The sequence below is a fragment of the Eumetopias jubatus genome, unplaced genomic scaffold (genome assembly GCF_037043125.1).
Source record: "Eumetopias jubatus isolate StellerSeaLion01/CBP00866 unplaced genomic scaffold, mEumJub1_p1.0 scaffold_1, whole genome shotgun sequence".
In the NCBI taxonomy this organism is placed as follows: domain Eukaryota; kingdom Metazoa; phylum Chordata; class Mammalia; order Carnivora; family Otariidae; genus Eumetopias; species Eumetopias jubatus.
Window position 1 is genome coordinate 102,559,092 of NW_028274807.1, and position 62,672 is coordinate 102,621,763.

At 43.7% G+C, this 62,672-nt stretch overlaps 1 protein-coding gene across 1 annotated transcript; it reads left to right on the top strand.

The window, feature by feature from the left end:
* Positions 1-26,040: 26,040 nt before the first annotated feature.
* Positions 26,041-60,721, top strand: LOC114209031 (uncharacterized). Its single transcript, XM_028103080.1, has 18 exons — positions 26,041-26,100; positions 28,950-29,365; positions 39,115-39,149; positions 39,270-39,356; positions 41,768-41,809; positions 42,132-42,161; positions 45,530-45,574; positions 45,924-45,971; positions 46,140-46,186; positions 46,288-46,337; positions 46,612-46,829; positions 46,943-47,193; positions 49,002-49,136; positions 51,880-52,018; positions 54,250-54,303; positions 54,772-54,852; positions 57,410-57,679; positions 59,253-60,721. The coding sequence occupies exons 1-18, from the start codon at positions 26,041-26,043 to the stop codon at positions 59,270-59,272; spliced, it is 2,028 nt and encodes a 675-aa protein (XP_027958881.1). The 3' UTR covers positions 59,273-60,721.
* The last annotated feature ends 1,951 nt before the right edge of the window (positions 60,722-62,672 follow it).

Consider the following 62,672-nt stretch of genomic DNA (forward strand, 5'->3'; position numbering starts at 1 on the left):
CAAGTAACTTCTCCTAATTTAAGAGTTGACGACATGGCCGGTTAGCTCAGTTGATTAGAGCGTGGTGCTGATAAGAGTTGAAGCTATCATAAATTTCAGGAAAACACATCAGGAAAATGACAGGCCATCAGTTTGCAACCTCTCATGTAGAAGTTGCCCAGTTGCAAACTCACCTGATCTTACTTTACTCCTTGCGACCGCCCACAAAGGAGGACACAGCAGCAATGATTCCAAGTTCTGCAGAGGGGGTGACTGATGGCTCAGGGTTCCCCAGCTGGTAAGTAGCCTCGCTCGGGTGGAAGCCAGCTCTCCATGACTGTGCCAGCTGTTGCTGGGGACCACACAGCCTCCCTTGCAGTCCGGTCCCAAGTCTCCTCTTCTATTAATAGAGAAATGGGAGGGGGGTGGATGTTGTATGAGATAGCCATCATTTTCTCTTTCAATTCTAATATTCTGGGCACCTTTTCTATTTGTAATTCCACCGAGGAATTCAGCAAGTTTGTAAGTTACATCCTAGCTTACTCATTTTAGAAAATAAATTTTTCATTATTCACTCTCAAGCTGGTCATTTGTTTTTTCAGAAGCTGCTGTCTCCCCATGTGCAGAATCCAAAATGGCAATCAGAGTCGTAAGAGAGATGAAGGTGAAGAACAGACCAGAAAAGGAATAACTATTTTATTGGTCAGCTGGCCAAGGGGCAAGACAAAAATCAGTTACAAATAACAGTGGCTTTTAACTCATTGAGTTAACTTTTCTCTTATCATCAAGATAAAACTCAGATTGAAGATGTCCAGAGATAGGATAAGTTTTAGTTTCCAGAAAGTTCCCTTCAGCATCACACGGGTAATGGTTTCCCACTAGTTATCCTATTTATCTGGCTCTTAAAAATATCAGTTGCAATTAGAGATCCTCAGAAAGCCTCAGAAAAGATGACCCTTTAAAAAGTACATTTCATCAAGTGGGAGCTTCTTATTTTTTTTTTTAAGATTTTATTTATTTATTTGACAGAAAGAGACACAGTGAGAGAGGAAACCCAAGCAGGGGGAGTGGCAGAGGGAGAAGCAGGCTTCCTGCCGAGCAGGGAGCCCGATGCGGGGCTCGATCCCAGGACCCTGGGATCATGACCTGAGCCGAAGGCAGATGCTTAACAACTGAGCCACCCAGGCGCCCCTAAGATTTTATTTTTAAGTAATCTCTACACCCAACATGGGGCTCAAACTTACCATCCTGAGAGCAAGAGTCACATGCTCCGCCGTTCAAGCCATCTGGGTGCCCTAAGTGGGAGCTTCTGGTCTTCTCTTGTACCCTTGTATTCTCTAGGTCCCTGTCAAAACTTTCAGAGCTAACTGGTGTAACAAGATAATGACACTAGCTCAAATGATTTCTGTTTCCTCTTTACCTTGCTTTGCAAGGAGAATTTTATTTTTCCGTACTGTGTGAGCAAAGTTTGAGAATCTGGGAAGATAGCCAAGAAATGTCGCCCTCTGAAAAACAAAAACTGTGGGAATAAGAATGACATAACCGACTCCTGTGGAAATAACACATTTAAATGATGATGGGTTAGTGGGATGCGTTTGACCAGAGCAATGTTTCTCAAAGTGAATTGTAAATAGAAACCTACAAGAAAGAGTTTCATGGCCAAATAATTTCTGCAAGTACTGAATTAAATAATGTTGAAACACATTCATTATTGTAGGGTTTCTCAGAACCTTTAATGTATTGATATACATTGTGGACTTCGAAGAGAAGCAATAGTATGTAGTATTTTCCAAATGTGTTTCACTATTGAATCATTTTTTTTTTTAAAGATTGTATTTATTTATTTGAGAGAGAGAGAGAGAGCATGAGCAGGGGGAGGAGCAGATTCCCCGCTGAGCAGGGAGCCTAAAGCTAGATCCCAGGACCTGAGGATCATGACCTGAGCCAAAGGAGACGTTTAACCAACTGAGCCACCCAGGTGTCCCATGGAATCATTTTGTGTAGACAAATCTACTTTGGCAAGCTCCATACTGGAGTATTTTCTTAATTTCAACAAGGGATTCTGATTTTCTGCTTGTATATATTTTTATAAATAAGTTTATTTCTACAAATATTTATACAAGTAAGTCTATACACAAAGTGATTTATACAAATGAATTATAACATGTCTCAGTGTGCGCTGTACTCACAGTTTGAGAAGGAGAGCTGAAAAAGAGAATTGGATAGGAGGGAGAATTTGTGCCAGGCCTTCTAGGTGTTTCTCTATAATGGGTTGGTACTAGTTTGTGAGGGCTGCCATCACAAAGTACCACAGACTGGGTGGCTTACATAACAGAAATTAATTTTTTCCTAGTTCTGGAAGCTAGAAGTCTAGGATCAAGGTATCAGCAGGGTTGGTTTCTTCTTCCTGGGCTTGCAGATGGCCCCCTTCTCCCTGTGTCCTCACGTGGTCTTCCCTCTGTGCTTATTTGTATACTAATCCCCTCCTTTTATAAGGACACCAGTCCTATTGGAAGGCAGCCCACCCTAATGACTTCCTTTTACATTACTTACCTCTTTACAGGCCTCACCTCCAAATATAGTCACACTCTGAGGTACTGAGGGTTAAGACTTCAACACATGAGTTTTGAGGGGACACAATTCAGCTCATAACAGTGGACTAGCAACATAAATTCCCAAGAGCTGGCTACATATTCCCTAGAGACCATAACATTCTTTGCACCCCATCCCAGTCCTTCTTGAGCAGGCTTTTGAACCCCAGATGAGCGTCAGAGGATGTTCCAACTGGGAGGAACCAGCCTCACAGCCAGGCACAGCCTCTTTGACCATTCTATTTCCTAGGAAACTTAATACATTAGCTTGCTGGTTGGTGAGCTAATCTCCTGATGTTTGGTTAAGATGACTCAGTTTCTCTGGACCTGATCACACCTAACTGGATGGATAAAATGTGTTTTTTAAACTAACAAAGCGGGGGCCAGATATTGCCCCTGCTGTGCCTCTACCAGGAGAGCCAAGAAAAAGGAATGAGCTCTGACTGAGGGTCAACTATGCAGCAGGGACTGACTATGTACAATAATAGCTCACGTGTCCTAAACTGCATTGGGCATTTTCCATCAGCATCATATCATCTTTTGCTTACGATGTTTCTTTGAGATAAAGGTACTATGATTACCTCTAGATTAAAGATGGGGAAATTGAATTCTACCTCTGAAACTAATAATACAGTAAATGTTAATTAAATTGAATTTAAATAAAATTTTTTTAAAAGATGAGGAAATTGAATTCTAAAGAAGGTACTTATCAGTCATACAAATAGGAAATAATATGAAGCTTCCAATGCTCTTAGCTACAATCCCACATATAGTTCATTGATCTCACTTGATTTTGGAGGAGCAAAAATGGTTCCTCTATCCTCTTATGTTCTGGAACTTGAGCCTGTGATTTAAACTGACAAAAGACAAACAAGAGAGAAGCAGACAGACTTTATTAATATGGTTATACGCATGGGGACTTCACAGGAAGGATGTGAGAACCCAAAGAAGTTGTTAGCTTTGGGGGCTTATATATTATTTTAACAAAGAATGATAAATTGTGGAGAAGTGATTAGATAAAGGAAAAGGTGTTGGGGCTCTGAAGGACGGTCAAGTGTGGGAAGTTGACTAGGAACTGTGTGGTAGACAAGTGTTGTTAAGTAAGATTTGCTATGCTGACAACTCCAGGCGCCCTCTGCAGTGATTAAGCTGTTTCTCTTCCTGCTATGGGAGAGAGGAATAGCTTTACAAATGGAAGTTTATATCACTTCTGTGAAGGGGAATTTATGCCCTGCTTTTAGGTAGAGAGGGAGGGCAGAGAGCTCTTCCTATGTCTGCTATTTCTCAGTTGCCTTTAGCTTAAAATAATAAAAATAATCCTTATGCCAAAGTGGCTTATTTCGGGATGAAGTATCTGGATCCCCTTCAGTTTCTACAATCGTTAGAGACAAGGAAGGAAAATGAAGGCAAGAGTCGTCCAGGGTGATGAGGTTAAGAAGCAGAAACTAGACTGCAAGCTGATCTTTCTGACTTCAGAAGCACCAGTATATGTACTATATAAATAGAATTTTGTAAATAAACATTTTGTTTCAGAACTGTTTCAGATTTACAAAAAAATTACAAAGAGAGTATAGAGTTTTCATATACTCTGCACCCAGGTTCCCCTGTTATGAGTGTCTCACATTAGTTAGTGCGGTACATTTGTTACAAATAACAAATCAATACTGATATATTATTATTAACAAACCAAAGTCCATTCTTCATTCAGATTTCCTTAGTGTTTATCTAATGTCTTTTTCCTGTCCCATGATCCCATCCAGGATGTCACATTGTGGTTAGTCCTGACTCCTTAGACTCCTCTTGTCTGTATCAGTGTCTCCGACTTTCCTTGTTTTCGATGGCCTTGACGGTTCCGAGGAGTACTGGTCAAGTACTTTGTAGATACTTGGGATTTATCTCATCTTTTTCTCATGATTAGACTGGGGTTACACGTTTTGGGAAAAGGCCACGGAGGCAGAGTGTCATTTTCATCACATCATATCAACAGTACGCCCTATCAACAGGACTTATCACTGTTGATGTATGTCAGGTTTCTCCACTGCAAATAAAGAGAATTTTTTTAACTGCCTTTTCCTCCTGGATATTACTTCATTCTCACATTTCTGTACAGCAGCAGCCTGCAGTCCTGTGCTTTTACAATAACTCCATTGTGTTGATGTACCCTGTAGTTACTGCTTGTTATTCTACTATTTACGTGAGGGATTCGTTCTTGCTTTTGTCCTTTGTGAGCGAGTTTTCGCGCTTGCGTGTGTGTGCGCGCCCACGTGTGCGTGTGTATGTGTGTGAATAAGAGTAAGTGGCTTGCTGGTGGTTTGTTAATTCATCTAAGGACTTTGCTGACCAAAATCTAAGAGTTGTAAGAGGGCTCCAGACCAGTGTTGGAGCAGTAGTAACAAGCAGAGGGGACTTAGGAAGTGACCACGCTGGGGCATGGAGGGGAGGTGGGAAGGTTAGAAAAATTTCCTGCGGGCTTCAGTTTTCTCAATGATGAAATAAGGTGGAAGAGATAGATTCTGTGAATTCCAAGGTCACATTTCACTCTGAAACCACGGGTCTGCGGTCGGAGGGCAGGAAAATAAGGTGGGTTCTCTCTTCCTGTATCAACTTAATTTCTTTAGTAGTTCATTACAAGCTAAAGCATTAAAAAGAATCCTGATTCCTAATCCCTGGAGGTATTTCTTTGGCTGGAGTCTCTGGTTTAATGAAGATGTAAACATTCTTGGGGGAACAGATCCCAACTCGTTGCTTCGCCCACACTTGCTTCCACGGAGAAGCTCTGTCCCGTTCATTCTCAGCCTCTGCTGTGTTTTCTACGTCTTTCTTGCTCCTTTGTGTACAGCTGCGGTGAGAGAGACTTAAAAGGTTTATTGTTCATCCTCCAGGACCATTTTTCTAAATCGAGGTGGGAACATACCCAGTACATAAACCCCTTTTTGGCCAAAGCTGTCCCCATTTCTGCATTTATTTTAAGGTAAAAGTCAAAGTCTGAAAATTTTCATTCTTGCATTGTGAACCTGAGAAAAATCACAGTTCATTTTTTTGTGTCCTTGGTCATCTGCCACAAAATAAAAGCTTGTGGAATTTATGCCTTTTGTTTTTTAACATTTCTTTAATTAAATCCTATATGCTAACTCAGTCACACTAAATATTGTATGCTGTTGCAATATTTCCTTTTTCGACAAAATACCCTAACACTCTTCTGTAGGACAATTAATTTTTGTATGTTAACAACTTATCCATTTTAACAGGCATTGAATATGCTGCATTTTGACTCCTGGTAGAAAAGGAAACATCTAGGAAAATGTCATCATACCCCAGTTTGTCTTGCACGCATTTCCTCTCCTGAGTGGAGAATTAAGGTTAAATGGAGAATTAAGGTTATTCTTCTATCTGTTTTTCCTTGTTTTTCTGTAGCCCCATTTAAGGAAAAAAACCTTTCATTTTGTGTTGTCAATTCCTCTGGGTTCACTTACATCAGCTTTGGCTGGGTTGATGTTTAAAACATTTCAGAGGGGTAAATAATTTATTTGAAAGCTAGTGGAGAAAGGCACTTAGAAAAGTTAAACCAAGTGAGTGAATTTGAAAGAAAAGATGTCACTGGGAACCAAATAGCTTAAAGGCGAGGGAGGGATCTCCATTTCAAAAGCAAAAGTAAATGTCATTTAAGTGTTACCTTCATCCATATCTTTTCATGAATCTTGTTTGAATGTATCAATAGAGATGTGAATATGTCCGAACAAGTAAATATGTCTTTAAAATGTTGGCTTAAAGAAATTCTTCTAAGCTTTGATACTGTCTTGTGACATGTTTATATCATATTACCATTGTGAATAGATTCACTAGCTCTTTAAATCATTAAATACCTTTCATGTTCAACTTGTACAAGTTCTCTGGGATTTTGCAAACCTATCCTGGACTTTTTCTAATTTATTTTTATTCTAGACTCCCTATATCTTATTCTACTATAATCCTGTCTAGAACTGATTCTGTTATATTTAACAAATTTTCAACTTTGTAGCAACTTTCATTGGGGAGGGTGGTCTGTCCTTAAAAGTTTTTCAAGAAACATTCTTGTTGATTTGCCAGAAAAAGCCCGAGGTCCTGATTGAATGATTTGTCCCAGTGCACTCAAAAGGAGGAGCTAAGTAAAAACCAGGTGGCTTTTTGGATTTTTAGTGAACAATGGACCTTCACTGGGCATCCCACCAAGCCTTCAAGTAGGCGTGGCTGGAACTGGAAGGGATCTCAAGCCTTACCTTTGCCCTTGGGAACTTATGGCTTAGTATGTTCTGCTTCTCATTTTAATGTCATGGCTTTTGCATATATTATTTACTTGAAAATAGTCCCAAAGACCAAAACAATTGAAAGGCAACTGAGTTTACTGTATTTTATAACTTGGAAGTGTGAAAAGATAAAAGATGCGGCCAAAATCTGTTCAGTGCAAGGTTTTGGCTAGAAACTGGCCAAACTGTGGGGTGGGAGAATTGGTCTGTGGATGTCCTTTTTTCTCTTCACCTCCCAAATGTAGTGCCCTCCTATAAACCCTCTCCTTTCTCTGACCAACTATGGCCCAATCTGTCCTGCATCCTCATACTCGTAAGATATCAGTGATTGATAGGGAACTGCTTAATTTGCTCCCCCCCCCCCACCCAACCCAAGGTGGCAGATTCTAAACATGATAGAACTCCCTGGGGAGCCTTTTAAAAATGCAGATTTTTGATGCCACCTTGTATGTTACGAATAAGATATCCCTGAGATGGGGCTTGGAAGTCTATAGTTTGAAAAGCTTCTCAGGCGATTCTGATGCACAGCCTTATTTGAGGACCAATTTGCAAGGGGTATTTCATTTGCATGTCAAGGGGATAGAACTAGAAGGCATCTACCACTGTTCTGGGAGAAGCAGAGAATGGAGATATTTGTGGGACCTGTAGCAAGAACAAATTTCCATGTATATTGTGATTGTGAATCATATGTATATATGATTGCAAATTAAACTGGTTTTTAAAAAGATTTTATTTATGTATTTGAGAGAGAGAGAGAGAGCACAAGCATGAGCAGGGGGAGAGGCAGAGGGAGAGAGAAAGGGTGAAGCAGACTCCCCGCTGAGCAGGGAGCCCGATGCAGGGCTCGATCTCAGTCCCCTGGGATCATGACCTGAGCCGAAGGCAGATGCTTAGCCGACTGAGCCACCCAGGCGCCCCCAAAATAAACTGTTTTTATACTATTCATTATTATAAACACATCTACATGCTAAAAAAAAAGTCAAAGCGTACATTTGGATATAAAATGAAAAGTAACTTCCCCATGATGCTTGCAGGAACTTGTCTATTCTCATTCTTAACTATAGTCTATGGAGACCTGAAAAAATGCAGATGTCTGGCCCCTTCCCCAGAGCTACTGAATCACAATGCCTAGGAATCTGAGCAGCTGTATTTTTAAAATTCTATAGCAGATCCTGATGTGCAGCTAGATTTGAAATCCAATGGTTCATCGGCTCCTTTATCACTTATTTATAAGGTTATCGGGTATTTGGTTTTGCTGGGAGTCTTTATTTTTATCCTAAGATCCCTCATCTTGGGCTCTAGGGAGAATTCACACAAATCTGGTCAAGAACCTACTTGCCCCACAACTGTGTTTGTGTAACATTGGATCTTTTTGGCTGTAGAGGAAGCATCACGCAGGAAACATTTGTGAAAATGTGATTGTGAAATCATGGTAAGAGTAGCAACATTAACATAAATCAGAAGAAAAAAAATTACCCATAAACCCTCCATCCACTGCAATATATCAAACTACTTTCATTTTTGCTCATGACTTTTTCTATCTGTGTAAGCATGGACATATAAACAATGGAAAAGTTGATGGGCTCTCCCATGTATGTTTGCATCTCTCTGAGGTCAGACCAAAGTCATGAAAGAGTTGGTATTTCCAGATGCTCAAGCAATTACCCCAAATTACTTGGCTTGGAACTTTCTAAAGAGATTTTTCACATCCTCTACCAGAAGCTAAATGGAACAGTGTTTTATTCTCAACCCAGCTACTTAATATCTTCCGAGAATGTATTTTAAAGTTCTTTCAAAGCATGTTTTCCAAAAGTTTCAAATCTATCTTTTTTCTTTCTTTTATTAGAAGCTGATAAGTATCTAAAAGGTGATAGCATATTGGGGGCTTTGTCTTATAGTGTACAGCTCTGAGTTTGGATTTTTTAGGCCTTTATTTTCAAATCTAAATATTTCTGCAACTGATCTGCCTATAGGTCTAAGAGATGAAGGTGAAAATAAATATCTTAAAATCCAGAATTTCATTTTTTCTTTATTGTTTGAAAAACTTGATTATCCCCATAGCTGGAGTTTGTGCAGTGTATTTGGGCTTTTTTATCCTTAGATACATGGCTAAGCAATTTTATCAAATCCGCAAGGCTTTTGAGTAATGTGATTCCCTCAGGCTCTTTTTGACGCCATCAATATTTCATTGTTTACCATTTGCTTCATGGTTTGGCACTCTTCCTATTCTCCTCCCAACCCAGTAAAACTGTAGTTTGAGCTGCAGCTTCAGGGAGTGAGGCCAGTGAGGCTGGCTGGGGCCTTCTGAAACAGAGGCACAGGAATAGGCGTCTAAACCTAGTTTAAAATGAGCCCTTTGGACTCTGTGGTCCATGGAAGAGCGCTTTGGGAGCTGGAGTTGAAATATGGGAGACCACGTGTTTTATGCAAAGAATCTTCTTTGATTTACTTGGAACTTTGGTGTTTCTGACATAAAACTGTGACCCTTAGAAAATCGAACTGCATGGAAATCCGTTTAAGGATTTATAAGAATGTTCTCGACACAGACTCTAAAAACAATGTGTTTTTAATTGGAAACTGGTTTTGTAAATTTACAGGGTACTGTAATTTTCTTTGACTACTAGCCCAATAAAAAGTGGGATTTTTATTCTGAAGTTGCCTTGGGCATCCAATAAAAATGTCTTTAATTATCCCTGACTTGAATGGCTTTTGTCCCTATGTGCTGCACAATAGACCTTTATAGGCTACCTTTCATGCCAGTAATAAGAAAACTCTATTGTCATCCTCTGAATATGGCTCCTCAGTAAGAGCAAATTCATTTTGTCCTTTGACGCCAAAACTGGTACCTATCTCCCCTAAGGCCCTTTTCTGTCCTGGGGGTCAATGTGGTTGAATCTACCATGCATGCTGTCGTGATTATGTACTAATGGCCTGGGTGCAGTTGGGATACATGTTTTGTCCTCAGGAATACTCCCATACTGGGGCGAGATGAGTGGTAGTCCCACATAGATGTAGTATAGTCTGAGTACGCCATCAGGCCTACCATAGCCTTCTTCATCTTGGGGTGAGGCCGTTCCCAGGGGAGCTCAGCTCTACCATGTGATGTCCACTGCTTTATTCCCCAGAAAGTTATCGTCTTTTCCTATTCTGCTTAATACCTTGCCATCCACCAAAACAAGGGTAGTATGTATTTGTTCTCAGTACTCTGTGGCATATTGGGTATACCACTGCTATTTTGATCCTTATGACTGGAGCCCTTCATAGGCATTTGATCCTCAAGGTTTACACAGTAATCAGATGGCCAGAAGCTGTATACTACAAAATTCGATGGCCCAGTAGGAAGTATTTCCTGGAAATTCCTAACTTAATGATATTGTTGGTAGTAGATGTAACCTGGAAAATAAGAGCCAAAAGATGTGGGAACATGGCTAGAGTTCTATTTGGTTCTTAATAATTGGTTCAGTTCATTATATCAGGTGACTAAAATGTCACCCAGAGCAATGCTAGTCAGATCTGCAGATTTCCACTTGTCCTTGTCAGACTCCCAAAGCAGAGATGGTCTTGGCAAGCACATGGTTTTACCCTTTCAGGCACCTGGTATAACTGTGCTAGGAGACAATGTTCTTCTGTTGCTTTGAGCCTCACTAATGGCATCAGTGCAATAATTGGATTTCTCCTGTTGCATAAACCCATTTATTCATTCCTTTACCCCCAGCTACTGTTTCTCCTCTCCATGTGTCATTTATTTTTACCCAAACTTTTCCACCATTTGAAGGGATGTGAGGTTCAGCCCCTGCTGATCCAGAGTGCTTCCCCCTCAATCCACTCCTCTTCATGCAGAGTAGGGTTACACAGGTGCAGAATGAGTAGGCATTGTAGAGCATTGAGCAACACAGCTGCACTCACGGTCAACCTGAATTTTGCCAGATGGAGTGAAGGCAAAATGCAGCCCATAGGCCCTTAGGGATTCTGACATACAGATTTAAAGGTATAGTTAGAGTTTCTTGGTCGGGATCATCTCGACTTCCTCCTGCTTTCGGTACTTACAGTTGCAGTCCTGGTCCCAGAATGATCACCGCCAGTTACGAAAAAAGAAAGTTGAGGTGATGTGGGAACAATTATATAGTCATCCTAGCACCCTCCCCACCCCCTATCCCCCAAATCCTCTGGAGAAGCAGAGAAATCTAATGAGTGGGGAGCCCTCCTTGGCTCCCCACACGTTGAATGTGAACACACACTCAGGAAGGTGTGTGCATCAGCTGTTCGTGCCGTTATCTCCCCAAATTTAGGCAGTAAATGTTCACTTGTCCCTGCCAGCTCTCTGTCAAACCACTACTCTGAGAATGGTAAGCAGCATGCTATATCCATTTGTGGGAGATCTCTTTGCCCACTCTTGGACACTATGGACCGTAAAGTGCATCCCTTGGTCTGAAGAAATGTAACTCAGGGTCCAAATTATATCTTCCGCTCTGGTCCTTTTATAGTGTTTTGAGCATTTGCATTACCACTGGGTATGCAAAGCCCAGTCCAAATTAAGTGTCTGTTCCATCAGGACCAATTTATAGGCTCCTAGCACTATTGGCCCCGACTCAATGTAGTCAGCTTGCCAGCTGTGCTCATGAGTCTTCTCCCTGAGGATCTGCCCCCCAGCTGCCTGTAGTTTCTGTCTTCCTAGCTGGCAGAAAGGACAGTGCTGGTTGGCATTTTGTGCCTCTGGGGGTGCAAGGGGAACATGCTGATGACCAGCCCATCTCTGTGTTGCTGCAGCTCCCCCCTCCTTGGACCCAGTTGAACACCTCAGGTGAATGAACCAAGATAACCACTTGCTGATTCCAATCACCTTCCAATCTAGGAAAGAAGTTCTTCTACTGGGCATTGACATGTCCTATTTAATGCACCCTTTAAATTCCCATAGGGCTATGTCCCATATGGACATCCACTTAATAATTTGATTTTTCATTGTCCATCTGCCAGACTGTATGGCCAAGCCCATGAGCCAGACACGCTCTGACTTCGGGGTTCTCGTTGTTCAATTCCTCCATCAATGCAAGGAAAATAGATGTAATCCAGCCCACTGTGCTGATTGGTTCTCACCTTCTTCAGTTATAGTTTTTCACCAGCTCGTCACAGTCCACAGCCTTCCAAATAGGACGCTGCTTGTACTGTAAACTGCCATTCATAAACCACATAGCTTTTTGTTGGTCATTCAAGAGTCATTCTTATGACATCACCAATGTGTCAATAGCATCTGGCAGCTCCCCTGATGATCCTAAAGTTGGCTCTGTAGAAATGAGGCTACCCACTCCTGAATACAATGAGAACCTCCTTTCATTCCTCCAGGAGCATGTTCCTGAGTAGACCATTTCCATTTTATTATGAAGCTCTTCATGGTACTGATTTCCTTATTGGAATGTTTCTGTGACATCACCCAAGATATTATGCATATTTCAGGTTTCAAGATTATTTTGGGTCCTTCACTCACAGACACAGTTTCAGTTAATGCCCAATAATAGCAAGCCAATATTCATCTCTCATATGACATGTACCATACTGCTGCATCTGGAAATTTTCTGTCCTCAAATCCCAGCAGTCACCCCCAGCAAGGTATTCAGGGGCTATTGCCATAAGCTCTAGTCTGTGTTAAGTGTGAGTTTGCAGATACTTCCAAGATCATATCTCAGTGTGAATCATGAGGGCCCAATATTGATCGGGCTATCACTTTTTGCTACTGTGAAGTCTCCCATGCAAACACAGCCTTCTTTCAGGTAGTTTTATGATGGGAGCGAGCAATGCTCCCAGACGTGGAATCCATGCCCTCCACATCCAAGCACCACTGCAAGCACTTAGTTCCAGGGGTAGGCAACGATGACTGTTGGTTTTTAGTTGTCTGTAGAATGTCAAAGTTGGGCTCCTGCCCACGTTTACTCCTAATAATATTACTTTTTGGTTGGGCTCTGGGATCTTTGCTTGATTTGTCAACCAGTCTCTGTTTGTCATGTGTGTCACCCTTTCATTTAAGTAGTCTTGGCTCATTCCTCAGGGTCTGATACTATCATGATATTATCAATGTAGTATATTATCAAACCAAATTATGGCAGGAAGCTAGTGAATTCGAATAACCCTGTAGCAATGCAGTGATTGTAAACTGGTATCCTTCTCATATGAAAGCAAACTGTGGTTGACTCTTTTCTGAGACTGTGATCAAGAAAAGAGCATTTGCAAGATCTAGCACCAAGTCCCAGTATCTTCGGCATATATTTTTTGCAGTGTTGAAACCATACCAGGGACTGCTAATGTTTTGGTGATATAGTACTTTATTCAAGCCTTGATAATCTGCTGTTTGTCTCTATGAGCCATTTCTCTTTCTCATGGGCCACTCAGGGCTAACCTACAGAGATGTCATTAAAGTGGAAATCTCTTGTCTACTAGGCATCCAAGAGTTGTGTCATATTAACCACCTGTGTGGGCAACAGCAAATCTATAGGTTTGCATTTAGCATGTCCAATTAATAATAGCCAAAGGTACACTTACATGCCTTTACTTTTATAATACAAGATATAGGAAGTGTTTCCCAGTCAGACATATACATCCCCATCATACATCCAGATAAAGGGGATACAACTATCCCACATACTCTGTTCAGATAATCCAATTTTCATCCAAACTTTCTACCGTTGCATCCCCCTGTGCTCCCAAGCTAACTGTGGCCCCCTTTAGGACCTCACCAATAGGTTTTGAAATTACACATTGGGATCTTGCATTAAGGAGTCCCAGAAATAGTTTTGTCCACGCCCTGGCCATTTTGGCCACACATGGGCATATGGCCTTGGGTCCCCAAGCTAGGGATCAGGCCAAGACACCCTGGTACTTTTATCAATCTTCATCCTGAGTAATTTGCCTGACCATTGCCACCAGTGATACGATGTCATGTTTTTCATTGTTATCTTTGCCTTCCAGCTTTTGAGTTTCCTCTAAACCAGGGTAAATAGAGTGGATTTGTTTAGAGCCCTTCAATGTTGGGGCACCAGCAGGAGCTGCTATCAGTCCACTCAATCTCCCATAGTGGAACATTAAGATCAGTGTTTCAACATCATCAGTGTCCTCCATATTCATTCCATTTCCTAATAACTATTTAAAGACTATCCTGCTGGGACTCGTTCCTTGACTATCCTCCTTTTCCCCCATTCTTTGGTGAATGGGCCTAATTTTCTTAGACTACAGGTAAGCTGAGAAAACAATTCTGATATGGTTTCTTGGACTGTTGCTTGCCTTTGCAATAGTATGTTTATAGGCGGTATCTATGCAAAAGGGGCTCCCTTAATCACAGCGTTTGCTATGACCTGGGTAAGGGGCATATTAAGAGGATGAACATCCTGATCATCATAAAGCCAAACCAGCATGGATTGCCAGTGCAGCCTATGAGCTGCCTCATCTGGGCAGTTCCATTCAGCATTTAAGGATTGGGACCACCAATGTGCCTTCTCAGGGTAAACAAAGTTTACAGTGGCTTTTTTCCAGTCTACCGGGCTAGCTGTCCCTTCTGGAACAGGCTGCTGTGTTTGGAGTGTGTACCGCCATGTCTGGTTGTTCAGTAGTAAGTGGTGGGTCCCGCATCAACCAAACATGCTCTTGTACTCTGCTGTATTCAAAATCAAGAAGACTGTTCCTCAGTTAATCACTCGCACAATCTATTTTAGTAAAAGTTCTTCAGGAAGCTGATGGTATCGATCTACAAAATGAGACAGCTCCTTCACACCATGTCCTCTGGTTTAGTAGTTTCTTGGTTTTGCATACCCTCCACACCCCCTTCCCTCCACCATTTGGACTGCTTTCTTGGCGTCCAGAGGTTGCAGAGGTGTTAAACCGTTGTTCGAGCATAATTTGTCCCTTTGGTCATGGCCATGAGGCTAGCAACCCTAGCTGTGACCAGCCAAATTCGAGTATGGCCCAGCACCAGGATTTGCCACAATGCTCCCCTTTACTTTCACTTTAATTATTACAGGTAAAAACAGCCAAGGGATTGTATATTAAACTTCTTTCCCATCCTTTTGCATTTTTTTGTGTGTGTGTACCTAGTGAAGCCAGCTCTTTGGGCCAAATTTGGTCTACCATTTCTTTCTTTTTTTTTTTTTTTTTTTAAAGATTTTATTTATTTATTTGACAGAGAGAGACACAGCGAGAGAGGGAACACAAGCAGGAGGAGTGGGCGAGGGAGAAGCAGGCTCACCACCAAGCAGGGAGCCTGATGCGGGGCTCGATCCTAGGACCCTGGGATCATGACCTGAGCCGAAGGCAGACGCTTAATGCCTGAGCCACCCAGGCGCCCCTGGTCTATCATTTCTAAATTCCATTGGTAACCTTTATGTCCAGTAATTGATGGCATGTAGCTGCTGTCTCCTTTCCATTCTGAGAAATGAGACAACTAAAGTGCAGAGAGGTTTGCCTAAGGTCACAAGCAAATGAATGACAGAGCCAGTATTTGAAACCAGGCTTATCTGATGTCAAGGCCTTGCCCTTAACCTTTAGCCAAACTCCCTCATATGAGCAGATTCCAAACCCTGGAAGCCAGAAGCTTCTCCTATTCCACTGGGCTTTTCTTATATTATCCCATAGGGATTCCCTCTTCCCAACCATTCCCTTCTCTTCCTCTTTTTGTGATGGGCAGTCCATTCAGTCTTTGTCTGGGCTCTCTTTGGGCCTCTTCTTTTCCCACCCCAGGGCCTCTGTCGGGCAGGAAGTGGCAGTTCAAATAGATCAGTGATTCTTAAAGTTGGCTGCAAGTTGGAATTACTTTGGGAAACTTTAAAAAATGCTAATGCCCAGGGACGCCTGGGTGGCTCAGTCGGTTGGATCATGATCCCAGGGTCCTGGGCTCAAGTGCCCTGTCGAGCTCCCTGCTCCGCCGGGAGTCTGCTTCCCCCTCTGTCCCTCCTCCCCCTCATGCTCTCAATCTCTCTTGCTCTCAATCTCTCTCTCAAAAGAAAAGAAAAGAAAAGAAAATTGCTAATGCCCAGTTCCACCCTAAAAGGTCTGATTTAATTGGTTGATTTCGGTCTTAGTTTATTCAGGCTGCTAAACAGAATGCCATAGACTGGGTGGCTTATAAAGAGCAGAAATTTATTTATCATTCCAGAGGCTGGGAAGTCCAAGATCAAGGCACCAGCAGATTCAGTGTGTGGTGAGATTTATAGACCTTCCTGATTTATAGACGGCTGTGTTTTTGCTGTGTCCTCACATGGTAGGAAAGGGTGAAGTAGCTCTCTGGGACCTCTTTTAGTGAGGGCACTAATTCCATTTAAGAGGGCTCCACCCTCATGACTTAATCACTTCCCAAAGACCCCACTTCCAAATACCATCACATTGGGGGTGAGGCTTCAGCATAGGAATTTTGGGGGCATACAAACATTCATTCTTTAGCAGCTGTTTGTGGGTTGAATGGTTGCTCCCAAAAAGGTGTGTTTACTTCCCAGAACCTGTGAATGTCAGCTCTTTTGGAAAAGGGTCTTTGCAGATGTAACTAAGCCAAGGATATCAAGAGGAAATCATCCTGGATTATCCCAGTTGGCCCTAAATCCATTGACAAGTGTCCTTAGGGAGACACCAGGGAAGAGACAGATGGAGGAGAGGAGGAGACAGCTTGAAGATGGAGTGGAGATTGCAACCAGGTGGACACAAGCCAGGGAACACCTCAAGCCACCAGAGGCTGGAAGAGACAAGAAAGAATTCTCCCCTGGAGCCTTTAGAAGAAGCGCAGCCCTGCTCATACCTTGATTTCAAACTTCCAGCCTCTAGAATGGTGAGAGAATAAATTTCAGTTGCGTAAGCCACCATGCTTGTGGTAATTTGTTTGCCAGTCAGGGGGAACTAACACAGTTGGGGTGTGCCTGGGCATCGAGTGTTTTTGAGAGTTCCCCAGGTGATTCCAATGTGCAGCCAGGGCTGGAAACCACTGGAATAGGGCATTTTGAGAGTGTCTCCCCTGGCAGTTTCCCTCAGCTCAGGGCTTCTGCCATATCATGATGTCTTCTTAATTACATTTGTGTTGTCTTTTAGTGGAGTAAATATTTGATGCCCTGTGGGAACAGCCAGGATATACAAAATCTATAGTAAGGAAATCCAAAGTTTTACGCACAGGTATTTTGGTATCCGTATCTTAAATGCACAACCTGATGCCAGAATTTTTTTCTCGAAGGCTGTTTGGGCTGTATCTGCAGTGTTGTTTGCTGCTGCTTTGTTGGGTTTCTGAGTTATCCTGCCCCCTTCTTCTGCCTTCCTGTCTTCCTCCTGCTGCTTGTCTCTGGGCAGTTTACTTTACTCTAGGGCTCCTCAGCACCTCTGGAAACCTGGCCCGAGGAAGGAGAAGGACCATGCCAGGTGCTCTGTCTGCAGGGCTGAGGAAATGTTGTGTGGAGCGAGGAGGAAATGGTCACTGTGAGCTTTCTGGGATTTTGCCCCTTCTCCACATCCCTGCACAGGGAGATATGTTTCTGATGTACAGACACCTTTCCATATAAACCTTGAGAAAGAAGATGTTGGGGAATGATAGGGATACTTGTATTCAAGTACAGAGACTTTGTTACTCTTTTAAAGGCATGGGGAATAATTGAACTGACAGTTTGAGAGCTTCCAGGGGGTTGGGATTCAACACAAGTTTAATAGTCTCTGAAGCTGTGATTTCTCCACCATATCTTGCCTCTTGAAAAAAATATATGGCTACGTAACAGTATATATACTGATACTGATGTGTGTGTGTATTAATACATTCCACAATGTGGATGACACAAACATGATGTAAACTGAAAGAAGACACAAAAAACTACATTATGTATGATTCTGTTTATATAAAATGTCCAGGGGTGCCTGGATGGCTCAGTTGGTTAGGCGTCTGCTTTCAGCTCAGGTTATGATCCCAGGGTCCTGGGATCAGGTACCATGCTGGGCTCTCTGCTCAGTGGAGAGTCTGCTGCTCCTCCCTCTCCTTCTGCTGCTTCCCTTGCTTGTGCTCTCTTGCGCTCACTGTCTCTCTCAAATAAATAAATAAAATCTAAAAAAAACTTTAAAAATGTCCAGAAAAGGCAAACCTGTAAAGATAGAAAGTAGATTAGTGGTTGCCTAGAGTTGGCCGTGGAAATGGGTATTAACTGTGATTGGGCAAGAGGGATCTTTTTGGGGTGATGGAAATGTTCTAATGGGTGAAAATGTGATGGTTGCACAACCTGGCAAGTTTACTACAAATCATGGAATTGTATACTTATAATTATTTTACAGTATGTAAATGATACCTCCATAAACTTATTTAAATATTTATATGTAATATCTAATTTAACCCTGTTACTATCAGAGGGCATGTTAAATTTTGTAATCTATAGTGCAGCACACTTGTGGCAGAGCCTCATTTTCTCTGAAGGGGCTGGGCATCATGCACCTGCCTAATCCTGTGAGGTCAAGAGTGCAACACCTGCTAGAGGAATCCCAAGCCCAGGGAGTTTTTCTCACTAGGTCTTCAGGATAGTCTAGGGCCTTTCTCCTGCCAGAGAGTTTGGAAAAGTGACAGTGGTTTTCTCTTCTTTCGATATCCTATCAGGATATGTACAACAGTTTTATTATAGTAATAATATAGAAGATTTTCCACAAGAAAATCATTAAAACCATACTACTTCTTTTTTTTTTTTTTAAAGATTTTATTTATTTGACAGAGAGAGACAGTGAGAGCAGGAACACAAGCAGGGGGAGTGGGAGAGGGAGAAGCAGGCTTCCCGCTGAGCAGGGAGCCCAATGTGGGACTCGATCCCAGGACCCCGGGATCATGACCTGAGCCGAAGGCAGACGCTTAACGACTGAGCCACCCAGGCGCCCAAAACCATACTACTTCTGTAGACCCTAAGAAGGGTCTTGGCTTTACTTTCTGTATCAGTCAGGATGGACTGGGTTATGCTGCAGTAACAAAAGTCATCCAAATTCCAGTGGCTTAAAAGAATAATAGTTTATTCCACACACTGTATGACTTTGAGGGTTGGTGGGGGGGCTTTGATCCGTGTCATTCCCTATTCAGGGACTCAGGTTGACAAAGTCTCCACCATCTAAGACATTGCCAGTGTCATGGTATGAGGAAGAAAATATGGAGAAATACACATACTGGTTCTTAAATGTTTCTACCCAGAAGTCCCAAACATTTTTTCCACTCATGTTTTATTGGGCAAAGCAAGTCTCATGACATCACCTAACTTCAAAAGAACAGAGAAGTGTACACACCTCCTTCCTGTTGGGAAATAGAGGGGAAGGGAAAGTGGGTGAGCAATAATTATGCTTGTCACACCCACTTCCACCAGAAGAGGCATCCCAGTGGTAAGGACTCACAAGCTGCCCTCTGCTGGGTGAGGGTGACCATCTGTCCCCTTTTGCCTGAGGGGTTTCCTCAGGATAGGCACTTTTAGTGCTAAAACTGGGAGAATTTCAAGCCAGTTGAGATGGATGGTCGCCCTAGTTGAGTTTTGCCTTGAGTTGCACATCATGGGTATGAAGGATGGAAAATCTCCTTGCCTATGAATACCACTTTCAAAAAATCTGAAAGTTACAGTCCAGGCCCTAGAGTAACCCAGCAAATCCTTTTGAGCCTTTTTTTTTTTTTTAAAGATTATTTATTTGAGAGAGAGACAGAGAGAGAGGGAGGGAGGGAAAGTACAGAGGGAGAGTGAGAGGGAGAAGCAGACTCCCTGCTGAGCAGAGAGCCTGATGTGGGGCTCCATCCCAGGACCCTGAGATCATGACTTAAGCCAAAAACGCAGACGCTTAAGTGACTGAACCACCCAGGTACCCCATCCTTTTGGACCTTTTAATTAAAAATTGAGGTTACTATAAAGACTGCTCTGAAAGTTCTCACTGGTCCCTAGCTCTAAGAGGGAGTCGGAGTACTTGTCTCCTTGGGCAGGGTCTGGACACTTCCCTTGCTCATTCAAAAGTCATCACCAAGTTAGTCCATCCCATCCTGAGAGGGTTACCTGCAATTGATGAAGCTTGAGCCTCAGAGCTGCTCACTTACATGGGCCCTTAATGTGTTTGCATGGTTGATGTGTGTGTGTGTTTTAAAGATTTTATTTATTTATTTGACAGAAAGAGACACAGCTAGAGAAGGAACACAAGCAGGGGGAGTGGGAGAGGGAGAAGCAGACTTCCCGCCGAGCAGGGAGCCCAATGTGGGGCTTGATCCCAGGACCCTGGGACCATGACCTGAGCTGAAGGCAGACGCTTAACGACTGAGCCACTCAGGCACCCCGGGTCAATGTGTTTATATAAAATTTCCAAAGTAAAATATGTTTGTATTCCTTTTCTGAAAGAGAACTTCCCAAATTATATGCTCTCTAAGCCCCACAAAACCTGGATTAATTCCAGATTGCATCAGAACATGTCCACTATGCTCCTCATGCCTCAGATGGAAAAAGGGCATGACTTTGCTCAGGAAAACTTTCCTTATCTTCCTGTGTAGCCTTTTCCCCTATTGTATATTTTCAGAGCATCATGTACCTCCTATTCATAATGCTGGAGTTGCAATTTTAACATTGACTTGGGCAATTATGTGATTAAAGTCCTCTCCCTTAAGAGGTTGCCCACTCCAGGAAGGCAGGGCCTATCTCTACTTTCACTTGTCACTGTATCTCCAGTACCTACCAGGATGCTTGGTACGTGGTCAGAGCTCAGTAAATGTTGCATAAAATAATGCCAGAACACAGTGTATACTGCATGCATAAAAATTTATCTTAGTTAAGTTCATTTTGAAGAATTCGTTGTATGCTTACAAATATCTGGAGACAACCTGAAGTTTTGTCAAACTGAGGCTGAGTGTCATTGTTCTAGGCTACTATCTAGATATTGTATCTAGATAATGCAGGTTAACACACATCCAACTCTACTGTGGTCACCATTTCTACCCGGGGAAATTAAACCTCAGTTGTCCAAGAATCTGAAACTATCTAATCTTAATATTCCATTTAGCTCCCAGAATTCCTTGAAATAGTGATAGGAGAAAGCTCAGCAATAATATAACACCCAGCAAAATAATCCTTGTTATATGCTCACACTCTAATTCAAGTTTTGTAGCCATCATACAATTCTCTTCATAGTAGCTCCAATCTAGTGCGTAAATCATGCAATCCTTTTCAGTATTAGCAGTAGTTAATGTTTATTGAGCACTTACTTTGTGCTGGGCACTGAACTAGTTACTTTATATGCACTAGCTAAATCCTAACAATATGCTTATGATCCTACTATTCTCATTGTACAAAGAACAAAACTGAAGCTCAGAGAAGACAAGTTACTTGTCCAAGGTCACAGTCACAGAGCAGTGAGGTTCAAGGAAGAGAAGACTCCTGGTTGTCCTAATAATCATTCTTCCTTTCTTTCTTAGTAAAATCTCTCAATTTTAGGCAAATAAATGAATGTGAATAAAATTATTTCAGTTTAGAGGGGATGGTGATAACATTTATTATCATATATTTGCACAGAGGGGCTTCATAATAATAAAAAAAGTGTAATAATCTTTCCTCCACTATGTTAGCTGAAAACTTATTTCCTTGGGCAGGTTTTGCCAAAGACATTTGACCTTGAGAACTCACCCAATTAAAAACCCTGTTGAAAAGTCTTTCACTTGATGTAACATCAATGACAAAGAAAGAACTGGAGTTAGTGGAATTCATAACAGATGATGAAGGAACCATAGGGTGTGACCTACTGTTAAAAGAGATAAAAGGTAACTATTGTGTCTTTCTAAAAAAAAAAAATAGAAAAGCCTCATTATTTAGGAACTCAAAATAAACATTGATTTTGAGAACAGAAGACCTGAATTCTGGTCTAATCATTGTCCTGGGCCTTTCTCTAGCTGCCTTTTTACCTCCTAGAATTGGACATGGGAACTCATAGAAGAATTTATAAAGTATGAGGACAAAGAACAAACAATTGAATTGGCGGCTATTTTAGTTCTTCAAAAATAGTTCAGAAGAAACGTTTAACGTCTTCTCAGTCACTTTCTGCAGATGACTGTAAACAACGAAACAATTTTAGTTTAGTCAGTTCTTCCATCTGGGTTCCTGTGGTATTTTTTATTGCTCATTAATATTCACACCAGCACTGATATTAATTATTAACTTTTCCTGGCGATAGTTTTACCATACCACAAGGAGAGAAAGGGGATTGCTGATTCTGGGGCCCACAGGATCGTGGTGGGTGATTCAGTCCACCAGGAAGCGTATTTGTGCAACAATGCCGGAGCGATAAGAAATACCTTTCACTGGAATAACACATTACACTCTCAGTTTACTTTCACATGAATTAACTCATTTAACTGTGGTTCCGGGTTACCATACCTGAAGCTCGAAGATTCCTGGTCTCAGCACTTGCAGACAGGTCACTTTGTGCCTCTCTTTTCCAACCTATACAGTGGAGATTATACTACCCTCCTTATCTATTACACAGAGTTGTTCTGTGGCTCAAAGGAAAACATGCTTTGCAAACTATAAAGCTCTGTGTAAATAGAAGCCATCATGCTAAAATAATACGAAAGGCGAGGGAACAGAGGCTGGATTTGCTAAAGGTGACTGGGGAGATAATGGCAGAGCTGGGCTCCACCATTCCTCCAAAAAGAAATACGTAGGAAGTGGAGATGTGCCATTTTTTACGGCCACCCAGCAGCTGAACCTCCTTGCCTATGTTTTGAAGACTCCCTCCCCTTCGGAGGCACACCCCTCCTGTCATTACTTAAACTGAAAATGCCAGCCCCTTTCCTGGCCTCCCCCAAGCTGGGGGCGGGGCGGGGGGGGGCAGGCTGTCACGTGGGCCCCAGCAACCTTCCACATCTCCCTTGTGCCTCGGCTTGGAAGCTAGAGAGATGAAAAAGGGACTGGACCCACACGGGCTCCAAAGGTGAATGCAGTCTGCTGCCCAGTAGCGGCTGTCCAGGCTCCTGTCCTCGCTGAGCCCCTCTGTGGAATGATTGGGGTATTGTTCCAGACAGCAATATCCCAAATCTGCTCTCTGGCCCTCTTGGAGAGTCTATGAACTACCCAATATCTTTATATCAGTGCTTCTTATAACTGCAGTGCTTACAGATCACCGGGAGGTTGTGTTAAAATGTCGATTGGGACTCAGTAGGTCTGCGTGGGCCTGGGATTCTGCATTTCTAACAAGTTTCCAGGTGATGCCGATGCTGCTGGCCCGTGGATCCCACTTTGTGTAGCAAGACCTTTACTAAATTTGTTTTCAGCTCAAACTAACATCCTGACCTGTACTTATGGATTCTGTCATCAAAAATGGGAAGACAGGGTTTATACGTAAAATGATAGTAAATCACACTAAAAGGAAAATTTCCAGTTTTTTCTGGAATTAAAATTATCCTATTTCCTCCTAAAAAAAACAACCCAGATGATTTTTAATTTTAAAAATTAAGACGAGTTAAAATTGTGTTGAGCAATATTTTATTGTTCTGTAACAGCCCTAGAGTTCATCGGAGACATGATGATGTGTCATAAAACTAGATCTGGAAATCATCTTTGAGTAGTTACATCTTCAGGTGCATGATTAGAATGGGGATCTCAGGGGTTGTAGGAGGGAAGAATGATAACTTCCTAGCTGAAGTTACTTTCCTCAAATTCCTCCTCACATACTTTCTGTCTCAAAGTAAATGAAGCAAAGAGATAAAGTCTAGACTGCCAGATAAAGGCAGAAACAGAATAGTCCTCCCCAAAATATAATAACATTTGTTGACAACAGAAGCGTAAAGACTAGTGTGTGATCAGCTTGGGCTACCATAACAAAATGTCACAGCCCGGGCGGCTTAAACAACAGACGTTTATTTCTCACAGTTCTGGAGGCTGGGCAAGTCCAAGGTGCTAGTAGATTTGGTTTTTGGTGAGAGTTCTCTTCCTGGCTTGCAGGTGGCCGCCTTTTTGCTATTTCCTCACAAGATGGAAAGGGAGCTCTGGTGTCCTGTTTTTCTCTTTTTAAGAAGACACTTATCTCATTATGGGGGGGGGGTCCTCACCATCATGACTTCATGCACGCCTAATTACCTCCTAAAGGCCTCACATTCAGTACCACCACATCAGGGGGTAGGGTTTCAACATCTAAATTATGTGGGCAGGGGACACAAACATTCAGTCCATTACAACCAGATAAAGATTCTTCTAGATAAATGATTTAACTTCAGTGCTGGAAGTCTGTTAGTTCTGGGCAAAGGGCTGTGTTGTCAGTTGTGGTGTGTTTCACTGGAAGGAAGGTGTACTGTGGTGAGCTCCGACTGACAGTGGAGCCGGGGGGCAACACTCCTTTTCCATGGAAGCTGGAGGACTGCTTGTTTTGTCATTTGGAGAAACCGGTGCATAGCAAGTCCTAGGATGCCATGAAAAGCATCTTCAACAAAAAAACTGGATGCCCTCATTCTAGAAAACAAACACTGCAAGCTCTAAGGTAGCTCAGAACCCAAGAGAATATATTAATGGCCTTTAGGAAGAAAACCCAGAGTTGTTTGAATACATAACTAAAGACTTCTACTGGATAATGTCAGTAGCAAAAGAACTTCTTAGTGTTGATATCTTGGCTGCATCTGCTTTTCTAGGCCTGGTACAGAAGACAAGAGTCTATGACACAGAGAAAACAGATGTGGAGAGAAAACTGAGTAGTCTTTGACATACTTAAATCAGGAAATGCCTGATCTTCTCCTGTTTCACAGCTTCAAGGAACGATTCTCACTCTGATCTTACAGTATCTTTTTTTTTTTTTTTTTTTTTAAGTAGGCTCCACACCCAGCATGGAGCCCAATGCAGGGCTTGAACCCACGACCCTGAAATCAAGACCTGAGCTGAGACCAAGAGTCGACTAAGCCACCCAGGTGCCCCTGATATTATAGTATTTAAGGAATTCTCCAAGATATCTTCAGGAAATCCTCTCTTCAAATCTTTCTCTACTAATACTCCATTCTCCAAAAATTAAGATAAATAAATTTACTTTTTAATCCAAAAACAAGCAGGACTCACATACAAATTTCATACTTAGTATCAAAATGAGACTAAAAATTATATAAATCAAATAGTGCTAAATATATAAATAACAAAATTTGTCCTTAAGATAGACCTTTGAGATACACTGTAGAGTAAAAACAAACTGAAAAGCAGTGCATGTGTCACACAATTTTTGAGACAAACATACATAAAAATGGCATTTTCTACAATATATGGGAAGGTTTGGGGAAAATGGTCTGGAATGAACACTCCTAACTGAGATGAGTATTTACCCCAGGGAAAAGATTAAACAACCACCACAAAACAAAAAATCCAAGCATGGACTTTACCATCAGGGGTTCCCAAGAATAAGCCTCATTTGGGCCTCAGAGAGGGAAGACACACCATCTTCATGGATTTAACCAAATGTGTTGGGAAAAATAATAAACAAATATATTTAAATAAAAGGAGAAGGAGATGGAAAAGTAATCACTTTATTGTGGTGTCCTCTCCCATTCAAATGATGCCTTGGCCTCCACTTCCTCAGGCAAAGAGAGGCCAAAACTAGAGTAAATTGAAGTAAATACAAGCAATTTAGTTCTTGGCCAGAACTTCCTGATCATTTGGACCCAAGGCTACAGTAACGATGAATGTCCCTATGTAATATGTCTAAATATTTAAAAGTTATAAATCAAGCTAGCCCACTGTTAAATGAAATACATTCCATTTTCCTGACCTGACAGATATTCCTGTAAAATGATGTGGAAGATCAGGTCAAGTTAGACTTCTCAGAGTCCATTACCAGTGTGAGGCAACATTAGGAGAGCTGGCTCAGGGTCCATAGGCCACCCTCTTGGTTTTCCACTGCTTGCCTTGTCCGCATGGTGAAGGGCTCTGTACACACATGTGGACCACTCAGCTCCCATGTGGACCACCCAAGCGCCATCCATATCCCCTTAAGCAGCTGCCCTTGGTCTCCCTTACCCTGGCCTGTACACTCTGGTGATATGCTCCATCCACAGAAAGTTGGACCTGGGAAAAAAGTCCTATGCAGGCCCTAGAAGTGGGCTCAGGACCATTTGGACAGGGAATTTGGGATCTCTTATCCCCTGAGTTTGGTCTCTAAGTTGGGTGGGGGGGAACAGTCTCCAGAAGGGCACATCCCTTGGGTCTCATTGGCTCCTCATCCTGTGGGAGGTACGAATGGAGGAGGGCCACGGGGGGCCCTCTGGAGCAAGTTTCCAGGGCTGGCCCTGGCCTAAGGTCAGTACTATTCTTTGCTTGGGGACTCCTGGGCTCAGGTCCTGATGAGTTAAGGGATTTCAGGGGTTATTTTGACTACATTATATATCGAACCCAAGTCAGTGAATTAGCCTCATTTCCCCCACTTTGTACTAAATATGGATAGTTAAAAATATGAGCTGCACAGCCAGCATCAAGACTTTCTCCTCTGTGAGAGGCGCCCAGGACTGGAACAGAGACTGATTAATGAAACCAGACCTACCTTTTTCATCTTATCCTGTCATTTCACTGGAGTAGAAGGCAGAATTGTCGACACCGTATAAGTTGTTCTCTCTCCCTCTTTTTCAAAACCCACTAAGGTTGAATTTACCTAAGTTGAAGTGCAAATGATGTGATTCTACTGCACTAACCATAACATCTTGTTTCCTGTTTGTATTAGTTGTTTACTGCTGCATAACAAATTATCCCAAAATTTAGCAGCTTAAAACAACAAACATTTATTATGTCATAGTTTTCATGGGTCAGGAATCTGGAAGTAGCTTGGCCCACCAGGGCTGCAGCCATCCTTTACCATGGGGTAAGGGATCCACTTCTAAGCTCACTCACATGGTGGTTTACAGGCTTTAGTGTCTCACAGGCTGTTGGATCAAGTGTTTTAGTTCTCTGGGCCTCAGTTGCTTATCATACCATGTTGGCCTCCTGGAAGCCAAAGAAGGAGAATTTCAGGAAGGGGAGAATGGTCAAGTGAGTCAATAGCATATGGAAAAGTATACTTCAGATTTAGCAGCTGCAAGGTAACTGCTGACCTTAGCAAGAGTGGGCAGTGGGTCAGGAACAATGTTACAATTGGTTGAGAAGTGAATGGGAAAGAGGGAAAGGGAGTATAGGGCCAGTAGATCCCAAACCACTGTGGGCCAACAGGTGCTGGGTTTGGCCACTTGGGGAGCTTATACAAAATATGCCAATTCCTTATAGTTAATTATAAGTATTATAGATTTGAAAGTTGCTAAGAGAGTATATCTTAAAGTTCTTATCATGAGAAAAAAATTTGTAACTCTGCCGTGATGGATGTTCACTAGACTTATTGTGGTGATCATTTCACAATATGTACAAATTAAGGAATCATTATGTTGTATACTTGAAATTGATACAATGTTATATGTCAATTATATCTCAATTAAAAAAATACCAGTTCTTAGACATCCCCTCTTTGGGGGGAGGGGCAAAGAAGCTGAGATTGAGAAAAGTTAAATAACTTGCTCAAATTCCCATAGCAGAACTGGGGTTAGAGCTCAGGCTCATCTGGAAGCCAAAGTTTGTGTGGGTAGGCAACAGACTAGTCTGGCTCCCCACAAGCCCATGTGAACATGAACCAGCTTTCACTGACAGCTGGTGGCCCCATGTGAGCTCCAGTTTTATGATCTATTAGAACCCCAGTTAGCTTATATGTAAAGAAGGTGTAATATTTACCTTGTGTTGTTATTGCAATGATTAAGCAAGATAATTTATTTTTAATGTCCTCTTGCCAAAGACCACTTGGAATACACCTGTAGTTATACAAGCTGGATTTATTACTCATTGGTGAGGGACGCCATGACGGTGTCTCAGTGAGAGGATGTTAGAAAATATCATTAAAGGATCTGGGCTCTTGTTAACTGACTTGGGGACAGGCTTAAGAAAGCAGGGGTAGTTCTATGAATGTGTATCTTCATAAATCTTAGCCATAGAGAGGGCAGACTCGAGTAAGGCAAAGGGCATGAGTGGCCAAGAAGCAGCAGTCCCTCTTATTAGCCAGGATAGCTGTATGTTTGGTATTTTGTGGCTTGGACCACGTTCACATTTTGTCTGTGCTCCGACAGGATTGCAGAATGATCTTGTTCTTGTCTTGATCCATCATGGTCCCAGAGAGGCCTTGTCTGGTGTTGATGTTCTGCAAAATTGTTGATGTTTGGCGGGAGAACATCAAGGCCCAGTAACAGTGCCAGGGCAGCTCTTTCTTAGAATATAAAGTGTCGACTACAGTGTTGGACTCACAGGTATTCCACTGGTAGGGGTTATGACTTTTTTTTTTTTTTTAAGATTTTATTTATTCATGAGAGACAGAGGAGGAGAGAGAGAGAAGCAGAGAGAGAAGCAGGCTCCCAAGGAGCAGGGAGCCCAATGCGGGACTTGATCCCAGGACCCCGGGATCATGACCTGAGCCGAAGGCAGACGCTTAACCATCTGAGCCACCCAGGCGCCCAGGGGTTATGACTTTTATTGTGCTCACCCACACTGCCAGTGCAGGCCCTTCCAGTCACAGGGAGGCAGGCACGGGGCTGAGCCTTTTGGAGGAATCTCAAAGACAGATGTCTCTTCAAGCTGCAATGAGCCATTTTCTTCCCCAGTTTCAGGCATTACATGAGGCCATTTCCAGGAGGTCAGGGGTATTTCAGTCTGTGGAGAATTTCAGAACAGCAAAGAGAAGGCTGCCAGTTAGAGGACCCATCCTGGACTCTGCCTTTGCCTCCTTCCTGCAGTCGCCCTGAAGTGAGCCAGACCTGGGCTAGGTGCTGTGACAAGCCACCATGCCACAAAACAGACAAGCAACCATGCTGAAAAATGGGGTAAAAGAGAACAGTGTGCGGTGAAGACCACCAACGGTCTAGGCAGTGGTGCCTCATTCCAGGCGCTTGTATTTCAGATACAAAACCTGACAGAATTTCAGGGGGTTTATAGATCCTAAGAAGCAAATCTGGGAACCCCTTGGTGGTGGGGGTGTCTCATGTCCCCAGTGAAAATCCCCAGATACTGGAGTAGCCAGACCCCAGTCAGGATGACTTGAGCTCTCCGACCCCTCCTGAGAGAATAGCGCGGGTCCTTCTTCACAGAAACCGCCGCTTAGGGTCATCAAACCGAGTTCTCTCGGGGCTAGGGCGCCGACAAGCAGCCGGGGCTGGGCCGGTGTGCGCACGCATGTGTGCGAGTGTGTACGCTGGTGTGCACGCGCGGGGCCGCCGGCGAGCGTGCGTTTCCGTTACCGGAGCCTCGGCAGCCTCCGGCCGCCGCTGCGGATGCGCGCCCGGCACCCCCTCCCAGACAGTCCCCTCCCCCGGTGGCTCTCGCTCGCCCTCTTCCCTCCCCGCGCAGCGTCGGCCGCCTCCGAGTGTGCAGGGCAGCGCTCCGCACGCGAGCCCCTCCAGCAGCCGCCCGGGTACGCACTGAGCGCCGAGCCCGGGGCGCGCGTGGCGCCCCCTCCCAGCCGCAGAGCGACGATGAGCCGCGGCGTGGGGGTCGTGGAGAGCAGGTGAGCGCATCTGCGGGGCTGGGGGGCTCGGAGGGAGAAAGGGCAGAGCGGGGTCGGGGGACGGCCGGGCCCAACGTCGACGCGTTGCAGAAGAGGCTTTGCCCCCTTCGGCACCCCCAGCCCCTCCCGGGCTCTGCCTTTGCCCTGTGCCGGAGGGGGCGAGGGCTCCACTCCCGTCCCGGCATCCCCGCTCCCGCCGCACAAACAAAGCACACTTCGCGGGCGGCGCCTGCTGCGCGCGGGCACAGAGCGTGGGGAGCCAATGCGCCCCCCGGGCCCGACTCGGACCCTCTATCCCTGGCTCCGGGGTCTCGGCGGGCCGCACCTGGGTAGGGCAGGCGGCGGCGGGGTCGCGCGCAGGTGCCCGCGCGGGAGGCGGGGGCGCGCAGCTCCGGAGGCCCCGCGCTCCCGGCCCAGAGGCGGGGCCTACAGGCGGCGCTGCTGCTCCCTGCGGCTGCGCTTCCCTGGGCGCCGGCTGCTCCGCGTCGCCGCGGTGGCAGGTGGGCCCGATGTATTCACATCCTTCTGGTGGAGGCGGCTGCGGGCGGCCGGCGAGTGCCGGGGAGGGCAGGTCGCCATGCGGCACCCCTTTGCTCCCCGCGGGTGGACTCGCGCGCTTCCCGCCTCCACTGTGACTCTCCGCCCCCGAGCCTCGGTTTCTGCTGTCCTCATCTGCCCCTAGCTCCCGGGCTTCAGCTCTCGGGAGCCCCTGCGCCCTCTGTACCTGGAAGAGGACTCACTCCAGGAGGGTGCCCGGGGTTTTGCTGAACACTGTCGGCTTTTAAATTGTTTGAGTCTAGGGTAGGATTAGCTCCCTTAACGCTGCCCTTGCCCATATGTGGAGGCCCCACCCCCGGCAGCTCCTCACCCGCGATGTGGCGCTAACACAACGTCTCGCTCACAGAAGGCTCCAGTCAACATTGCTTGAAGGATTTCTGCTATTACAGTAAAGGTAGCCAGTGCTTCTGTTTGTCATCAGACCTTTATTTTTTTTTAAGATTTTATTTATTTATTTGTCAGAGAGAAAGAGAGCACGCACAAGCAAGGGGAGCGGCAGGCAGAGGGAGAAGCAGGCTCCCCGCCAAGCAGGGAGCCCGATGCGGGATTCGATCCCAAGACCCTGGGATCATGACCTGAGCCGAAGGCAGACGCTTAACCGACTGGATCACCCAGGCGTCCCTCAGCAGACCTTTAAAAGCAACTGCTTTTTACATGGGAATGTTATATTAAGAGCTAGTTTGGGGATGTTCTAAGGATATTGTGGGCGTGTTCTCCAGAGTTACTGTCATTTGCAGAAGGAGGCTTTTAGCTTTGGATGTGGTGTTCAGCAAGACGTGTGATGGGCGGTTTGTGAAATATATCCTTTAGGTAATCCTTTCATTGCCGTTAAGCACGTGCAGGAAGTCACCCTAAGCAGTGCAGAAACGCTCAGCAAGGATTCAGACTGCAGAAAATTTTCTTTTTGGACAGTCACTGCTGCAAAACCGAGTTTCTACAGGAGCAACTAGAACAAGGAGAGACTGCCAAGGTTTAAAGTGTCCACGACTTCAGTTTTTTGTGGATCATTAAACATTAGGCCCAGTTTCTCACAGGGAGGAGGGAGGTTTGTTTTTTCTGCCACTGCCCTTTCTTTAAAACACTGTTGCAATCAGGAAGGCAGCCTAGAAAAGTCTGTGTGTAGATAGGTTTTACTAATTTGATTTCTTGACGTTCGGATCATGAACAAAACCACAGTAGGACACGAACTGAGTCCCCGTTGAAAATCAAAAACTCTTCTTATAGAGGTGTTCACCCAACAGCAAGTCTTGGGAATGATTGTTAAAGAGAACTTTAAATTATTGCTAGAAGTAAAGTTTTCCCCCTGCCAAACCAATAAAGAGAGGAAGTGAATTGAAAAATAGCATGTGACATTAACACAGTTATTTACACAAACAGAGCTAACCGAATTTTTCTGCTGGTCACCCAGAACTACCAGCCCTTGTTGGTATTACTGTAGGATATGGACCCTCCCCACCTCTTTCTACGAACACTCCTTAGTCCTCCATCTCTGATCTTCCTGGCCTCTTCAGGGAGATTGTTGCTAATGTGTCATTTTCATGTTTCAGCATGGCAACAAAGTCCATAAAATTCAGTATCAGCCAAGGGTGAGGTGCAAGTCTCTGTAAACTGTAAAGTTGCTTGTAATTTTTAGTAGCTGTACAGCATTCCCTTCTAATATTTTTGGCCATTTAAGCTGTTTGTTACAGATTTTTTAAATACTGAGGAATAGAGTCTTTATGTCTACCCTAGTCTTTCTGTCATTTATTTGTTCAATGAACTTTTTTTTTTTTTGTCGGTGCAAATTATATGCCAAACCATGTGCTGGATGCTGGAGATGTGGAATTCTTGGCTATACACACCCCCTCGCTCACACTCATTGTTTTTTCAGTTCCCAGACTTATAAACAAATTACTGCAGGGCAGTGCAATAACTCCATTAATGCAGGTGTACATCAGATGTTACTGGCTCAAGGAGCGGAGAAGAGAAATTCCTTCTACTGGGCTGAGTCATGGGAATTCCCCACCCCGCACATCTTCAGCTCAGGAGAGCTCTCCTTGTTCACTCAGGATTTCTTTCTCTTCTCTTTTCCTCTTGCCCTCCTTATCTTGTCACTGCTGGAAATGTCCCAGCAGCCTCCCTTCTCCCTGCCAGCCTGTTCCCAGCCCTTTTCTCTCCTGGCCCCACTTCCCTTTGGCGTACATTAGGCTAGGCTCTCACTGACAGGTACAAGAAGGAGGAAGGGAGTAAACCCTGAAACTGTTTCCCCCAGTTCCTGCCGCCCCACCGCTAGCTGCCTTTTAGGCCATATCCTCAATGCACTTAGCCTCTTCATCTTGCTCCCCTACCAGCCAGGGTCATTCTCCATTCACAACTGTGATCTGTAAAGCCAGAGTTCTAGATACTTTCCTTTTCCGAGATGCTGAAAACCCGTGTGTGTGTGTGTGTGTGTGTGTGTGTACACAATCATACAGAAAACACAAGCATCTTAAGTGGCACATCACAAAGTGAACACATCTATGTCACCATTGCCCAGATCAGGACATAAAATATGGCACCCTAGAAGCCCCTCTCATACTCCGATTTCTCATAGTCCTGTTTCTCCTTCCCAAAGGAATGAGAGATTAGTTTTGCTTATTTGTAAGCTTTATAAAAATAGCATCATATAGCATATAACCTTCACGTCTGGTTTGTTTTGTGCAACATTATGTTTGTGAGATTGATCCACATTGTTGTGTGTAAGCAGTTCTTTCATTTTCATTGTTCATAATATTCCATTATATGATTATATCACATTTTGTCCATCCATTTCTTAACTCTTAATGAGCATGGTAGTTGTTTCCAGTTTTTGCCTATTCCAAATAATATGCAATGAATCCTTTAGCCTTTTGGTACCCAAAGATCTACCAGTTCCACCATTATTTTTTCCTACTGGAGAAATTTAAAAAGGGGATAGCGGGTAGGTGAAGGAGCCAGCCTGTTGAGCCAGCCCTGTGGATTTTCCATCTTTACCAGCACTAAGTACCTTTGGAGGAACCCAAGACTGTGCTCTCATTCAGGGACCTGAACATTGAAGAAAAGAACCCATAGGATGGCTTCTTCTTTTGTGAGCAAGCTGATTGGAAGTGGTGATCTTTGGGAAGAAAGAAGAAAAGAAACTAGGTCATGATGGGAAGCCAATTTGGTTCAGGAAGTATCCTCAAGGTTTTGGACAGCTGGTGGCTTAGGGTACCCACATCTCTCCTGTCCCCCACTCCTCCACCTGCCCCCACTTTCCCTTTATTGAGTCTCCGATCTACCCCAGGGCTGGTCTTGGAGAGCTTGGCATGGATGGAAGTCTTTCTGTCCCGGCTTGTATGGAGGGGACTTTTGGCTTCTAGAGCTCAGTTCTGAATGCAGACAGTTTCCTTGGAGTGTGCTTTAAAGTTACACAGCCCTGTGGGAGGTTTTTGTCACCTACTACTACGACTGCCTGGGCAGGGGGACTGGCTCTTGTGGCCTGGGGTACTGAGGTTTTCTTTGGGGAAATACTTAGGCCTCTGGACTCAACACAAGCAGTGTCTTAACCTGCAGGTAGTCAGAGGGTTGCACGGGTTCACGTGGTCCCCATGTAAGACACTGAAGACAGCAGATTCTGGGACCCTGCACTATTGACTTCCTCCTCTGCTTTTAAGATGTCAGTCTTCCCAAGATGGAAATATAGAGACTACTCAGCAGACTGAATAATTGCCACTTAGCATCCTTGGGGTTACCATCAGTTTGGTTACAGAGTTAGGATTTCTCCACCTCCCTGACCTTCCTCATCTCCTGCTTCTCTCCCCCTGGCCACACTTGCTTTCCTCCTGTTCCTGGAACTTGATCCGCTCCTTCCTGTCTCAGACAGGAGCTGCCCCCACTACTCCCAGTCCTTCTCTCTTGTCCATTTCTGCTGTCCTTTGTCGCTCAGCTTAAATGTCACTTCCCCAGGGAGCCCTCCCCAATTCCTCAATCTTAGAGGAGCTCTTTTGTCATTCTCTCAAAGCACTTCCTGTCTTAGATACAGGAAGTCAGGCTTCCCCATCAGGCTGGTGGGCTGGGGAAAGCACAGACCGGTTGCTTTGTTCACTCATATCTGGCACACACACTCCACACGTGTTAGTTGAATGAATGAATTGATAAGGAAACCAGGAGACCTGAGACAAGTTGTGAGATTGTGTCTGCTTATAACTAGCTATGTGATCGTGGGTATTTATTCACTTGCCCTCTCCTATTTTGCCATCTCCCTGTGTAAAATGATGCATCAGACTGGAAGATCTTGTAGGTTCCTTTCGTTTCCAGCTTTTTCTGAGCCTAACAGCTAGAGGATCCTGTTTTTGGAGATGCAGTGCTTTTTGAAAATGCAAGATGGTCTTAGCATCATGGTTTAATTGGCTGTCAGTCACATGCCTGTGATCTTAGCATAAGAGTTTGGTTCTTCCTAGTTCTTCAGAGCCTGCTCTGGGCTAACACTATAGCTTATGTTTATTTTTATTTTGTTCTTCCTGCATCATATACATATGTATTTGTTTTCTGATCTGTCTCCACCTCCATTTGGGTGCCCCCTGGGGACAGGGTTCATGTGTCTTGTGTTACTTTTATATCCCCTCTGCCTAGCGCAGCATCTGTCATATGGTAAATAGGCGTTTGTTAATTTGAGTTGATGGAAAGAAGATCTATATTATAGAGAATATTACTTGCATTGCGATTATGCCCCGGGAAGTATAATTTTTTCATGATTGTGCATTTTAACTCTGGTTTGTGACTAACATAAAATCTTTTCCACTTTCTTTAACTGATTTACTAATGGGTTTTACTTTACTTGTTATGGTCTGTTTTCTAGAAGGTTGATAGGTGCTAAAAGAAGTAAAATACTGCTTGGTTTAATTCTGGTGAAAAGTTAGAGGAGGATTTGGGGCATATTATGCCTAAAAACTCTGTTTACCTACAGTTGAGAATTACCTTCATAGGCAGTAGGAACCTAGTAGGAAGAAAGACTGATGTTTTGTCGTTATCTACTTGGCAGAATTTTCAGCTTTCTTTTGTAAAACTGTACTGGTAAAAGTTTGGGCTCTCCAATCAGATGGACCAGGATTCTTGGATAAGTTACCCAAGATCTCTGAGCATTATTTTCTCTTCTTTGAAATGGGGATGCTACTAGGCTGGTGTCAGGCACTTAAAAGATGGTCCTAATGGTTAAATGAGCTAATCGACATAATGCCAAGTCCTTGACTTAATTTCCAGCACACAGTAAACATTTAACAAATACAAGCCATTATCATATTAAGGTTTTATTTTTACTTTAAGTATTGTTAAAAATATTTGGGTAGAGAATTATTACTTATGGAGCCAGATTGGGTGAAATCATTCTGATGCCTGATATCAGCCTGTCCAGGCATTCTGGTTCTCGTGCATCCTTCACCGGCCCGTGTGGGTTTGGCTTATGTGACTGGGCACCTCTGAGCTGCAGCGTCCTCATCTGCACGTTGGGATGGCAGTCCTTGCCCTGCCTTCCTGGCAGAGTTCATGTGAGGAGCTTGGTGCTCTCGTGGGTCTGAAAGCACTTTGGAAGTTTTAAGGTCCTGCACCTACATGAAGATTTGGTATTGCTCTCAGGTTTCATTTCATTGCAGCTATGACTTAATTCTGACAACAATTGGTTTTGCTCATTTGCACATAGTTTCATAGAATCCTCATTTTTCCAACAAACATTCAATGAACACCCTCATTTAATATTAGCTCTTTGAGGTTTTTAAGCCTGTTCTTTCCGTCCTGCAGCAGCTCAGGGATTTTACTGTGCCAAGATGCAGGATGTTTTTGTTTCCCCCTTCCCCTAAGGGAAGGGGCTGTGCCAGTCTGGGGCCCGGAAGCTGATAGGTGTGAGGCAACATTTATATTTGATGCTGGTGTTGGAACTGCAGTAAAATTCTACCTAGTAATAATGATGGAGTCCACATCAACATTTAAAGAGTTTTAAGTGCTGAGTAGATGTCCATGCCCCTTTCCTACTTAATCTTTAGTCCCTGAATTACACTGAGAACATTTGGAATGCGTGCTCTCTCTCCATGATTGCTGTGGTGTTTACTTTAGAACAGTGTCCATGATAGGAGAGAGGGCGGGCACGAAGCATTCATGCAGTGGCAAGGCGCCCCCTGGGTCCACTACGGTCAGCCTGCCCCGGTCAGCCTGCCCCGTGTGGCTTTCCTTCCTGAGGCGGGGCGGGGGTGGGGGTGGGAGGGAGCTGCCTTGGGGGCGGGAGCTGCCTGGGGGGCGGGCTCCTCCTCATTCCTCATTGCGTCTAAGCCCCTCCCCCTTCTCTGCCCTGGGGTTGGTGTCGGGTGTTTCTGGGCAGGGAAGTGGCCTTCTACTCCCCAGCCTCACTAATCGAATCTTGGACACCACTCACTCTCCTCACTCTCATCTACTTCATGGAGAAAATGAAGGTTTTATGCAGAGACTTTCTGGGTTTTAGCAAAAGTTGTAATATCTAAGCAGATGGATACATGTCTGGAAACAGAGATAAGCAGCTGCAGAAAGGGGAAAATGAAAGTGCTAGTAAGGAGAAAAACACAGTTTTGTTGAGAACACAGAAGTGGGTTTTAACCAGGCATATTTTGTGCAATAAGAATGGCCAACTTTCAATCCATGTTCTCATAATTATCTTCAAATTAAAAGGCATAGTGACTGCATTATAAGAGGTAGGAGTCTAGAGAAAAAAGATGTCATGTTTGGCTTGTTCTTTTATACATTTCATTAAAAACCATATTTTAGCCTTTCTTGGTTTCTTGAAGCATTTCCCAATTACAGGTTCACCACCACAGCCTGACCTTTTGAGTAAGAGTTGAGGATTAAAAAACAAAAGGATTTAAGTCTGAAAACGAGAATGTGTGTATTTCCTAGAAACATGGAGCTTGGGAAATACCAACTACTTGGGGAAGTTTACCAGCTAAAATCTTGAGTCAAGGAGGTTTACAACATCTGGGGGTCCCAACTGACCTGGGGGAAGAAGAGGAGGGAAAGGGAAAGCAGTTGGTCTGCTGCCTTTGCTGTCTTGGTCCTCAGTTTGCAACCAGGGTTGGGACTTGGGGGTGGAGTGGTGGGCAGTGGGGGAAGGCTTTGGGCCAGGCAAATACGTGGGCTTTGAAGTCATAATGGTCTAGAGTCAAGTGCTCCTTCTCTAGTTGTTAGCTCTGTGACCCTGAGGAAGTTAATTAACCTGTCTGAGCCTCTCTCTGCATTCGTAAAATGGCCTTCAGAGGCTTTTTGGGGTGATTGAGAAAATAAAGATTTTAAACACGTATAAGTGCAAATAACATCATTGTTGTTTTCTTCCTGTATTTTCATTTATTCATCAAAGGTTCTGATTCAGTGGGCTCAGAACAACTGTTTTTAGAGGGTACCTCATATAGCTCTATTGTTCCTCAGACTATACTTTGAGAAGTGCTGTTTTTACATTGATAAATAGGAGTTTTGGCATCAAGGGGAGGGCAGGGCTGTCACTTATATGCACTAACAACTCCAGGGGGTGCCCCAACATCATAGTGCATGTTCATGGAGTCCCCAGAGTTGGGGCACATGACTTGCAAGGCCATAGGCAATGACCCTGGGTGGGGGGTGGTGATACAGAGAGAGTGGGGTGTGTGTGTGTGTGTGTGTGTGTGTGTGTGTGTGTTTGTGTGTTTGTGTTTTATCCAGGGTGTGCTTGGGACACTGAAGATCTTTCACTCTGGGGGAGCGCATGGGTGGGAGACGAGGGAGCAGGGTGGAGGTCCTTGTGCGTCCTGCCTAGGAACTTAGGTTTAGCCAGAAAGCACTGAGAAGCCACAGAAGGGTATACGCAAAGATGTGATTAGATCACACTGATAGTCACATGATGAACCAAGAGAGGGAGACTGCAGGTACGTATAATAATTATGAGAAAATTATAATCAACTAACCAGGTGAGAGCCAATGGTGAGAGACAGGGAGAGGAAGAGAGAGAGAGGGAACATACTTAAACTGAGGCAGAGAGTGTATGCCAAGGAGGGGACAGATTTGAGAGATGTCTGGAGGGAGGCTCAGGAGGACTTGGACTGGCTGCTTGATGAGGAAGAGGGGGCAGGAGCTGGTGATTGCCGGAGGTTCCAGGTAGGTGCCCCAGAGATGTGATTCTCTGCAAAGGCAGGTCAGGAGGAGCAGGTTCTGATGGAGAGGGAAAGCAACGATTAAGTGCTGACTGTAGTTAATTTAAAGTACTGAAGTGCCCCCCAGGCCCCGGGCACCTGGAACTCAGAGAAGAGGCCTGGGAAGGAGGTGCAGATTTAGGATGGGAAACCCTGGTGGCGTGAAGGGCGCACCGAGGCAATGTGAGGTGGGAAGACGAGGGTGCACAGAGGTGACTCCGGGTCACGTCGCTGCCCGGGAGGCTGGCGCGGATGGAGCCAGCAGATGAAGCACACACAGAGGGGAGAGGTCACTGCCACAGGGAGGTGGCAGCAGACCAGGTCAGAAGGGACGTGGAAGCCATGGAGAAGCCCGCCACCTCCTTCATCTAATGAGGCTGTGGTCACTAAGGACTGAAGAGGGCCCATTGGGTCTGTTGGCCAGGAGTCACTGGTAGCGTGGGACAGCAGAAGCCAGGTAGCTTTGAGTCCAGGGGAGAATGGTGAGCAGGAGAGTGGAGACCATGTGCGTAGGGCACAGAGAGTTCAGGCCGTGGTGAGGACAAGGGAGAGAACTTCTAGAGCCCTCAGTGCTCCGGGTGCCGTATCTGAGGGAGGAGGCCAGAGAGGCAGAATGAGACGACCTGGGTGAAGGAGGATGACTCTCGGAACCAGATGGAGGGCCTGGAGGCCAGTGCGGGCTGGGAAGTTGGGACTGTGTGCCTAGGGACGGGACAGAGGAAGCCAGATGGCTGGGCATGGAAAGGCAATCCTGTGAACTTTGAAGGTGTGGTGCTGGCTCCTGGGGGTGACGGGACGAGAAGGGGGTCAGGTGCACACCCGACAAGCCCCATTGGTGTGTTTGGCTTGGCTGCAGGTGGAGTCAGCGCATAGGTGGAGAAATGAGAGGGGCAGGAAAACCGTTGAGGAGGGAGAGAGTTCTTTAATTTGCAACATTCCTGGAGAAACAATAAAATGATCATTTTGAAGATTTTTGTAATTATTTTATGTAAAATTGTATCAGTTTTTAAAAGTCTTTTTCTTTTCTTGTTCTAGTGATGACCATCACAATGCCTCCTCAGAAGAAAAAGGTATGGTACTCCTAAGTCAATGTTGAGTTATTAAAAAACTGATACTGTATGAAGCATGTGCAGTTTTAGAAAATTATAATTTATTTTACTTATGGACTGCAGCTGCTTTGTTACATTCAGGCATTGACCGGCTGCTGGCTTGCAAGCTGGCCTCCTTACACGGAGGGCAAGGAGAGACTGAAGAAGGAGGCAAACCGCTCCAGATTGGTAGGTGGCAGTTTCCATAAGCAAGGGAACTGACCTAGGAGGCTGGTCTTGGTCTGCTTGGTACTTAGAAGCCGGGCAGATGTTCATTCATGCATTCAAGATGTCAAGACCTAGCTCCAGGCCTGGCAGACCAACAGCAAGACCATCAGCCATGGTTTGCCAGAGGATAAATGTGACAGGGGAGATCACAGAGGAGGCGTGGCTAACTCGGTGGGGTGGAGGACATTAGCTGTGACTTCGGGCTGGGTCTGAACAGATCCCTGGGGACTCTGGAGGTGGGGCCTGGGGGAGGGGCTTCCAGGCAGTGGGAGGTATCTGGAAAGGCTTGGAGAAGGAGTGGCAATCATCCTGGCGTTCAAGTTTGGGGAACAGGGGAGTGGTTAAAATAGATTGATTCTGGGCCAGTGGTTCTCAACCCTGGCTGCACATTGCAATCATCTGGAGACTTTAAAAAATACTTTAAGACTTTAAAGAATACTTTAAAGAATACTGCTGTTCAGACTCCACCCCAGGCCAACTAAATCAGAACCTCCAGGGAAGGGCTGAGTCCTGGGCGTGGATGTGTTGAGAAAGCTCTGCAGGTGATTCCAAGGTGCAGTCAAGGTTGAGAACCCTTTTCTGTGCTTCCAGCCCCGGAAGACCAAGGCCACGGCCCATTACTTGATTTCCCAGCATCTGCCCCTAGATAGTCAGTGCCTCACCTCCCCCCAGGCATCCTCCCAGGCAGGAAGGAACCTGCCTCCCACTCCCCCTCTAGGCCCATGTCCAGTCAGTCACCAGCTCCCCGGGGGCTGACCTGCTGGAGTAATAATAAGCATGTGTGTAAGTGTAGCAACATGGTTGAGGGTGCAGTTTCCGGCCAGACTGCGTGAGTTGAAATCTTAGCTGGGGCAGGGGGTAGGGTGGGGGTGGTCTGGCCTCTGCTTACATCATTGGGCAGTCATGAGGAGACATGCGTAAATACAAGTGAAGCATTTTACATAAATATATGTGAAGTATCCATATACAAAATGAGTAAATAAATATGAGTAAGTACATGTAAACGAGTAAACATATATACATGCCTGTCACATGGAACACTCCAAAGAAGCTGCTATTAGCGCTGTTATTATTGTTCTCATTATTCTCAGATCTTTTCCTCCCTCCTTGTAACTGCTGCCACTCCTTCGTTATGGACATAGGGAGGAGGGTTTGAGAACAATGCTAATAGCTTCCCATGTGTGTGCTCGCTGAATCCAGAGCCTGCGTGGAGGGGGAGGCAGTGTCTGGAAACTGGGAGGAGGAGAGGATGAGGAGTGGGAGTGGGGAAGGAGCCCGGCTGGCAGGTTGGGCCTGGGGAGTTCCTGGGGTCTGCCAGGAGAGGCCCAGGTACCCCTGCAGGTGGAGGTCGGGATCCAACTGCGGAGTGGCTGCCGTGTCTTCTTTGCTCTCGAGGGGGAAAGGAGGCTGGGAATGGGGAGTGGGGCCTGGGATGTTAGTAATTGGTGGGGGAGGGCGGTGGTGGCAGAGAGGAGTTGCAAGGCCGCCCCGGGGGAGAGCACTCAGAGAGGTAGGGGTACCAGGACAGACATCATGGGAGGGCCATGCGGGCAGGAGGGAGTGGTGGGTGTCTACCTGCAGGAGTCGTTTTCTGGGGGTTAGTGGTCCTTTAGGGACATCAGGGAGGGGATTTCCAGCTAGCTGTGGGAACAGAAGCGTGATTGCAGTGGGCTGAGGCACTGAGTCGGGGGTGAGGAAGTGGAGGGAGCATTCTTGAGGACCACTCTTTCCAGAAGTAAGTTGGGTAATATGGACTACGTTTGTCCTGTGCTTCAGTCAGCGGCACGCACACTCCAGAATTTCTGCACAGTTGTGTCATTGGCCTTGTGCATGTGAACTGTCCAGATGTGCAAATGCAGGAGCCAGACAGGAACAGTGAGGGCAAGTCACGACTGGGAAGGGCTTGCGCGATGACCAGATGAAGCCAGAGGGTGATCGGAGCTCATACTTAAATAACTCAAGTGTGTTTTATCCAGTTCCAAAGAAAAATAAGCCCCCTCTTATAGGAACCAGACTAGTTTTGGACTGAATGAGAATTTTTTTTTTAAGATTTTATTTATTTATTTGAGAGAGAGAATGAGAGAGAGAGAGAGAGTGCACATGAAAGGGGAGAGGTGCAGAGGGAGAAGCAGACTCCCCGCTGAGCGGGGAGCCCGATGCGGGACTCGATCCCGGGACTCCAGGATCATGACCTGAGCCGAAGGCAGTCGCCTAACCAACTGAGCCACCCAGGCGCCCCAGACTCAATGAGAACTTATTAAATTAGGAAGAAATCAGTTGAGTTCGGATCTGTTTTATAATAGGTATAATTAAAAAAATAGTTCTTATTTTTTATTCTCTGTGTATTTCCTGTGGCGTATGTTTTTATTCAGGGGAGGACAGCAGCTCTGAGAGCAGCTCTGAAAGTGAATCTGGTGAGTAATGTATGCCTTTCCTTAATTATGGAATTCTGGTTAAACCTATGAGCCTTTACTTTTATTTTAAAGTAATGCACACATCTCTTAGATTGTTTGAGGACCTATTACTAGCGTGGTTTTGTGAAGTCCTGAAGAAATACATACGTGGTAAATACTTTCTAGTTGGCAAGCGAAGTGGGAGAACAGGATGAGCTGAAGAAGAAAGGCAGGAAATGGTTGCTATTGGCGAAAGCCAAACATTTTACCTATTCTCCCATCAGCCTGTGTTTCCTCTTGGTTGTCAAAAGAATTTGATTTAGACTTTTTTTTCTTTTTGTAGATAATGAGGAACCAGAACCAGAACAAACAAGTGAGTATATCCTTCCTCCCGATTTTATTTTTTGTTGTTGAAAGGAAGAACGGGAAGGATAGCCTTTGGGGTTTTTACGTTACCGATTGCTTGCTCATTATCTTTTTCTGTGCAAAATAAAGGTAAACATTAGGAAACTTCTCTAAGTGTTTTGAAAATGTGAGCTCCCTACACCGGGCATACAAAGCATATGCTTGTGATCTGCATTGGTACCAAGACTGTATGTGTGCAGTTCTGCTCTTAGGTTCCCTAAGGAGGAGAGATTGAGAGGCCGGCCGTAATCGGCTGCACAGCCGCAAGTGGCCCGAGCTTCCTCCTGTGGTGCTCGCTGCTCACAGATTAGGGCAGACTCAACTATTTGCCGCTGCAAATGTACCATTTGTGGTTTAGAGTTTCTGGCATGCTGTTCTAGCTATTTGTGAACAACTTGAATATGAAACCACTTGAAGGGGATAGATTCTAAATATAAAATAGGGTTTTTGTCTAAAGTTTTGTGAGTGACTAAGCTTGTATTTTAAGTGATTTTATTTTACTGTAGGATTTTTTCCCCCAGGTCTTAAGACTCTGATCTGCCCGTGAACACTGTAGCAAGGCAGTCAGAGAGCTCCTTTGCAGTACTTGAAAATAAATGAAATCTCTTCACTCAGAAGTCCTGTATATAATCTGATTCTCTCTGCAGTTTCTCTGTGGAGAACCTGTGATGGTAACTGTAAGTTTCTTGCAATCACGTTATACATTGATAAGAAGCTGGAATGATGTGTGTAGCAGCCTCGTGGAAATGTCATATTCTGATACCCATAAAGAAAAACTGTGTGCCCACCCTCTCACCTGCTATTCTCTGTACATTATGGATTATTTCATCCTTCAAAATGCAGTCAAAAGTCTAGCCTCATAGGTTGGATTAAGGTAGAAATGAAATTAGAAAGCTGGCATAGGGACCAGGTTTCTGATGTTACCAGGTAACAACTGGGTAATGGGCCACAGGGATGTGGAGTCCAGCGTCAGGACCCTCAGGGTCCAGAAGCTAGGCCTGGGCCAGGGCCGCACCAGGGCAGGCAACCTAGGTGGAAGGCATTCGGAGTCAATTAGGCTCGAGATAGGCTCAAAATCTGGTGGGTGGGTGGGGTCAGTGTGGTCAGCAGGGCGTATGGGGAGCACGGAGGGGCTAGCCCGTGACTGGGTCAGACATCTTGGTATTTTTGGCAGTCGGAGTGCCCTGGCATCTTCTGTGGGCGGGCTGAGGTTGCTTGTCCTTGGAGCCCCAGGTCGTGGAAGAGGTCCTGCCTTCCCCCAAGATTATTCTCTTTGTTAAAAGGTCTTCGATCCTTCCCATTAGGGGAGAGACCAGAGAGGTACCCTCCCATTCACCTCCGTTCTCAGGTCAGGTAGAAAGACCGGGTAGGCCACGTTGGAATGTTTGCTCCTCTGTGGGCCAGCCGGCGATGCAGGCTCACCCGTCCTCCCTGAGTGGATATGCTTTCTACTCACAGGCATGAATGTGGGGTCACCCACGTCTGATGGATTGAAGGGAAGCCATAGTTGATAAACTGGGGAGAATTGCATCAATTTCTCTGCTTTGGCTGGGAAGACCTGGTCAGAGACTCAGTGTTTGCCAGCTGGATAGCATTCTCTGATCTCTTTCACTTCCTCTGCTCCTAAGGCAGAAAACCATGGGCTATGGATCAGATACAATGTAGACAGTTAGCCAATCAATAATTTAGAATTTTATGATCCTTTATAGGACAGTAACTGAGGAAATATGATCGGAGGATGGTGTGGTGCAGGAGTTGGGTCAGTATTTCGGATCTGTCGTGTTCTGAGTCTAGGACTCTGAATAATTTTAGTCTCTCTTTGCCACATTATCTTCATGCTGTTTTTTTTAAAGCTGGTTCTTTCTTGCAAGCCCTGGTCCCTGGATACTGATGCTATAGGCCAGGAGATCAGGCAGGAGCGCTATCCTGGCGGGGGGTGAGTGTCTGTACTTCCTGGGCATTGATGATGGCATAGAACCTTGTGTATGTGTTGAGGAGTGCCTTACCCATGGGGTGACCCTCCCAAAGGTTGTTCAGACCTTTACAATATAAAACCAAGCATTTGACACATTAGGTCTTGCCTTAAGTGACAGGGTTGTTGTCTAGAATTCTTAAATTTTTGTAATGAGTCCCACCTATCACCATAGCAAAATAATAGTTAATAATAGTTATCTAACACTTACTGAGCATTAGGGAATGGTCATTTAATTTTCCTAAATTTTGGGGGGGGTGGTATTATTCTAATCTCCGTTGGATAGATATGGAAAGTGAAGCTTGGGGAGACTTAGTAATATCACCAGATAGCCCAAGCGCATGCAACTAGTGACCAGTGTAGATAATAGAAAAATTCATTGCTGTTCCCTTTCTTTCTCTCTCTCTCTTTTTTTAAGATTTTATTTATTTGAGAGAAAGAGAGAAAGTGAGCATGAGCAGGGGGAAGGGGTAGAGGGAGAGGGAGAGGGAGAAGCAGACTCCCCGCTGAGCAGGGAGCCCGATGCAGGGCTCTATCCCAGGACCCTGGGATCATGACCTGAGCCAAAGGCAGACGCTTAACTGACTGAGCCACCCAGGCGCCCCTGCTCTTCCCTTTCTTAATACATTTTTGTATTACAGAATTCTAATCATTCAGAAAATAGTGACTGAGCACTTACCAGGCCCTTGCGGTACAGTCCTCATGAAGCTTACATTCTAGTAGGGAGAGAAACAGGAAGCAGAAAACACTAAACTACAGTGTGCCAGGTGGGGGAGATGCCCCAAAGGAAAATGAAGGGGGCAGAGTGAGTATGTCAGGCAGGCCCTGTTTCAGGGAGGGGGAGTGTGCATGTGTGTCAGGAAAGCCTCTCAGATAAGGGGACGTTTGAGCAGAGACCACAAAGATGTGAGGAGGCAAACAACATGAATATTTGTGAGAGGAGACAGTATGTGCAAAGGCCCTGAGTCAGGAGTGAGTTTTGAGGTGGAGAAGTGGTAGGTAGTGACTGGAGGGCCTCAGGTGTGGGGAGGCAGGCAGGAGATGAGGTAATGTGTAGCCAGATCATAAAGGGCCTTGAGCCGTATGGAAGGAATCTGCGGGCTAAATCAGAGATTCTTACAGTCGTTCCATAAGTTTAAATATGCTTATAAGTTATAAGTTTAAATATGCTTAAAATCAGCTGTCAATTCTTTTCTTCCAGGCTAATCTCTAGCCCTAATAGCTGGAGGGCTGATGCCAGCCAGGCATTATCTTGGGCCATGAAGGAATCTTCAGTGGGGGCTGCAGCTCTCCAGTGGAGACACTGGCCCCAGTGAGGAATAACTAATGAAGAGATTGCTCATGTGCCCCTCTTGTCTTCACAGATGGGGAGCCAGGAGGGTCTTGCACGGAGGAAGCTTCTGCTCAGAGTAAGAACCAGGCAATGCGGTTTCCTCTGCTTCTCTCCCATGCTTGTGTGAGAGGGTCAGGTGTAAAGGATGATGACAAAGCCTTTGCTGCCGCATAGAAAGGTCACATAAAGATTTATGTGCCAAAATAGGGTACACTGAAACTCGAGTTACATTCGAGCTCATTTTTGCACCTTAGACCTACAGTGGGATTGACAGACATAATGTGTCATTGGATTGACTTGTGGAGGTGTTTAAATACATGTTTAAAGTTCTGTTGGTTGGGAAGCTGAAGGTGGGTGCTTGAGTAGTACACTATTTACCCTGTGACTGACTTGTGCCGATGCATGTGTGATGATCTCGTTCACAGCAGAAGACTGGGAGGATAAAGAATTGCCCAAAGATCACTCACATTCAGGTATAAACTGACATTTTCCAAAATATTCTTTTAAATATTGTTAATGCTGAAGGGGCATATACCTCTGAATTTTGTCATCTGGTCATCTCACATATATTTATTTAAAAATTTGTATTTGAAAATGCCGATCACATTCATTATAAGTGAAACTTTTTCTCTATCGTTTAGAACTGAAAAAGATCCAACCTTACTGTGAACACTGTAATGCTGAAAATGTAAGTATCTTTTCATTATAGAATATGATTCTCTAATTTGCTTTAAGAAAGTAACATTTACTTGTGTATTATTTGCTAAAATGTCTGTACTTTTTCTCCAGAAACACAATGAACAAGTGACCCCCAGGCTCCTTTCCGGGGAACAGTTTTTGTAAGTAGTTGCGAATAGAGAAAATTTAACATCGTCAGTAATTTAACTTCGTACATAAAAATGACCCCAGGTAGGGGAAACACAAAACAACCTAATTAATCTCACACACTTTATGTAATTACTTGGACTATTTTCTTTGGTAGTGATGCTTCTTCAAAATGCTATAGAATTTCGTCAGTGCTTTTGAATGAAATTAAAAACATAAATAATTTTAAGAAGTCCTCTCCTGACCAAACATAAGGACTAAAAAGGTGTTCTTATCTGTCCAATGCAGACTGAAGTTGGACACAGAGGGAACTTACCAGTGCACGGAAACTGGTCTGATATTTGAGGTTAACAGAAAAGTTGACATCAAGTATTGCATTTTGTCCTGGAGCAAATATGCAGACCTGGTTGTTAAACCCTGGGTTGTCGGTGGACCCTTGTTTGATGTTAAATGTGACCCAACCTGTCTTATCTCCATTCAGTTTCCACATTCCCTCTGCTTGGGTCGTAAGTACTTGTTTCCTAAAAGTCTAATTCGTGTGCACGTGAGTGTATATGTGAGAGTATGTGTGCAACCCGTGTACTGCCTGGAGCGCTAATTTACCTTCATATTTTAACAGACCATGATGCCAATATGACATTCAAAGTCTTACATGTTAAAAGTTCTGGGGCCTCGTTAGAATCTACCGTGGATCATTCTACAACCCACGTCAAATGGCGTGTGAGCTCTCTTTCTCCTGTGGGACCTGTTATTCAAAGTGAAGAGACCGTATACCACCACGGGGCTGTGGTTCTCTACAAAGCCATTGACCATAACCCATCCTTGTCTTTTCGAGTGTACATAGCAACCAATAACGAGTCTTTCATCAAGGTAAAGTTAAAGAAAATGAATAATAAGTGTTGACTCCTTTGTGTTCAGACATGATGCCATGTGTATGTGGGTCCCGTTCCTGTTGATTGAAGTGTCCCCCTGCTGTGGGTCTCATTTGGCACTCATCTAGAGAGGTTATAGGGTCAATGCCTAGGTGCGTGCCAAGTTTTCTGATTCCTGGAGGGCGGTCATTCTGATCTAAGGAGAAGGGGGCAGGGGTCTGGGACTTCAAGGGGAAGAAATGCAATTCGCAGGACAATGAAAAAGAGTAAATGTCTGGTAAACAAGCATTTGCTGGGCCACTCAGAAGCCATGGGACTTAGGAGTTTGATCCCACAGGCTTTGCTACGTTCCTCCCTGTCTCCCATACCTAGTTCATGTGCTAGTGTAGTTATCTGTGGTGACAGCTCTCTTCCTGGAGCAGGTCCTCTATGCAGATTCTTTTAGGCAGCTGTCAGGCGTGGGGTAGGGGAGAACTTTTCCTGAATCTGCTGGGTTCGGATTGCTTTTTTAAAAAAAATTGTTTGAATTAATTAATTTTTTAAAAAATTCCAGTATAGTTAACATACAGGATTATGTTAGTTTCAGATGTACAATATAGTGATTCATCAATTCTATACATTACTCAGGGCTCTTCATGATAAGTGTACTCTTAATCCCCTTCACATATTTCACCCAACCCCCACCCGTGATTGCTTTTGAACTAAAAACAATCTTCATGCCAAAGTGGCCCATCTTGGCCTAGCCAGCCCTTGGTCCCCTCCAATATCAAACTACCTATTTCCAGTGTTTTTAGGTTATAGTGTTTTGATGGCTTTAAACATAAGTTATATTGATTACAATTGGCAATCTATATTAAAATTTAAGAACTCTATTGAATAATAGATTTTTAGTTTCTTCCTAAGAAGGTAAAATATGCTTCCTATAATCCTGTTAAAGTTCATACTTTCAATTGGGAAACTACTTTTCAAAATGGTGTAAAAAGTAGAGTAAAGTAAAGTAGAATTAGCATGGATTTGGAATAAGTACTATTATTCAATGAACTTTATATTTCTTAAAAGTAAATTCAGTTAATTAAAAGGGTGTTATCTCTACTTCCTGGGAAGCTGGGGTGAGGAGCTGATTATATCGCTGGAACCATAGGAACATGGCATGGTTAGGGCAGGATGTGCTTCCTATTGATGCTGTATTTTTACACCTTCTTGGGTTGATTTTTTTTTTCCTATGTAGGAAGATTTCCTGGCACTTTGCATTCAGGAAACCCAGATTTCACGTTCAGCTATACAGCTGCTTTACAAGTGAGCCTGGGCCAAAGTCTCTGCCTCCTTGGGGCATTCGAACTGTGTATATAAAATCAGTGACCCCCCGGGAGAGTGGTGAAACTAAGGGTAGAAACACATAGAGTGCTGGGTAGAAGCAAGCTCTGGGTAAAGCAGAACTGTGTACAGTAAAATCATTGCTTTGTATTCACATGATGGGCAGATAATCAACACAAATGTGTAATACTAGTGCTCATGTAATTTTCTCAAATCCTTCAGAAGCAAACTTTTGGTCCCATACGGGGCACGTGTGTTGCTTCTGGCTGGTGTGCTTGGGCAGAAAGATGTTTGGAAACCTAGAAGCCTGCAGCGTGGGTTCAAGGTGCCTAATTAGCCTCCTTTTTAGAGCTCTGTGAAGGTTTTTCCATCGTTGTCATTCTGTAGGGGGACATGAAGATAATGCAGGGCGGCACGTGCACTGCTGGGCGCTTATAGTTCTTACAGTTGTTGCTGATACATTTCATAGCCAAAACCTATTTCTACCTGTAGGATATTTCCAAGTCGGTAAAGCACTCCTCTAAGAAATTCATGAAAATTGACAAGCCTCCTGTTTGCCAGAAGTTATTGCAGAACGGGAAGAAATACAGACTGATCAGTGAACCAGAAGCTGAAATCACCCCAGAGGTATATATTTTAAAAAACCACTTGGAATAGCAGCAGGGATGTATATTTTAAGGTTATTTTGAAAGTTTTAGAAGAATGCATTTTGTTCTCATTTTTTATTTATTTATAGGAAAGCAATTGTTTTGCTAAACTTGTAGCTTCTTCCAAAGACACTGTTGAATTTCTGAGTTAATCTGCCACCATCGCAAAAATAGACTATTTAATCTTTTTCCCTTTAAAAAGATTTTAAATTTTCTTGAGTTTTTTAAATTAAATTCCTCAAACAATGTTAGTTTCAAAGGAATAAAAACCTTAAGTTTAACTTTAAGTCACAGAACACTGAAAATTAATAGGAAAGAGTTGCTAACAAGGATATTGGCTTTTTCTTATTGGAAGGCATTTGAAAAATAGTTATGGGAACAAATTGTCACTAGATTTCAACTATTCAGTGTACACACCATGACATTTGTAAGTGATTTCGGTTTCCTATAAAGTGACAAAGTTATTTTTAAAACTTATTTTCATTGCATGCTCTGAATGTGTGTTGTAGCTTATCTAACTAGACATCTGTGTGGAAATTCTTTTTGTACACCTCTTTTTGTTTGTTTTATAGTTTGTGAAAAATTGAAAACATGTTTGGATTCCATTACGTTAAAATAGGAAACACGAGAGAGCTGATGGCAGTGGCCCATGTTGCATTATTATATTATCAGAGGCCTCGGGCCCTGTAGAAGCAGTCAGGTTGGTCAGACAGCCTTCCATACCTTCCTTTCCAGTTGCAAAGGGTTTCTTCCCACCTGGTGTGTTTTTGTTTTTTTTTTGAGCTTCACAACAGTGAAGCTGAAGGGACTAATGTGCAAAGCGGACGAGCGAACTGCCCAGGTCCCATGCCCAGGCGGCAGACAAGCCTGGCCCTGAGCCCACTCTGCCCGTGGTCCCTAATGCCACAGTCTTCCCACTGGTATCTGAGAGGTTGATTCCTAGCCCTTGCGAGCTCACCTAGCCCTGGCAGATGCTACCTCAAGATGATCACCAGAAGCCAGCTGCGGTCTTGTCTGGGACGTGGAATGAAATTCGAAGGGTTTGCTTAGAACAGTGTGATACTTGGCTTTTGCTGCCAAATGGAATTCCCAGGGGAGCTTTTAAAAAAGTCTGTGGTCTGGGTCCTACCCCCAGCGATACTGACTTAATTGGTCTGGGAGTGGCCTCAGCATTGGGCTTGTTAAAGCTCCCAGGGTGACTGTAATGTGCTGCCAAGATTAAGAGCCACTGGGAGAGGGAATAATACACATTGAATGGGTAAATCTGTCTAGGAAGGGACTCAGATGGTCCCCAGAGGTCTCGCTTACACAAGATGATGACGGTGGGAGGGCTTTAAGTAGTCTAGTTCTGTTAGCATTTGTGTGCTCTCTCTTAACCAAATTTCTGGATTAATGGGGATAATCTTCCAGGATTGCCCTAATGATCATACAAGGTAGTGGTTTTGGGGTACTCTGAGAGTTGTGAAACTATTAAATCTAAGGTGTTCTTACTGATTTTAGACCATTAATGATTTGTTTAACTGACATTTATCAAAAGTACCTATTACAAGTCAGTCTGGGAGAAGAGCTAAAATGAGTAAGTCATAATCTTTTCCCTCAAAAGATGCCAGTATAGAGAGAGACATACTATAGTCATGTAAAGAAATAATTTTAACGTGTGAGGTGGTATTACCATAGAGATGGGTGCAGTGGGTTTCCAGGAAGGAAGTGTTCCTATGTGGTGACATTTGTTCTGGGTTTGAAGGGAGAGGGATTCACTGGGAGAAACAGCCCTCCTGGAAGAGGGAACCGTAAGTGCCTAAGCGAGGTGATGGGGATGTGCAGCCAGGCCCAAGGCCCCAGAGAAATGGGAATGAGAAATGGGAAATGAGAGATTTGGGAAATCTCTCCCAAAGCAGAGGGCTTTGGGAGAGATCTTGGCTTTGTAGGCCTTGGTGACCCATGGTGAGGATAATGGTAGTGGTTTATAATGGAAAGGGAGAGGGAGAGTGTAAGACTGTTGGTTTTTAAGGGTGATGCCCAGTACAGTTTATTGATTTTTTTTTTTTTAAGTAGATTTCTCCCTGCAGGCTTCCTAGCCAGTCTGGAGAGGAGCAGAGGAGGTCCAAGGCATGAGGCAGTCTCTGTAGTGGATAGATGTAGAGGTTAAATGTGGTGGTTGAGTCAGAATGTGTGGATGCGAATTCAGTTCTCCCACTTCCTAGATGTGGATTTGGGCAAGTTAGTTAGGTTCTCTGAGATCCTTTATCCATAAAATAGCAATTAGAGGGTTTGTTGGGGCAAGGTGGTATTCGATGAGGGAATTTGATGTGGGCGAAACACACAGTGTAGTTCTGTAAATGTCTTGAATCAATTCCAGGTTGTGGAATGGTCGAAGTGAAAGATGGTAAGGAACCTTAAAAGCACTTATGAAAGGGTGATTAGTTTGGGAACATGAAACACTGAAACCAAGAAAGGGCTGAAAAGTTACACCTTAAAAAAATAGAGCCAAAGTACTGGAAGCCTCAATGAGGGAGAAAAGCAGGTCTGAGTAAAGAGGGACTAGAAGAAGCAAGTGAACCATAGGGTCTGTGATTACGGAGTGAGATTTCCAGCATCAGAATTTCAGGGAGCATTCAAGCCAGCACCGACCCTTCTGTTATTCCTTATTTGACATTTCATGTTGTCAACTAATGCAGCTTTTATTTAAAAAAAAAAAAAATCCCCCCCCCTTTTTTTTAAAGGAAACTGAATTTGTTGATGGTTCACTTTTAAAATTGAAAAATTACATTGAAGTATATTTGGAGCAACCAGTGGAGTTTAAATTACTTTTGGTCGAAATGGATTCTGGGGAAATTGTATGGAAAGCAAAACTGAGAGAATGTAAGTGTTTTGTATCTTGAATGAAAACTTGGGTTTGCGGGGGCGGTCTGGGTGGGCAAACAAGTAGAGTGATTGTTCCATTACCATAACATCTAAAAATCTGATTAAGAGACACAAAGACCCCGGCGAGGCTCTGGTTCTCAGGCACCCACTGCCAGACCCTTTGGTCAGTGGGTAGTTCAGTGAGGTGTGGAAGCTTCAGGCAGCAGGTGGGCTTAGTCAGTAGAGGGTTTGTTTTTTTTCCCCCCCTTACATTCTGAGGTTTGGATCTCAGATGTTTTAATGTGAATTAGGGACGTCCTGACAAAGTCTGTCCCATGACCTTGATGTACATCTGCATTTTGACTGATTTCCTGTCTCATTTGCCTCACCCTGTCTATCTGATCTGCAGCTGGTAGCCCTGCTCTGTGTGATTACAGCTCTGCTGCGGGAACGCATTCCCCTTGTTTAAGATTTCTGTGCTGGAAAGTCCCTTGGCAACCACCTTTTCAACATCCTCCCCTGCACTGGGAGGAGTTGGAGAGGGCTGCTGCTGATTTGGACTTCCTCTGGAAGAGGGGAGATGCAGGGGGACACCCCGTAGCTGCCCTTGGCCACCTCCTCAGGCAGATCTGACCTTGACTTTCAATTCTCTTTGAAGGAAGTTATTAAAACAACAGACATATGTCTAGTGGGCACATTTTGGAGCCAAAAGGGAGGCAGAAGAAAGTGGTTGGGAGTGAGGTCCTATGGGTTCTAGTTCCAGCCCTAGAATTGAGCAGCTCTGTGAGTGAGTGTGGGCAAGACCCTGAACCTGCTTGTGGCTGTTGTACCCTCCTCTGCGCATGGCACTGGGGTCCCTCCTGCCAATGCTACATGATTGTAGTAGAAATTATTTTTGCATCATTTGCATTGAATTATAATACCTTAACTCTTTCCTGGAATCATACGTAATCCAGTATCATTCCAAAAAACAGCACAAGCAGTAAGTGCCATTAGTGGGATATCAAAGGAATTTTAACCCACTCTTCTATTAATTTTATCCTCCAGAATTTTTATTTTGCTGTACAGATGTAGTAATAACAAGGGTCTGTTAAGTATTCTGTAAGTCTCTGTATCTTCTGAACCACATTTGAGTCCATTTTCGGCTAGTTTCTTTTGTACCCACCGGGTCACGTGTAGACACATGAATTAGGTCTCTGCTAGTGACGACGTGGGATGAGTGCTGTGTGCTGGTCATACATTTATGTCTTTCCACCGTGCAGATTGCTGCCTGTTATAGTCTGCCTTTCCTATTGTGTCTTTATACTCTAGCAGTGAAACCCGATCGAAGCATTTTGGAATTCTCAGTCCTTGTTTAAGCACAAGCCTTTTTGGTAGATGGGATTGATTCTTATTCCCAGTATTATACTCTTAAATTAGCTAGATGTTACTTTTTGGTCACAGCTAATGCCACTGTAATAGAGGTACTCAACATGTACAATCTGAATAACATTTTCTGGGCTAAGAACGAGTCTCTTGGTCATTTTAAAGACCACTTTATAAGACCTTTTATGATTGGTTTTTAAAAACATATTTAATAATACTCTGCATTGTAAGGTGTTTGTGGTCTCTACTGTTTTGGGGGGGAGGAGGGGCTAAACTAATGGTTAATTGAGATTGCTCATCACTATTAAGGCATCTTCACTCTAGGGACCTACAGAAGGCCTGGATGAGGCACAAGACACCTTATAGAGCAGGGACTGCATCTCAAACAGGGGAGGTGATGTAGAATCACAATGATGTGTTCAGAAAGAACTCCCCATGTACAATGTTCCAAAGTACAGAATGATAATATATGAGATTGTTTTAGGTGGAGTACATATAAATAACATTTAAAATAAACATTTTTTATCTTTATGACTTCCTTATCCATATAGCAAGTGATACCAGTGTTCTGTTTACAGTAGTTAGAGATGTAAAGAAATATTGAATAAGTAGCATTTCACCTGGCATATGGGTTTGGCAAGAATTGGGATAGTTGTGTGCAGATGACTTGAATTTGGGAAGCATTTGTCTTGTAGGACCTGTTGGGAGGGGTGCTCAGTATTTATCTCAAAGATATGTGCATTGGCATACGTACCAGGTTAAAACCCCAAACTCCTATTTGAACTTGAGAGAGACTGCCAAGACTCTAGAGCTTCATACATTTTCATGAATTGCTTTAAATCAAATTTTGTCTGTTCCAATTGCTGCTTATTATCCTTTAACAGGTGACTGGGTTCAGCATGATCAGAATCAGAACATTTCGAAAAGAAGCACAAATGGTAAGTGCTAGGTAACTGGACATTGAATGAGTTTTAACCTATTTTATTTCTTCTATCCACTAGAATTTTTATTTTGCTGGGCAAATGTGGTACCCCTAAAGATCTGCTAAGTATTCTGTTATTCTCTTAATCATCTGAACAACCTTTGAATTCATTTTCAATTTGTTTCTACCTGAATGATGATTTCCTTAAAAATCCAGGTTAAAGGTAGGTAGAGGGGTGCCTGGGTGGCTCAGTCGGTTAAGCGTCTGCCTTCGGCTCAGGTCATGATCCCGGGGTCCTGGGATCCAGCCCCGCATCGGGCTCCCTGCTCCGCGGGAAGCCTGCTTCTCCCTCTGCCCCTCCCCCTGCTTGTGTTCCCTCTCTGTTAAATAAATAAATAAATGAATAAAATCTTAAAAAAAAAAGATAGGTAGAAAATAAGAAATATTAGGGAAAGCCAATTTGTTGATTTTTTTTTATTTTAAGGTAACAGGCGGCGAAAAATGACTAGTAGCTTATCTGATGAGGACGTCTATGACAAGAGAATGAAGCAGGTTGACACTTCAGGTGTGTAAAAAGGTCATCAGCTGCTATAAATTGTTTTCCCTGGCTTCCCCCACTGATACTCTTCCAAGCCCAGCTGTTGGGTCAGTCTCCTGGAGCCGTGCCCCAGCTGTGCCTGTCCTCCCAGATACCTTCTCCTGTGTCCCAGCGCCTCAGGCCGGGAGAATGGTCCTGCTTGGCCGGCCCTACCCTTTTTCCAGTTTGAGTCCTCCAATGGAACCCCTTCACTCGGTCTAAATAGAATGGGGCACCCAGGGGAGCTCCCTTATAGTCTGTAAGCACAGGGGCCATGAACTGTCCATCTTTATGTTTCCTGTAGCAGTGAGCATGGAGCCTTTTCTGTAGAAGACAATGAATGTCGATTGAATGAAATTGTGAATGTCCATGTGTGCATTCATTGGCTTCATGGTTACTAGCTACATCTGGGGTAAAGAGCCTCCAGCTCAGTGGAGGCACGTCTCAATTTCTTCCAATTAAGTGGCAGAGACCAAGGCTTGATAGTTGTGAAAATACGAGATTTAAATGTTTAACAACAGTACTCCAAGGAACCAGAAGATGGAGTATGTAGCTCAAAATTCAAGTCCAGCCAGAATTTACAAACTTAAGTTTAAAAACAGTCTCAAATTATATGAGACTCAAGGTCTCAAGGCTTCAGGAACCTCATGTAACTCCATAAACTAACTGCTTCATCAAAATACCTATTCTTTTACTATTATTGTAAGGTATGAATCTCTGAAAGCAGATAAGCTCTCTGTAAAGTGAAGCAAGATACTCTCTACTTTCTAGAACAGAGTGTGAGGGTGGCATGTGGATGATTTTTACTGTGTATCACTATAGAAATGTTTATTGTTATTTTTGTTAAGTAAACATCAAAGTAAGTGAGGCTCTAGAATTATTTTAAAAACCTAACTATATTGGAATACGTTTTTTTCTAGTTTTATTGAGATATAATTGACAAATAAAATTCTGTATACATAAAGCATACAATGTGATGATTTGATACACATATACATTGTAAAATATTTACCAATCAAGTTAATTAGTACATCCATCACCTCACTTTCTTGTTTTGTTTTGTTTTTGGTGGCAACAATATGTAACATCTACCCTCAGCAAATTTCAAGTATATAATACGGTATTAACTCTAGTCACCATGCTGTCCATTAGATCCTCAGCCTGTATTCATCTTATAACTGGAACACAGTTATAGGTTTCTTGTTACATGCCGTTAACTTCTGGCTATTTAAAATTAACTCCAATAGCAAGTAGGTAGAAAAAGAATTAAAATTATTAAATACTACCTAGAAAGATTAAGGATTTCCAGCATTTTTGGAGTTGACAGTGTGGTATCTAAATAATTTAATAAGGATTTACTTTGTTTTAGGTACTTCCACAACGTTCTTTGAGATACTAAGTCACCACCATCCTGGTGGTTTTAGATTTACTCTGTGAGTGTGATTGATGCTTTTTAAATATGGTCAGCACTCAGGTTCAATAGAATCATCTGGAGATCTTGTTAAAGTTTAGGTTCGGAATCAGAAACAGATCTGGGGATGGTCCTGAGAACTTGCATTTTTCCTAGGTTCCCCGTGCAGCTTCCATTGCAGTGGCCGTTGGGAGAGCTAGGAGCAATGCACCACGTCTCAAGAAGCCACTAGAGGGCGCAGGCCATTGCTTAGATCCATTCTTCAATCTAGAAGGTTAGGGATCTGTGAGGTGGGGAAGGGTCCCAGCACAAAGGTTACATTCCTATTAGTAAATTGTGGGCTGTAGATGAGCAGAGGTATTGTGGTCCTGGAGGAAGGGCAGGCCTCTCACTCCCTTCTAATTTCACCTCTAGTATTTGTAATGCCTTTATGATCCTTCACTGAATCTAGGCGACCTCAGTGAGCTTTGCTACACTATTGCACAACTGGCTAAAAAACATGAAAAGAGAAAATCCAGCTTAGTGATAGGGCTCATATTTTTTCATGGGGCCGATGGTTTAACAGTAGCAAACACATGTCCCTCCAAGATTATGATGCTGTTTTTTAGAGTTCAACAGATATTACAGATACCATCTCATGACTTTTCTGTGGGTTGTGCTTCTCCCCAAATGCCAGGAGATGGCATAATGGAGATTGCGATTCAGATCTCTTGCTGCCCGCTTTAGTGGCCCTTAAGGTAGCGTCTATGTATGGCACTAACATTCAGATAGAGACACAGAGCTGGGCAAGGGTGTAACTGTATATTTTTCTTTTTGAGCTATATAAATTATTTTTGGAGTCTGATTTTTTTTTTTTATTCCCACCCAATTTGTGCTGCTTTGTAAAACAGTCTCATTCCCCGAGTTAACTGAATTACCACTGTGAACATTATACCCTGGTTTAATGTTATTATATGAAATCGTTCCCTTCCCATAATAGTGTGGAAAGCAGGGAGACTTAAATATATTTTAAAGGCAGCTAATGTTACAAATCATGGTGTCCTTTCTTATATAAGGAGAATACATTTTCATTATAAATTGCTATAAATGATTGATGTGTTGAAAGGAATGGTGGACTTCCTTGTTTGCTTTTAGATGGAGCAAAGACCAGAACCCTTTTAACAGACGCACAGTTGATTACCCTTGCTGCGAAGCTGGGGAAGGAGTGGATAAAAATTGCCATTGCCAACCTGGAGTTGGAGATTGGTGATATTGATGATATCCGGGAGAAGAAAGAAGACATTACGATGTGTAACTTTAGGATGCTGAAGAAGTGGCAAGAAAAGGAGCAGGGCAATGCCACAGCCGAGAATTTATATAAGTGCCTGAAAAACGTTTCTGTTGAAGTCCAAGATGTGCTGAAAGGTGAGCAGAAAATTATCTTAGTTGCTTCCTTAGAATCAAGCTGTGTCTTCGCAAATAGCAGCTTTCTACCATAGAATGTGTTGCTTGCTTACTTGTGAGTTTGGGTTCAGAGAATTATGTAAAGGTCGAGTAAGCATGTGGAGTGCCATAAGTAGAGATCAGAAAGCTGATTTGTGCGTGGGCTCAGAGGAACGGTTCAAATCCCATCTCAAGTGCTGGCTGGCTTGTGACTAAGCAAATTCTCAACCCAACTTTAAGCCTCTGTGTTCCCATCTGGCAAATGGATGCAAAAACCCCTATGTCCTGGGTTTATTGTGAGAATGAAAAAAAGATAATGCATGGGAAAGCTCCAGGCAGATAGTTAAGGCTCGCGAAGGGCTGAGGTGGATAAGGATGTTACATTGTGGTACTTGAGACATTTCCGCCTCCAGGCCTTGTGGCGCTGAAGCAGTGCTGGGGAAGGCCACTGGGTGGCGCCAGTGAACCTCCAGTAGCAGAGAAGAGAAGAGGAAAAGCCGAGAGCCCAGAGCAGGGCTAAAGTTTCTAGGCTTAATACAGAAAACTACACAGTTCCTTCCTTTGTTTTTAATAACTTCTTTTTGTGTGTGTGGTTTGATTTGGCACATGGGTCAAACCACTTCAAACCTTTATTACCTATTGTTACCATAGTTGTTAAATGCAGTGTTAACTTCTCCAAAGCCTCAGTAAGTCAGAGAGAGGGCTTTATTGGAATTCTGTTTGGGCTTTTTATTCCAAAAAGGATGTAAAAATGTGTAAATGCCTCACAAGTTTATATGAACAGTAAAATCATTCTGTGATCTGTCCTGATGCTTTGAGATACTGTGGGCATATTTCCCCAGTAGATTTTGGATGCAGAAGCCTCAAGCTTATTCAAATAGAATATTGAGTTTTGGTGCTGATTTTTTCATTCATATTCCTGGATATGTTGAAATTTTGTAAATTACTGAGGCCCACGTGTGGAAATCTGCTTATTTGCATATAGGCGCTCCTGCCTGTTGCCAACAATGGCCTCTGTGTTGTCATAACCAAATAATCACAGCCTCTCCCTTCAGAGTAATAAGCTTTGAAAAATCTCTCACAGAAAAATCTTTATAATGGGTTGTTATTTTGTTTTTTTTGTCTCTGCTCCTGATCTCACTAGACACTTGACTTGTTGATACATTAGAACCATAAAGGGGTTTGTGAGATTTTTTTTTGAGCACTGAAAGAGATCATAAAAGCTAGCTTATTAGCCCAATTCCCTCATTAGATAGGAAAACAAAACTCTTCTGAGTTAAAAACAAGCAAAAAAAAAAAATCAAAATTTACCAATATTTTGTGCCTTTGTGTGGCCAGAATATCCAGTTAATTGGTGGAACTCTGTATTCTTATCAGGATGTTTTATTACCTTGTAACTGTAGTCTTTAAATTGTAGTGGCTTGTCTTCAGCTCAGGAAAACCCAGCCATTGCAGAAGATCCTTTTTGAAATGGCCAAGTGATTTTCCCTAAAAGCATGCTTCCTTTCCCCCCAACAGTGAATCCCTGAATTTGTTTGATTCTTTCTTTTGTTAGGTTTCTTACAGGAAAGGTGAAGTTTGGAAGATGAACTGAAAAAGGAAGCCTCAGGAACTTTTATCTGCAAAAGACCACTTCAACTGGTAATTGGGTATGGACTTGATGAGTCCTTGAACTTCACAGTCTGGAGGCAGCTCCTTTCACACAGGCAGCCACTCCACAGCTCGCATTATTCAGGGGCACAGAAAATGTAAAATATTTGGAAAACTTAAAGGAAAGGAAAAACCTTTATAACATCGAATTTTTTTTTTTTTTTGCACCTCCTGCTCACACCATCCTGCCCTGCTTCCCCATCTAACATCTGTCCTTACAAAGGTGCTTAAAATGACTCCACTCAGATGAGAAATGTGGTAATTTTCCTTTTGGAGTCTGTGAACTATGAAATTCGTATCAAGTATTTGAAAGCTTTTTAGCAATTAAGAAGTGGTAGTGTGCTTAGACTTGCACCAATTTAGTTGAGCTTTTTTTCATTGTGACCTTAATAATGACGAGAGATTCCTGTTCTTTCAGCCCCCACTCAGACAGACACACATGCCCCCAGGTACAGTATATCTCCATAGGTGGGATGCTTTCTGTAGCTCACTTACCAACCCGTCTGGCTGGTGGTCTGTTAAACCGGTAAACCAGTCATGTTGCCTGGTCCTAGAGTGATGAGAGGAATGGAATCCTGTTCCCATCACAGGTTGGGGTACACGCTCAGAGGTGATCTTATCTCATGTGGTCAGGATGGATGGATGGTCAGAGAGTCCCTGGAAATTTCATCAACGTTCCAAAATCACAGCGCCAAACACTACATTTCTTGACTTTCACCCTGGGAGCATTTACTTTCTGGGGGGAGAAATGCTACTCAGAAATAGCTGTAGCAGGACCAAGGGAAAACTGTCATATCTTCTTGAAGAAGATTTGCCCCAGGGAATAATGAGCCACATTGGCTCTTGTTAATTGGTGAAATGGTTTTTTGGGGTATGTATAGATATTGTCACTCTCCCAGAATCATGCATGTGGTGATTAACATTTTGGATATGTTTTGTTAACTTACTTGAAGAAACTATAAATTACCATTAGTCTACTGTAAGAATTAGCTGGAGAATAAAATAAATCTCAATGAATTAATCAGAGAAATACACTTTAACTATTGTTTTGCCTGTGAAGAACAGATTTACTTTATAGGGGAGAACATATTTTTAATTGTCAGGGATCCTGTGGAATTCAAATCAGTGTCACTTTATAAGTTTTTTTTTAAATTGTACTATATTTTAGGAAACACAGGAGTTTTAACATTCAGGAGTGTAAAATACTTTATTAAAGGACTTGAATTTTTAAATGTTTATTATTTTTTATAAGTTGTTTTCCGAAGAAAAGCATAATTTCAGAGGTGCTTTGTATGTAAGTGGTTTCCTAACAATTTTCAACCTTTTTCATACTATGGATGAAGGGAAGAAAAATAAATCTGCATTTGTACAGTACTCATATGTGTCTTCTGTGTATTATTATTTACTTACAAAGTATTTTTTAAAGCATCATATTTCTCGATTGCTGTTATCCTGGCTATTTGGGCATTAGTTGGTTTTGTAGCCCCCTCTCCAGTTCTTGAACTGAGGCTGAGTGTAAACCACGGTAAGTTGGTTCACCCGGGAGTTTGCAGAAATTCAGAATTTGCCCGTCCGCTTGTCCCCTTAACTGTCCTCACTCCAGGAATGACTGAGTGTGTGACGACACCCGTTCCCCCTCATTATTGGAAGGTGTGTTTTTATTTAAAACCAGGTGGGTTCGTTCATATTAGTTCCTCACCTGTGCATCTCCCTAATGGGATTTTTCTGCACATTTGGGACTCATTTTGTAGTTTTATTGAATTGCTTTAGGGGAAAATTTTCCTCCCCTGCTTTGTCATGTGGAAACACATTTTCACTCCCATATTCCGAAGAGGCCCTCATATTTGCTGATTTTTAAAGGGGTTCTCAGGAGGAGGGTGGTTTTCAGCTGTTGGCCTCACCCGTCGCCCATCGCTGGAAGTTCTTCTCGGGGCTAAAGCAGCGCACGGCTGGCTGAGGGTGTGACCCCAACCGGAGACGGCCGGGATTCTATCTCTCCCAGCCCACAGCCTGTGGTTTGAGTGTTTCTGATAATGGCTCTGGAGCGGAGGTCCTGGGGTGGAATTCTGAGCACGGAGGTCTGAGGTTTTTCCTGCTTCTTAATGAGGACCTCCAGCTCTGCCCTGAAGCCCCGCCCCCCCAGTGGAATTTGGATCCAGTGTGTTCCTGTCATGATGTAGATTCCTGGTGAGACAAGACATCCTGGAGTTAGTCAGCCATCTTTATTCTGTGGAAGTCCATTCTTGCTGTTTGCTCTCACCTCTGGCTTGAATTTCATTTTTAGAAGAGGTATGCTCTAGGGGCCCCTGGGTGGCTCGGTCGGTTGAGCGTCTGCCTTCGGCTCAGGTCATGATCCCAGGGTCCTGGGATCGAGCCCCCACATTGGGCTCCCCGCTCAGCGGAGAGCCTGCTTCTCCCTTAGCTGCCACTCTCCCTGCTTGTGCGCGCTCTCTCTCTCTGACATATAAATAAATAAAATCTTAAAAAATAAAAAGGTATGCTCTGTGCATTTACAGTGGTGCTTTATTTTCAAGCAAGTTGGGAAGTCTAAGAGACGGTTTTGTTACTTATAAAAACTCAACTACAGGAGAGACTTGGACTAGTTCAGTGAGTTTTTAACTTTTCCTTAGCTGTAAAAGCCATTTGTGAAATCTCGTCTGGAACCTGCATGGGTAAAGTGAATCAGAAAGGGAGCTTCTCTGGTGGGGGGTTACTGAGGGCTATGGCAGGGTGTCGAGGAGCTCGGCTGGATCTCCGAACCACTCCGGTCCGGGGCAGTGTGGGAACCAGCCAGTGACGTGATCGCCTGGGCCTCTTGGAACTACCGTCGAGGGGTGTGTGTGTGTGTGAGACCCGTGCACGGGGAAGTGGACGACTGTTCGGTTCACCAGTGTGATGTGTTGGCGTGTGGCTTCTGAAGGACAGTGACCACGTAATGCCAAGCCATAGCTATGTGGGTTACATAAATCAACAGGCTTATGAATTTCGGATTTTTTTCCAGCATAAGCATGTAAAATTGTTTTGAACTAAGCACATGTTGTGCATTTTTTTTTATAATTTTAAACTTTTTTTGGTAATTGGGAATACTTTGATTTTTAAAGACTAAAGACTTTCTTCTTTATTCCCAGATTAGAAAAAGAAATGAGAAACATAGGGGAGCCCATGAAGATTTGCCTTCTCTTGCTTTCTACCACCTTTCAGTGCCAGGGCCTGAGAACACATAGACATGGGTAACATGGCATTTCCTGTACTTGAGGTTCTCATAGTGTCTCGAGGGGGAGAGATGTATAAATAACCATGATGGTGTTTGTATGCTTATGATGAA

What these genes read in the sequence shown, in the direction of transcription:
- LOC114209031 (XM_028103080.1), top strand. Translation starts at nt 26,041, where the DNA reads ATGGAGGAGGGCCACGGGGGGCCCTCTGGAGCAAGTTTCCAGGGCTGG. An exon ending in TGCCTCCTCAGAAGAAAAAG is followed by an intron (nt 39,150 to 39,269) that starts GTATGGTACTCC and finishes TGTTACATTCAG; the next exon opens with GCATTGACCGGCTGCTGGCT. An exon ending in CAAAGATCACTCACATTCAG is followed by an intron (nt 45,972 to 46,139) that starts GTATAAACTGAC and finishes TCTATCGTTTAG; the next exon opens with AACTGAAAAAGATCCAACCT.